The sequence below is a fragment of the Cryptomeria japonica genome, chromosome 7 (genome assembly GCF_030272615.1).
Source record: "Cryptomeria japonica chromosome 7, Sugi_1.0, whole genome shotgun sequence".
NCBI lineage: Eukaryota > Viridiplantae > Streptophyta > Pinopsida > Cupressales > Cupressaceae > Cryptomeria > Cryptomeria japonica.
Genome location: NC_081411.1, coordinates 719,878,465 through 719,950,553, shown reverse-complemented (window position 1 = coordinate 719,950,553; position 72,089 = coordinate 719,878,465).

Below are 72,089 nucleotides of genomic sequence, written 5' to 3'. Positions count from 1 at the left end.
ATAAGAAATACATGATCATGTAGATTGGGTAAAGGAAATCAAGAAAGAGAAAGAGAAAGTGGTACTAGAGGTTGAAACATCAAACTGGGAAGTAGAAAATCCAAGTAAGGATCTCGTTCCATCTTTGTTGAAATCATCCATATGAGATGATCTAGAAAAATTAGGGAATGGAATAAAAAGATTAAGAGATCAGGGGGTTTTCTTAAAATGAAGAGGATTAATAAAATAGGTTGGGCTTGTGGAGAATCAGTGTCATAATAATTGGGGTATCAAACCTAGGTCTATGCCCATGAAAATGACTTAGTTTTAGTCATATTTCCCTCAAACCAAGAGAAATGGAGAGCTCTAAACATCAGCCCACATTATCTGAAGAGTATAGGAGTACATATTTTGGATTGGTATCTAAACTTTAACCATTGGAAACAAAAATTAAAAGAGGGACCAATCTGTGTTCAAATGTATGAGATCCCATTAGAATATTGGGGAGAAATCATATTAAAATATATTAGAGACAAATTGGGCACATTCATATCACTAGATGAGTGGATAGAAGTCGAGGGGCCTACAGTAGATTTTTGTTAGGGTTAAGGCCACAACAAAATCCTCCATAAGAGATTTATTTACTCATATAAAATGGGTATAAAACATTTAAAATAGAGAGAAAAGATCAATTGGTGCTACTCCCTAATTGCAAATAAAAGGAGCATGGGAATTTGGTCTATATTGTGACAATTTGAGTTAGCAGAGCCAATAAATATGATCATACTATACAAAGGAAAAAGGCATACCTTAACCCTTCTAAATAGGAGTATCCATGGTCCAAGATAAAGAATAATATGGAGGACACATCGATAAATGTGATACTAAAGAGCAAAGTGTTGACCCTAGGAGAGGATGTGAACATGGGACCCATCCTTCTAGAAAAAGAAATATGTTGAAACCAAGACAATACATATAAGGGACATCATAGTGAATGTGTTTGTATTGGACCTACTCCTCTAGAAAAGGAAATATTTGGCAATCAAGGGAGCATACATTAGGAAAGTCATGGGCACAATATGATGTTTTGTAGAAGGGATTGGAGAGCCACTGGACTGTGATAGAAGAAAAGAAATGTAGAGAAATAAAATTGAAGAAGATTGAAGGAATGAGTAGATTGGAAATTGATATGGACTAGACAATTGAAAAAGGCATTGACAGTAAAGAGGCAAGGGAAGAACATGAAGAGAAAATGAAGGAAAATTGGATAAAGAAGGAGAAGCAAAGACCCAAGACATCCCAAGGAAAGAATATGTTAGCCAACACAACCAAGGGAACAAAGAGGTAGAAGAGGACAATCAATGATGGATTTGAGGAGGAGAAGATGAACATTATAGAGGAATGAGGTATAGTAAAAATCCAATCTAAGATGATAAATCCTTATGTGGAACTAAAGAAGGAAAAGGGAGCCAAAACAAATAAGGCTAAACTAGCAGTGGCAGCAAGTGCCAAGGGATATATGAGTTTGAGAAATGGGAAGAAGATTGTCCTTCCCTGGGAGGCATGAAGATCATAACTTAGAATGCTAGGGCCACCAAATCCCCTAACAAGTGGCACCTACTCAATATTCAAGTTGACCGAAGAAAAATTGATTTGGTGTTACTATAGGAGACCAAATGTAATACAGAAGAGGCTCAAAATAAAATGTGTATGTGGAAGTAGTGGGAAGGATTTTTCGTGGATTCAATAGGGGCCTTAGGAGGGTTAGGATGTTGACAAGAGACACTGCAGGTATGTTGAGATGTTGTAATTGATGGAAACTCATATTAGAATTTGCATCAACAGTTCATGTTTTCATCATTTTGGAAGATTGAGTGAAGACTGCTTGAGTTTGGTAAGGTCTGATAAGGAAATAGGACATTCGGTAGTATGATCAGTGTTTTTTGTTGGCAGATTATTTTGGTTATGTATTTTTCTATACAGATTTTGAAGAAGGTTTGTGGACATGTAATATGCCTTAATCCGGGATTTTGGCCTCTAATAATGAGTTTCATGGTAGTTGGGAAATCCTGTAATTATGTTTTTCATATGGATTGTGTATATCAAATGTAACAAGTGGTAATTTAGTTCATGGATTTTGCGGATTGATTTTGGTGATTTTTTATGTGTTTGAGGTTGATGAGCTGACCTGTGGGAAGCATGTGGACATTTTGTTTTAGTCTGCTTAGTTGGTTTTGGATCATTTCATGTTTTTGGATGTGTTCTTGAAGCTAACATGGTGGTCAATTTAATTGGTGATGCAGATATATAAGAAGGGTTTAGTTGATCATTTTGGTGTATATTATTGATGTGAGTGGGTATGAATGATTGTGCCTAGTTTCACATGTGCAATTGTTCTATTTGTGCTTTGGATTATATCAAAATATCACATCAAACTAGAGTTGTAGAGCAGTGTAAGGATATATGTTCTTAACCGGAACTATATCGAGACATTTGTTGATTTTATTTCATAGTTCAAACTTCATTGCAATCTCTTAAAATCATTTGTAAGGCAATGCGCCTTTTGGGATTGTAGCCCTTACTTGTAATCTGAGTAGTGAGCTCTAGGCAGTGTGCTTGAATGCATGTGCATTCCCCTTATGTAATATTTTTATACTTTTAGCAGACTATATTAATTTTGTGGGTTAGAATCCCACCATGGTTTTTCCCTTAACCGGGTTTCCACATAAAAATCTCGGTGTTATGGTGTTGGTGATTGTTTGCTTTATGTTTTGCATCTATTTTTCATTTAGTTGCTTCAAGTGGATTAAGAATCAGTTAATGACAATTTAAATTTGTAGAATACTGATTCACCCCCCCTCTCAGTGTTCATTGATTCCAACAATTGGTATCAGAGCGAAGTTCCTTGGAAGAATCCTAATAGCTTGAGGTGGATCCTGTAAGTTAATCAATGGATTCTAGTAGTCTTAGAGAATAACTACTTGTTGCACTTGATGATCTAGATCAGTCCAAAGCTAAGGTCAAGAAATTCAAGGAAAATCTGAAAGATGCTAAGAACTTTATTGAATCACTAAAAGATCAGTTGAACAAATCAAGAGACAAGAGAAAGGAGTTGTCAATCAGCTTCAGGAGAAAGGAAATAAAAGCATTGATGAAGAAGTTCTAAGGAAGAAGATTGAAGAATGTGAGAAACTTGCTAGAGCTAATGCAGTTCACAAAAATGAAATGGAATCTATAGTAATGAAATTGACCATGGAGATTGAAGAAAGGAAGAAGAATGAAGAGAAGCTTGCTCAGTCCCTGAAAAACAAATCTAAAGAATGTTATGGAGTAGTGAATGATAATGATCAACTAAAGTAGGAATTGCATGAAACCAAGGTGGATCTTGGAAAACAAATCCATTTTCTTAAATACGATCTTGAAGTTGCAAATGAGTATAAATAAAAGTTTCGGATCAGCTTAGCCAAACTAGATGAGATGCTTAAAAGTTAGAAGAATCCTAATGATACATAAGGTCGTGGATATGAGAAAAGCAAAAACTCAAAATCAACATAGTAGAAGAATAACTCCAGAAATTCTCTGGTAAGACAACCTAATGCTCAAAATTCAATGGTAACTATTTTTTTTGCAATAAATTTGGTCATATGGCTAGTCAGCGCATAAATAGGATGAACAATAATGGTCCATCTTTTACTGGTCAATGTTTCAAATGAGATAAGTATGGTCATAAGACAAATGTATGCAGAAGTATAATGAATAACTTTTAGAATAGGAAAAATGTTAGATGCTATGCATGTGGTAGGTTTGGACATGTTGATAATCAGTGCAGATCAAAGGGAAACCAGATGAATTTCAGAGCTATGCAAGGAAATGTTGTTTTATATGCTTGCAACAAATCTAGTCACATTACTAAGTATTGCAAATGTAGAAATGTGAATGGAAGAGGTCTGGAAGCCAAGAATAAGATTGAGAAGCTAGTTGAGAAATGAAAAGAAAAAGTTGAGGAGATTAGAGATCAAATGAAGAAGACTTGGGTTAAGAAGAGTAGTGATGATGCAGGAAGTAGGTCTGCACCCGATTCAAATGCTGGAACCTCATCCAGTAACTAGGCTAAGGCATCCAGCCTTAGCAGGATATTTTCTTGAAAAACTTACAAACCCCCTATTGAAGCTCTATACCTGGTTCCAATAGGTTGCAGATGCTTGTTTGGTTATTTTCTAGTAGAGTTTGATGGTTTGTAGAAAATTTCCTAAAAAATTATTGGTATGCAAGGTAACCAGAAGAGTTAGGGTTAAGAGCAATTATTATACCTGAATGTTGGATATGCGGTGGATAAAAGGCAAATAAACATTTCATTTCTCAATTTGCATTCGAAGCAAAAGAGCAGTAGAGCAAAAAAGAGCAGAATTTCTAGACACTCAAAGTGAATAGAAGATTCATCGTTTAATTTTGCATTTGGTTGAGAGGTATTTATCGACTATCACTTTTTCATTTTGAAGCTTTAAATTTTGATATGGCATCCTCTACTATTGCAACCCCATTGGTAGTTGATATCACTGAAAGAGCTAGACCCATTTTTAAGAAGCATTCTTATAAGTCTATGAAAAATGATCCGAATGGTGCTTTTTCATCTATTTTCTATGGAGTATTGCATGTGGAATATATTAGGGATTACATCTACTATAACATTGAAGAGCTCAAAAGTGCCTAGATGCTGAATTTATACACGAATCACATGATTAATGGAATAGGTAACCTAAAACCTGAATTCAATTCAATTGAGGAAAAGGGTTTTGCGCAATTTGTTAATTTTTTGATATTCGATGAGCCAACGTGGGCTCGATACATTTTGAGCAGGATACATGATGAATTCATGTGGCTTGACAAACCTTTCAAGATTACTCAGAATGCAATCAAGGCTATAACTTGTTTAAGCTCAATTGTTGAGGTACCTACTCTAAGAAATGTCAAGAATCAGATGGTTACTGAGGCAACCAGTTCTCAATTCGACAGCAGATCAATGACAATTCATGATATTGTTGAATATGTGAATGTTGTGCTATAACCCATATTAGCTACTCCTCCCTATACATGTGAGTTTTGATCCAAAAGTTGCATATAACTTCTAAAGATCCTTCACTAGAACTCCTAGTTCCTCTCACACTTCCAAATGGACAAGACTTATACTTTATAGTGAGATATATTAACTTAAAACATGACGTAAAATTGAGATTTTATTATTTATGAAAAAATACCCTAGTTAGTTCACTAGTAGGAGATTTATAACCTCTACAATAGCATTTTTTGGAAATAGATTAGTGTGTATATACTTCATCAATATATAATGGTGTCGTGCACAACAATGGTCACAAAACCAAAGCCTAGTGGTTGACACTATCACAAGTGTTTTATGTGAAATGTTAGGGGCAAATAAATGTACAAATTACTGTAAGACAGTGTTTAAGATGTGAAAAGGCCTCATATTTTGCTACAGTGAGGATTGAGAGTATTTGCATATTCCAGAATTGTTACTAATAGAAAAAGGAGAATTCTCATGGTTTGAAAATGACATATACACCAATCGATGTGAAGAAAAAAAAGAGGGAAAGAAAGCTATTATGATGTAATCATTAATCTTTGCATTTCAACTTTTATCCTTGCTCTATAACTGCCTTCCTATAGAACTTGTGAAGGTTGAAGAGCTCACAATCCCATCCCATCATGTCAGAATAGATTGAAAAATAAACATATAAATGAGAGCCATACCATTTAGTGGATAAACATTCCTTTAATTTAAAGACAACTATATTCTATGTTTTCTTACAGATCCAAGTACAACCCAACCAGAGAAGGTGACCATCAAGATGGCCCATCTAGACTGGATTATTATGACAAAGTGTTGTGCACTGTTGCTCTCGATCTGCCTACCTCGTGCTTGGCCAGATACGCGTGTCTACTATACATGACATCTTGTCGATGGAGGAGCGTCATTTAACATTAATTCTTCATCAACACTTTCAACCCAAATCACAAGTAGTAGTTATCTCTGTCTCAGCTTTCAAGAATATGTCAAGTTAAAATAATGGATCTTCCTTTTAAAAAAATACAACTTCCCTTAGAACGATGGATGAGCCTCAGCCCTAGGGATCAACTCAGCTAGCAGGAGTGGAATATTTACAGACGAGCATCGAATTTCAATGTTTATAGAGCCCATTGATTTATACTCTTTACCCAACAAGCTCAAGCTTCTATGGTATACTCGTTTTTCTAAATGTAGTTTATTCTTAATATGCCATGAACAATGTAGGACCAAGTTGAATATAGTACTCCAATACATATTTTAATACAGCTGCTTCTTGATACTTTTGAGGACCATATAATATAGTACTCTCTTTTCTCAATAATGTCTCATATTTCAAGAATTGGGTATTAGTCACATCTCAATAAAAGAGTATTTGCCAAACCTCACGAAGATGACATGTTCACAGTCGTTGGCAAAAGCCGAGAGTTTTAAGGTCAAAACGTCAGCTTTTCCATTCTATTTTGCTCAGAAGTTAAAAGCTTTTTGCAGTACTAATGTGCCAAAAAGTTGCTGACAAATATTCTTTTTACTGAAAAGGCTCAATTCTGAGCAAAGTTATTATGCCCTAAACATGTCCTATTATGTCAAGGCTAACAAGTCCTCATCTACAATGGCGTAATTGGGATGTCATTACATAAACCCTAATTCGAAAACACTCTTAAAAAGCACAGCAAAATGCAATCCAGGATGACCCAATAAACAAATTTAAATGCAACATCACCTAAAAGTTGCCATCATATCTAACATAATTGCCTGACAGCTCCAATAACGCATTATGTATACAACATTAAAATATGAAATTTTCTCGGCAACAACTATTAAATAAATCTGCATTTCATGCCCATGACTGTTAACCTAATTGGTAACACTGAAAAAATGCAGGAATCACTTGCTTATATAGATATATAGTAAGCATTTTCTTTTGCATACGATCTGGGTTTTTTAGTATGGAGATCTTTCTTTTCTTCAATATTTTAGTTACAAATCAGAAAGCAGAAAACAGCACGTCGACTAAGATTAAAGAATCTCTGTGCACATATTTCAGCACTTGGAATCTGGGCTCATTTTGTCGTCTAGTATTTGGACGAACATTTGAAGACGTATCTTACGACACGCTGGTTTAACATGGGATGCTGCTGCTCAGATCACAGACCATGAGCACTCGCTGACGTCGTAGTTGCATTCCCTTATTAATGTTTTTTCTCCTTCCTTTGTTGCAGCTTTTGTTCTTGAAATCTCCAGTGAAAGCAGGAATGAAAAAAGAATGGACATTGAATGCTTCAATGAAATGGGTATTATATGGTATGGTTGTGTTTTTCCTTTATTAATTGAGACTGAGGTCTTTACTGTTCTTTCATCTTTTATAAGCTTGCACTCATATAGACATCATATAGACATCATGTATGTGAAGCCTACAAACATGGGATGTAGGTTTGGGAAGTACTATCTAGTTTTTAGGATGTATCAACATAAAAATGATGGTGTGTCAGGGTAGTTTATGCATTGGTGCATTCTAAGGGTCAGATAGACATTTCCATGGTTTTGGAGGGCAAACTTTAAGATTGAGAAGCTGATAGTTTCTATTGTTTTCAATAAGTTAAAACAAATCAAGTTGTGATGATGAGGAAAGAAAAGGAATGTCAAGAATATACTGAGCTCAAATTTAATCTAAGAGACTAATCAAAGATCATTCATTAGATTATATGAACTATTTGTCAACCACATTAATTGTACAAGAATATTCAGCAAAGATCTGATTTAAGAATTCATTATATAGATTAAAGGTTATTCTATGATGAAAAGTAATGCACAATTATTATTTTATAAATCATTATAGCAATTTGGAACATAAAGGATTAGTAAAATCTATTAAAGTCTATGTTCATTCTCTTATTTTTGACTCTTTGACCTAATTGATAAAAGTATCATCTTATTTTGTTTCCCCTACAATGTCAAAACATACCTCAACCAGATGTTTATTTATGTATTGAAGCTGATCAATATCAAGATTATCTAACCTATAAATTGTCATGTTTGCAATAAAGATCCCCTAAAATAATTTAATAAAGTCAAATTTTATTTTAGTTTGAAAATACTATATTATTGTTTTTAATAAAATGTTGTTAGATAGATATGTATGGATCTAAATATTTATTCAAAGATTTGAAATTGCAAAATCAGCCTAAGACTACATACAAAAAGGGATATTAAAGTTTCTAAATCACAAAATTTTGAAAAAAATATTCAAATTGAATTCTAAAGCTTTAAAGAAACAAATTTTGTCTCACAATTTTTTGAAAATTGGATAGTAATTTCAAGAGTATAGAGCATTGAGTCCTTCATTTTTTTTGTAAAAAGGGAGGTCAATTGAACACTAAATCAAAATTATGACTTTGAAAAGTTGTGTATATTTTTCAAAATATTAATAAAGATAAAATTAAATGTCACAATTCTAAATTCAAAATAGTGACTATTTTTTAAGATTCTAAAAGAAATTTGAAATGACATTATTAAATAGACATATCATGGATGAAAAAATAATATACTTTTTTAATTTTTCTTTTTGTAATAATTCTCAAATTTGAACACAAATTTTGGGGAAATATATAAAATAACAATTCATTTTAATTTGCAAGGGGTTAGGCTTTTGGAGAAAAGAATTTGCAAAGAGAAACCGTATTGAAAGTTATAATTTTTTTTGGGAGATAACAATTTTTGAATTAATGTTACAATATGTATGTTTACATTTTTGTTGAGGATTAGTTAATAGTGAGAGATTTAATTTAATGTAAGCTAATTATAAATTATTATTAAAATAGAAAGATGGAATGTTTGTAAAATATCATATTGCTATAACCTTTAGATTTGTTTTTCTGAGTAGGCACCAACATTTTCTAGTATTCTTATCTAATTATATAATTAAAATAAAAAAATATTTGTTTTTGTTGTGTATTAATAGTTCAAGTGTTATGTTCATGCTCATTCATTAATGGTAAAGGGAAACTAACATTGTCATGTTATTTTTAAAATAATACTCTATTTTGCATTAAGCAATTATTTACTTTTTCACTATAATATGATGAAATAGCTCTGATTTAGGGTAGACGACTGAGAGAGGGGGGTTAATCAGTTGTCTCACAAAATTACACAATTTGAACTCAATCTCAGATTTGATTATTAAGCATGAAAGCATAAATCAACAACATATCAAGAACACACACAACACAAAAAATTTTGATGTGGAACTCGATCAAGGGAAAAACCATGGTGGGAACCTACCCACAATATGATGAATTTGTAAGAACTATATGAAATATTACAATGGGGAATGCACATGCATTCAGGCACACTGCCTAGATCTCACCACTCAAAAACAAGAAAGGGCTATTGAACCAAGGGGAAACAAGACAAAGGTGAAAAGGTTAGTTTAAAACCAAGTAAACACAAACATTCAAATAAAGAATGAATTAACCATATACCTTTAGTATGAAGCCTCTTGCTCCTCGGATTAGACCTTCGGTGAAGTTGAAGATGCACCCCTCTTCAACTTGTTTGGATTGGTCCTATGATGGGATGTGGATTGCTCTCCACACACACAACAACAATGATGATTGGTAAATGGGTGGATGAATTGAGTGATGGGAAATGACTAAGGGTAAAAATCCTACATTTGACTATAATGGGGATGCAATGAAGATGATCCTAAGATCAAATGGGTAGAATATGATTGCATAATGATTGAATGCCGATGAAAGGGGAGAAGGCCTCAATTTATAGATTTGAAGAAGGAGGAATGGATGGCCAAAATTGATTCAAAATTGAGGGCTAGGATTGAAGGAAAATGATGGAAGGGATTGAGAGGACAAGGTGTGGGATCTAAGAGATATGCCATAAAGGAATTTCTTGTCTCCACACCCCTCAAAGTACATGGGGAAGGGATCTTCAAGTACATTGGGAGAATAAAAGGAATTTTAAAGTCCTTGGGAGAAGGACAAGAGAAATAAAAATTCTCAAATAATGGATTGCATGGGGGAATGAGAAGAGAAAAGGAATTAAAAAATCCTTGGGAAGTGAGGGAGAATTGGAAAGTGGGAGAATTTGAAATCCTTCAAATGACCAAAGTTGGTACATTTAAGGTTTGGAAGGTGAGAGTGGAAAGTCATTTATGGCAAGGAGTTGACTTTAATCTAATAATGAAAGCTAAGAATGTGCAAATGATTAGCAAGGGATATTAGTTGAGATAATAGAGGATTAGAAAGCAAGTGGGAAAGTTAAGAGGATTTGACAAGAGAAAAGAGAATGAGTGGAGGAATTAAAAATTGAAGAATAATGATAATCAAGCTTCTAGAAGAATTAATTAGTTTAAGTGGGAATTAGAAGAAGTGATTTGTAGGAATCACATGACTTAAATTAATTAATTAAAATTAATTAACTAAAAGGGGACTTAGAAGAATTAATTATTTATATGACTTTAGAAGAATGGGGAATAATTAATTTATTTGATAAATTAATTATATTTAACCTAATTAATTTTAGACATCTATATTTTGCCCCTCTTTTACGTAGTGGCAACATTGGAGGTGGATAAGAGATAAAAAAAAGATGCCCCAACGTGAAGACGTGGGTGGTATATGCCCCCTCGAGAATTTGGTTGGATAATTTAACGTGAAGACATGAGTGGTATAGGAAGAGAAGAGGGATTTGGAGGGGAACATGAAGAAAAAGGGCAAAGAGGGAGAAAAAAGGTGAAAAGGGGGCCCTTATATAGGCCATCCAGGGCCCAAGGAGGGTTCATTGTCACACATACGCCTTCGTGATTCAAAGAGCTTAAAGAACTTAGGAGAGTGAAGGCATGCATCCCACATCATGATCACTACGTAGAGGGTTTGACACTTCCAGCGATCGGCTAAGTATGACCCATCGGTATGTACCTCGACCCAACTATGTGATTTAGTAGGTAGGGCATTAATTAGGGGTATTAATGACGGGGGAAATTTGGTCAAGGTAGAGATGTTAATTTCCATATTGGAATCTCCATGGGGGATTGATGCCTATGCTAGCATTCAACATCTATGTGAGTGCCAAACTGGCTAAAGGAGGTCGATCCCTACCCACGCAAATGTGGATCTGCAGGTATAGGGGAAAAATGAAGAGGGACTATGGATCGACCTCTCCTATCTATAGATTTACATATGAGTTGTGGTTTCAATGTCTCCACAATGGAGAAATGTTGTCTTTGCTGAAAAGGCAGAAAGGGAAAAAAGAGGGATAGAAGAAAGTGGGAAAAGGTGGCGGGGAATCATGGGGATTCCCCAAGGATAGAATAGGCTTAAAGATAGACTACAATAAGAAGGATAATGAGGTGATTTTGCTAGATGTAGGTGGACCTTGATCCGATTAACTCTCGGGAGCACTCGCCACACACAATGGCATTGTATAGGTAGTTGGTCAGATAGAAGCAAGATATGCTAAGTGTGGTGGGATTAGGGTTCATGAGCAGATGGCCATGGATCCGAGCACACACAAAGATGATGAAACCCCTTGTACCTTCCATTTGCCTACAGGAAAGGCCAACATCACATTGCTTGATGTCTGGTAGATCCTAAAGATGCCCATTAGAGGAGTGATCCCAGAGTACAGATTAGACCATGGGGATCACTACCTTCATAGCATTTGTGAGTGCAATGATCTACCTATGGACTAGATGAGGATGCGGTTGGGAGAGGCCATGCGGATTTGACGGATTCCATGCTTGGTTTTGTTCGTATGCAGATTGATTAGCAGGTGGATGATGCCTGACTTGAGCAGCCATAGATGCTCAATCAGATGGGGCTAATGTATCTACTATATGTTGGAGGAATGCGTAGAGTATGCATGGAAGGCTACTATGCTTGGCCAATTGTATCATGACATGCAATGTGTGTATACAGGGGTTACAGGAACCCTGGAATAGGTGTCGCCCTTCTACACATCTGGCCTTGGGAGCCCATTGCAGTTACGCGACCCACTAGAGTCTAGGATCGACAATGATATTTTACATACATAGAGTACTATAAAGGCCTATTGCACTACACCCTGGTTGGAAAATTGTGGTTTCAAAGGAGTTTAGATGAGTTGATGGTCTTCACCTAGAGGCCTTTTATTGATAGCGAGAGGTGTGTTGGTTCCCAAATCAATATATTATAAAACCCTAAGAGTGTCTAATGTAGCCATAACCAGTAAACCCTCAAAAGTGAACTGACTGGCTTATGCAGCAAGAGTAACACAACGAAAGCAACCAAAAAACATAGCAAGATTACAAAAAAAGATCATATTTATGTATTAGAACCTCTGGCAACCAACCGGTTATCATCATACAATCATCTTAGAACACCTGGTAGTCAACCGGTTACATACAGGCTAAAAGCTAGATACAATCCATTCGGAACTCTCAGAGTCAACTAGATCACTAATCAAGAAACTAAATCCTTATTCTGATTCTACTTTCTTTGTCCTATGAATGATTACATAATACCCTATATATACCCTCTAAAATGTGTCCGGGTCGGCCACAAAAGATTACATTTACCAATGCAGGAAAAGGAAATGTGTAACTAGGTCGGCCCTAAGAATGAAATAAATTCTTCCGAAAAATAACAACTAAGAAGTATGGATCAAGAGGAAGGTCGGCCACATGCCAAAGAAAATCGGACAAGACCCCAAATAGATCCACACACTAAGAAACCACTCTGAAAAAGAAGGAAAACCAACTGGTAAGCTCAAGAACTGTCCTGAAACCCAGAAATAGTCAAATTGGGAGTGATGACTAGCTGGATGATGTAGGAGCACCAGAGTTGTTTAAACCGGTTAGACCAGTTAACTATGAAATTTCTTGGAGATCGTGGCATTTATTCATGTTTGGAAGCTTAGCATTGTGGATTTGAATATATCACCTTGAGTTCGTAGTCTTTATCATATCCTAGATTCATGGCAGTTGGATTTAATTCTGGTGAGATATTGAATCCAGTATTGGCCTGGTGTTGATATGTTATTGCCGGTTAGTCTTACAATGTGTTGATTGAAGTTGAATTGGGTTGTTGTTGGTTTCTGTGACTTTCAAATCATTGAGTAACATTGTTTGAGCCTTTTGCAATATTCCTAGAGGACCGCATGATGTTTTATGCATTTTGGAGATGTTCTTGCTGATTTGAGCCAACATGTTATTGTATGCACGTTTCATTATGAACTGGTTGATCTTAGGCCGACTTGAACAATTTTTTATTGTTTGTGGAAGGTATAAAAGGAAATTTTAGTGATTCATTTCAACAAAGGGCAGAAGACAAAAATTAAAGAAAAGAAGAGATCGAGAGAAGATGTAGATACTGACGAGATGCTAGTTCGGTGGGACTGAAGATGGAAGGGCTGAGGTCCGGATCAGTGTTGAACTGACAGACTGTTACCGGAGGCCAACTTGATGAGTAGATGATCTATGAATCTTATATTTGTGTTGTAAGAATTGATTGTAATCCTGGGCCGTGGTCCAACATGTGGCATATGTAATTCATTAAACTATTATAAGAATTGTTCATATTGTGTACTGGTTATGTATTATGTAGTGTTACCAGTTGCTCTTTCTACTTTATCTATGTTGTGTTACCAGTTAACGATATATCTTTCATGGAGTTTGTGTTTAGGCCGCAAGGCGGGGATGTCCTTCATTGGATCTCCCTACCTTGACTACATCAAGTGGTATTAGAGCTAGTTGTGAACCTGTTGATCAAGGAAGACCTAGTTATGCACCGGTTGGTTGGAAAGGAAGTTGAGGCAGCATGTGGACTTGTTTAGATCATCGAACGTCAGGTAGAGCAAGGCTTGCAAGTAGACCGCCAAACTTAGAGCTTGATTTTGAGCCAATTAGTGGGTGGAGACTTGAACAGATAGCCAATTAAGGCAGGCTACAATGTTGGACCAGTAGATAGCCGAGGAAAGGCAACTAGAACTTGAAGTCAGATCATTGAACCCCTGAGGAAGTTACAAGTACCTACTGATAGATCGCCAAACTAGATCAAGTGATGGGACTCACTTTTCAATTAACCTCGAGAGTTTGATGTAGGAGCACCAGAGCAGTTCAAACCGATTGGAGCAGTTAACTGTGAAATTGCTTGGAGATCATGGAATTTCTTCATGTTTGAGAGTTTAGCATTGTGGATTTCGATTTATAACCTTGAGTTCTTAGTATTTATCATATTCAAGATTCATGGCATTTGGATTAATTCTAGTGAGATATCGATTCTGGTATTGGCCCGATGTTGATGTGTTCTTACTAGTTAGTCTTGCAGTGTGTTGAGTGAAGTTGAATTGGGTTATGGCTGGTTTTTGTGACTTGTGGATCATTGAGTAATGTTTCTTGAGCCTTTTACAATGTTCCCGGAGGATAGCGTGATGTTTTATGCATTTTGGAGATGTTCTTGGTGATATGAGCAAACATGTTATTGTTTACATGTTTCATTATGAATCGGTTGGTCTTAGGCTGACTTGAACAATTTGTTATTGTTTGCGGATGGTATAAATGTTGGCATATGATGAAGCGGTCACAAAGTATGTTGTCATTGATGTCAATATGTGTTCAAGCAGGTACATAGGTATGTACCGGTATGAAGATTGGAAGTAGTTTTGGTCAACCGAGATGTAGTGAACCGGTGTCAAGGTTTCACTAAGTGTGACTACTAGTTGGTAGTCTCAGTTCTAGTGTTTCTAGTTTGGCAATCTAGCTTGTGCGATGCAACCGATGATATTGTGTGATGAGTTAGCTAAGAAATAAGGATGAGATTGAGATGCTAGGTCATCTGTGTGCACGTGAAGGATTTCCTTGGGGATCTTGCATGTGAAGATCGACTGCATTAAATGTCTACCTCGGGAATGAACATTCTTCTTAGCGGTATGAGAAGAAAGCATGATGGTTTACTGATATCTATGTGCAGTGAAGAATGGATGATGTAGAATGACTTGTGATCTATTTGAGATTGTTTCATTCTATGTAATGTGTTTAGACAATCAGGATTAGACTGCTTGTAATTGTAAACCTAAAATACTTAGGGTTTAGGGTTTATGTTATGGACTTAATTCTTGTCTATAAGGTCGACGAGGTTTGATATTGTTGTTATTGGAAAAAGTTGTGTGTGTATCTGACTAATGAGATACTTGCTAGACCAGTCAGTGAAAACTGCAGAGCGTGATTGCAGAGTAGAGGAATTGAAAAGGATCTGCCTTAGCATATAGTGTTGTTATCAGATCAGATTTTTACTTGTTGTCTTCTAACCATTTCAACAAAAGGAAAATCCCTTTGTCGGGTAGCTTTAATAGGCTTACTGTAAATCATCTAACTAGGTGACTCAAGTTCATTGAGTTCATTAAATCCTCTAGTGAGGTAACCTTTAACGGGGTTTCAACCTTTGACAGGGTATATAGCTATCCCTTAACCGGGTGATCTTTAATAGGATCGGTTCCTAGCAGAACCTTATTGCAAAGTCTTTAACCGGACTAGGCTCCTAACATAGCGAGCTTCAAAAGAGTTCAAAACAAGCTTGTGGGTATTCATCCCCACCATGGTTTTTCCCATTTGGGTTTCCACGTGAAAAATCTGTGTGTCATGAGTTGTGCATTTTTCATGTGATGATTCAGTATTCTTTGTTTAGGGTATTATGCATGCAGAGCTAATGGTTATGGTATTACTGATACACCACATGCATATGTTTATGGGTGAAGTTGTTACCAAGTATTGAATGATATTTTAAGTATTCACTTTTATCAGTTTAAGTTGTTTGAAGTCTTACTATGGTTAACCAATATTACCATGGTTAAGTTCAGTAATGAAGACAACCGGTTAGCATTGTTTTTACTTGATATGTTGTGGAGAAGTTTTTGTATGTACTGGTTCACCCCCCCCTCTCGGTACCAGTTAGGGTATTTGTTGTTCATCATTAGTCATCAATTGGTATTAGAGCTACTCTAGGTCCTCAGTGACATAAGCTTAACAGCTTGAGGTAAAAGATCCTTCCTTAATGATGAAGAGGGAAGGTCCTAAGTTCAATAGAGATAACTTCAAAATATGGAAGGACGGAATGAATATCTATATCAAGAGTTTGGGTGCTCAACACTGGAGCTATGTTGAGAATATCTATGTAATCCCCACTAGCACTCTAATCGATGATCATAAAAGAGAGATTCAAGAAAATGGGCAAGTCATGGAAGCCCTAATTAGTAGTTTGTCTGACATTGAGTTCATTGATGTACAAGATAAGGACACTCCTAAGGATGTATGGGACACAATGGAAACTATTTATGGCGGTGATGAGCATGTAAAGCAAGCTAAGGAAGAGAGCCTTAGAGGAAAATTTTAAGACATGAGGATGGTTGAAGGTGAAACCATTCAACAATATGGCATAAGGATCAAGACTCTGGCTAGAGATATCAAGAGCACTGGTAGAACAATTAAAGATGCCACCATTGTCAGTAAAGTTTTGAGATCATTGTTATCGGTCTATGCAATCAGAGTTGCTGCTATTCAGGAGCTAAGGTCTATTGACAAAACCAAGGTATCCTTCGACTGTATCATTGTAAAGTTGATTGCATATGAGTTAAATAGCTATGATGGCAGTGTTCAAAAGACTGAGTCAGCCTTTAGAGCATCTGTTGTACCAACCAAAAAAGGAAAATAAGTACCAGTTATCAATCCAGACAATGCAGAGATATGGATGATGAAGAGATTATGATGGAGTTTGAAGCTCTTCTTGCTAAGAGACTTCCAAAAGGCACTGGAAAATACTGAGGTAATCTTCCTTTAAAATGTTTTTCCTGCAATAAGATAGGACATATAGTTGTTAACTATCCTAACAATGACAATAAGGATAAACTGGAGAGGTTTAGAAAGTATAAAGGAGGAAATAGAAGAAATCATCTTGTTGCAGTGGATGAAGGTGTTACTGATGAAGAATCAGAGGATGAAGAGAATGAGGATATAATGTTTGTAGTTGTAAAGGAAGAAGTGTCTGACAAGAAATCACTTGTCTCTCGCATTGACAACTCTAATGAGTGGATTATTGATACTGGTTGTTCTCACCACATGACTGGTGACCGGGGAAAGTTTCTGTCTCTAGAAGAATATGATTGAGGTGTTGTCCGATTTGGCAACGATGCAGCATGCTTGGTAAAAAGAAAAGGATCCATCTCACTGAATGGAAAGAGCAGTGTGGATGATGTCTACTAGGTAGAAGGTCTTAAGCATAACATGTTGAGTGTTGCTCAACTAAATGATAAAGGACTCATTCTGGAGTTCAAAGGTGGAGTTTGCAGTATAATTGGAAAGAGTGGTGAACTTATTGCCATCGGTAAGCAGGCCAGAGGTAACTTGTTTCAATTGAATGCCAAGATTAGTTGGTGTCTGATGGTGAAGTTTGATGACAGTTGGATATGGCATAGGAGACTTTATCATATGAACTTTGATAATATTGTAAAGGCTAGTAAGATCAAGGCAGTAAGAGGATTGCCTTTGCTGAAGAAAACAGAAAATTCTTTGTGTAGAGAACGTCAACTTGGGAAGATGTCTTCCTCAACTTTCAAAGGTAAGTCTTTTTCAGTAGAGAACTTACTTGATCTTGTGCATACCGATCTATGTGGTCCTATGAAAACTAGAAGTATTTAGGGAGATAGGTATTTCATGATTCTTGCTGATGATTTCTCAAGAATGATGTGGGTCACATTCTTGAAACACAAGTCTGAGGCGTTTGGAAAGTTCAAAGCCTTTAGAGAATTAGTAGAGAAGGAAAGTGGTCAAAAGATAAAGTGTCTTAGAACTGATCAAGGAGGTGAATTCACTTCTAATGAATTCAACAAGTACTGTGAAGATAATGGTATCAAGAGGTAGTTGTCTGTCCCAAAGACACCACAACAGAATGGCATAGCAGAAAGGAATAACAGGACTATAGTTGAAGTGGCCAGAACAATACTGATCCAAGGAAAGGTTGCTCACACTTTTTGGAGAGAAGCGGTGAGCACTGCAGTCTATACTATGAACCGATTACTCATCAAGAAAGGTAAAGATAAAACCCCTTATGAGTATTGGACTGGGAAGACTCCCATGGTGAGTTATTTTAAAGTATTTGGCAGTAAGTATTACATCAAGAGAGGTGAGCATCTGAGAAAGTTTGATGCTAAATGTGATGAAGGAATATTTCCAGGATATTCCACTAAGAGAAAATCTCTCAAGTGCTATAATAATAGAACACAAAAAATTGTTGAGAGTATCAATGTCAAGGTTGATGAATCTCTTGAGGAATCTGTGGAAACCTACAACAAGAAAGTGGAAGATGAACCGAGTGTAGCCTTCTAGGAACTGGTTAAGAAAGAAACAAGCAAAGACCTCAGTGCTCCTATACCGATAGAAGCTATAATAGGTGAAGAAGAAGAAGTGAAGAAGAAGAAGAGGAAAAGAAAGTAGAACTAGCTAGAGTCATTCCTAGATATGTGAAACTACATCATGATTTGAAGCAGATCATAGGAGATAAAGATGAAGGGCTACTCACAAGAAGAAAGGTGAAAGAGAACTCTTGCGTGATTTCTAAATTTGAGCCTGAGACCACTAGAGAGGCACTTATAGATGAAGACTGGATTAAGGAAATGGAAGAGGAGCTAGACCAGATAGAAAAGAATGCAACATGGTCTTTGGTACCCAAACCAAAACACAATAATGTCATAGGCACCAAATGGGTCTTTAGGAATAAGCTAAATGAAGAAGGCACAATTGTAAGGAACAAGGAAAGACTTGTATGCAAGGGATATGCTCAGGAAGAGGGAGAAGACTATGGAGAAGCCTTTACTCCTATGGGTAGACTGGAAGGTGTCCAAATGCTACTTGCATTTGTAGCATTCAAGGGATTTAAGGTATACCAGATGGATGTGAAGTCTGTGTTCTTGAATGGAATCATAGAAGAGGAAGTGTATATTGAGCAACTAGATGGGTTTGCCTTATCAAAAGATAGTAACATGGTGTGTAGATTACACAAGGCCCTGTATGGATTGAAACAAGTACCAAGGGCATGGTATGAATGGTTACACTCTCATCTTGTGAAAGTAGGATTTCAGAGAACAAGTGAGGATAGTAACATATACCTGAAATGTGAAGGTGATCAGAATTTGATCTATGAAGTATTTGTAGATGACATAATCTTTGGAGGAGATGATGAAATGAGCCATGCATTTGCAAATGAAATGAAGAAAGAGTTTGAGATGTCTCTGATTGGAGAGATAAAGTTCTTCATTGCTTTATAGATTCAACAAATGAAAGAGGGTATATTTATTACCCAATCCAAGTATGTCAAAGAGGTATTGAAGACCTTTGGCATGGAGGACAGAAAACCGGTTGGTACACCGATGGTGACCGGCTGTAAATTGATTAAGGAAGATAATTCAACATTGGTGAATGAGAAGGAGTACCGATCAATTATTGGTAAGCTATACTATGTGGTGCACAACATACCGAACATTGCTCATGCAGTGGGCATAGTAGCTCATTTTCAGAAGAGTCCAAGAGAATCCCACTTGGTAGTGGTAAAGAGGATTCTTAGATAGCTGATAGGGACTATTGACTATGGATTGTGGTATCCATACAATGGTGATTTTGATCTCAAAGTGTTTACTGATGTAGTTTGGGTAGGTAATGTGGACGACCAGAAGAGTACAACCGGTGGAGAATTCTTCCTTGGTGGAAGACTAGTCTCATAGACAAGCAAGATGCAGAGCTGTATTTCTCAGTCTACAACTGAAGTAGAATATGTGGCAGCATTTATGAACTACACTTAGCCAATCTAGATGAAGCTTGTACTGAATGGCTTCAAAGTACTTATATCTGAACTGGTGAGTATTTTTTGTGATAATACTAGTGCAATCAATATTTCAAAAAATCTGGTATTGCATGCTAGAACTAAGCACATTAAGCTCAAGTATCATTTCTTGAGAGAGAAGGTTCAAAATAAAGAGATTGTATTAGAACATGTTTCCAGTAAGGAATAGCTAGTAGATATATTCACTAAGCCCTTACCAAAGACTACATTTACCTATTTGAGAGGTGAATTAGGGATTTTGCCCCTTCATGAAGTAAACTAAAGATGTGTGCTCCACATCAGACAGGTATTACAGTGACAAATCTTTCAGGATTGATGAGTTGAAGGATGCTACTCCATAGGGGGAGCAACATAGTGGAGTATGGAAGCTTGTGCCTCCACTTTGGAATTGTTGTCAAAGGGGGAGAAGATATATGATAGGGGAGAAGATATCTGATGAAGATATTTTAGATGCAATAGTCTATGATTTTTTTAGTTGTAAGGCTACACCGAGTATTGCCATCAATGCCAAAGGGGGAGATTGTTGGCATATGATAAAGTAGTGACAAAGTATGTTGTAATTGATGTCAATATGTGTTCAAGTAGGTGCACCGGTATGTATGGGTATGAAGATTAGAAGTGGTTTTGGTCAACCGAGATGTAGTGAACCGGTGTCAGGGTTTCACTAAGTGTGACTACTAGTTGGTAGTCTCAGCTCTAGGGTTTTCGGTTTGGCAATCTAGCTTGTGTGATGCAACCGATGATATTCTGTGATGAGTTAACTAAGAAATAAGGATGAGATCAAGATGCCACGTTAGCATTGTGCACGTGAAGGATTTCCTTGGGGATCTTGCATGTGAAGATCGACTGCATTAAATGTCTACCTCGGGAATGAACATTCTTCTTAGCGGTATGAGAAGAAAGCGTGGTGGGTTACTGATTTATATGTGTGGTGAAGAATGGACGATGTAGAATGACTTGTGTTATGTTTGAGATTGTTTCATTCTATTTAAAATGTTTAGATGGTTAGTATTGGACCTCTTGTAATTGTAAACCTAAAATACTTAGGGTTTAGGGTTTATGTTACCGACCTAATTCCTGTGTATAAGGTCCATGAGGTTTGATATTGTTGTTGTTGGCAAAAGTTGTGTGTGTATCCGAGTGATGAGATACTTGCCAGACCAGTGAGTGAAAACTGTAGAGTGTGATTGTAGAGTAGAGGAACTGAAAAGGTTCTGCCTTAGCATATAGTGCTAATATCAGATTAGAGTTTTTCCTGTTGTCTTCTAACCATTTCAATAGAAGGAAAATCCCTTTGCCAGGTAGCTTTAACAGACTTATTGTAAATCCTCTAACCAGGTGACTCAAGTTTATTGAGTTCTTTAAATCCTCTAGCGAGGTAACCTTTAATAGGGTTTCAACCTTTAATAGAGTATATAGCCATCCCTTAACTGAGTGATCTTTAACAGGATCGATTCCTAGCAGAACCTTATTGTAAAGTCTTTAACCAGACTAGGCTCCTAACAGAGTGAGCTTCAAAAGAGTTCAAAACAAGCTTGTGGGTATTCATCCCCACCATGGTTTTTCCCATTTGGGTTTCCACATGAAAAATCTATGTGTCATGAGTTGTGCATTTTTCATATGATGATGAAGTATTCTTTGTTTAGGTGATTATGCATGCAGAGCTAATGGTTATTCTATTACTGATACACCACATGCATATGTTTATGGGTGTAGTTGCTATCAAGTATTGAATGATATTTGAAGTATTCAGTTTTACCGGTTTAAGTTATGTAAAGTCTTATTGTGTTTGACCATATTACCATGATTAAGTTTAGTAATGAAGACAACCGGTTAGCATTGTTTTAACTTGATAAGTTGTGGAGAAGTTTTTGTATGTATTGATTCACCCCCCTCCCTCTTAGTACCAGTTAGGGTATTTGTTGTTCATCATTATTCATCAATAAAGGGAAAGTTTAGTGATTCATTTCAATGGAGGGAAGGAGACAAAAATTAGAAAAATAAGAGATTGAGCGAAGATGTAGATAGAGGCAAGATGCTAGTCCGGTGGGACTGAAGCTAGAAGTGCTGAGGTCCAGATTAGTGTTGAATCGATAGATTGTTACCGGAGGCTGACTTGATGAGTAGATGATCTGCAGATCTTATATTTGTGTTGTAAGCATTGATTGTAATCCTAGGTTGTGGTCCACCATGTGGCATATGTAATTCATTAAACTATTATAAGAATTATTCATATTGTGTACCGGTTATGTATTCTGCTGTGTTACCGGTTTCTCTTTCTTCTTTATTTGTGTTGTGTTACTAGTTATCGGTAATCTTGCATGGTGTCTGTGTTTAGGTTGCAAGGTCGGGATGTGCTTCATTGGATCTTCCTACCATGAATGCATCACCGAAAAATAAACCAAATGGACCAAAAATCTAGAATTAAGCACATGAACCAGCTTGGAAACTGAAAATAGGACCTCCAATGAAAAGAAAGCAATGATTGAAACCTACCAATAGGAAAATCATGAACATCAAAAATAATTTGTAATAAAGAGCCCATGCTCATTTATAATCCAAACTAATAGACTTATAAAGCACTAAGAGGGGGTAGTGAATTAGTGACACCAAAAACAATACTACTTTAAACATTGACCGATAGATATACTTAACAAGTTTTATAAACACTATGCATGCAATCCAAAATGATATTAGTGCATCAACAATAAGTAAATCATCCACCATAACACAAGTGTTTATACATGGAAAACCCAAATGGGAAAAACCATGGTGAGATGAGACTCACAAGTTAACTATCTATAGTAATAGGTAACTGACCGGTTAAGGTCTACAAACATGCTCTGCTAGGAGTGAATCTTGTTAAAGATCCCAAAGCTCTATTAGGAGTTATACCCTGTTAGAGGTAGTACCCTATTAGGAGTAACCTTAGTAGAGGATTTTTTAATCCAAACTAATGGATCACCTAGTTAGAAGATTTGTACAATGAAGCTTTTTAGAGTTTACCCAATTAGGGGATTTGACTATTGTAGTGATAAGAAAGCAACCGGTGGTGTGATCTAGAAGTAACACAACTTTCTTGAATAGATCGTCTGCTACACACTCAAAACTGCATTACCAACATACTCTGTGACTTAACTCTTTTGTCTTCACATCAAATCATCTCATATCATATCTCATCATACATACAAAATAGTTCATCATAATGTCATTATATAGACATTTAGATTTCATGTCGGCCTTATGAATTATATCACAATTTCCTAGGTGCAGTGTATCTGGACAATCAAACATAACTCATCACAAAATATCGCTAAAATTTGTCAGTTAGGATAACTCATCAAGACTAGTGATAACTCATCACACAATAATAGAATGGGTACTCCCACATTAATGGTTCCCACTTTCGCCAACGAAGGAAATTGGCAAAAGCATGGAGTTTATTTTTAGCAGGGTTTGAACGAAATAGGGTGGTTCGAATGAACCACCCCTCCATGTTCGAATGAACCTGCTTGCGGTCATGGGTTCGCTCGAACCACAGGTGGATTTTTGGTTTGAGCAAACCCACCAAAATATTAATATTTTAAGGGGTTCGAGCGAACCCCCCTTCTCTAGAACAATATTTCAATTAGGTTTTTTGAAAACTTTTATAAGTAGCGATCGTGACAGTTAAAGTGTCATTATCAAAGTTATCTTTTTTCTGTCCAGTGGGGGTTAAATCAAACTAGTTGTTAGCATCACGTCACTGTGCTTTGTCTGCAGCAGCTAGCATCTCTAAGATTTCATTTTTTGACCTTCAATATTTCATGTGCACAAAATAACCCTTTTTTGGTTTAATAATGTCTTTTTTTATTAAATTAATAAATAATTTGTATGTTAATTTTTCTTTTAATTAACAACCTAGTGTACATATGACATTCCCCTTACGATCACATAGTACATCCTAAGCGGTCATATGTGGTCCTAAGGGGTCATGCATGTGCTATAACACATGCGTGACCCCTTAGAAATGCATATGACCCCTTATAAAATCCTAGTGTGAACAACATACCCCTTAGTCCATCACATAGTGTCTTAAGGGGTCGTATGTGGTCCTAAGGGATCATGCATGCATTAACACATGCGTGACCCCTTGGTAGGTCACATATGACCCCATATAACATCCTAGTGTGTTGGTATTTTGGTATGGTTTTGTCATTGATGTCAACACCTACTAAACTTTTATCAACTCTAGCACTTTGGAGAATCGGCAACATTCACCGGCAAGCAAGTGACTCATGCACAGTCACCAGTATCTAGTACACTGGCAAGATATAATGATCACTGGCACTTGGAATGATATGGAAAACACATGGTTATGTCGAAGACATCGTTTGGACATCTTGTCCTGGAGTTTTGTTCATTGGTATATTCATAGTTGCATATTTGTTGTTACTAGCTGTAGACACCTAAAATTGTTCAGTCTAATTAAATAAATATTTTATTTATTTAATTACTTTAGCCTAATTCTTCTATTAATTAAATAAATCTTTATTTATTTAATTAATTCATTTATCCTCTTCTAGCCTTATTTCTCATTTAAATAAATACATTTATTTATTTATTTAAATTACCCTTTTTCCTAAATTAAATAAATATCTTATTTATTTAATTGATCTCATTCCTTCTATTAATTAAATAAATCTTTATTTATTTAATTAATTCATTAACCTTTTCTACCCATGACACATGTCATTCATCTCTTAATTCATACACTACCTACCCCTTTCATTATTTTATTATTTCTTTTACCTACCCTCTAATCATAGCCGACCTCCATTTACACCTCTCAATCTTATCCCTCCATTTCATATAGTGTCTTTTATATAAGGAGATGCTTCCTTCATTATCAAACCCCCTCGTTGACTATTTGACTACACTACGCTTTTGAACATAGGCAATCCTACTTGCAACCACATTCCGTTCATTATTGAGCTCTTGTGCACATAAAATCTGAGAGCAAACATATCAAGCAAGATCAATGGAGATAGGAAGAATGGAGATCCAAACCCTATTAGACATGTGATGGTATAATCTTTGTGATTTCATTTGATTTGCATTGTCTTAGGTAATCTTCATATGTTATGGTGGATCTTTGTTGTTGTTAGGCTAGGGTTTTGTGGTTGAATTCATTTAGTCTTTCAATATCGTTATTATTGTTATCCATTTTCACCATATACATTTTAGCACGCCCCGTGGGACATATATTTTTGTTAGATCTATATTTTTTGTAGATTTTTCTAACCCTATAATGTTGTTTTGTAAAACAATTTGCAGAATAATCTTGTGCAGCTAGGGTTTTGGACACAAAATCAAGATCTTGGAGAGATTTGATCATATTTCACAAATGGCTTGGAAATTTTGCACCAAATGTGTTTTGTAGATTAAAGGAAGCATCAAGAGCTCTCAATCCAAAATTCAGAATTTTTGGAGTAGATTTTCATTTTCTATGAATTTTTTATTATTTTTGATAAAAAATTAATTTTGAGAGCAAATGAGAGAATTTTTTGGATTTTCTTACATTTTTGGAAATCTCTCATAATTATACACAGGATCTGTTCTTTGTGATTTTAATTTTGATGCAAAATATTTCCCTAAAAATTGGATCTTTAAAAATTAGGGTTTTTCCTTATTGTGATCAGATCTCACAAACGGATTTGAATTTTGGCATCAAATTTTTTGTGCAAGTCAGGAAAAGTATCAGAAAGATTCAATAAAAGTTTCAGATTCTTTGGATAATTGTTTCAATTTATATGAATTTTTTATGAGTTTTCATAAAAAATTAATTTTGAGAGCAAATTAGCGAATTTTTCAAATTTTCTTACATTTTTAGAAATCTCCCAGAATTATACATAGGATATATTTTTTTTGATTTTAAATTTGATGCAAAATCATTCCTCAAAAATCAGATCTTTGAAAATTAGGGTTTTGCATTATTTTACTCATATCTCACAAACTACTTGGATTTGTTGCAAAAAAAAATTTATGCAGGTTTGGAAGACCATTAGGACTCTCCAGTAAAAAGTTCAGATTTTTTGAATCGATTTTGCATTTTATATGAATTTTTTTATGATTTTTCATAAAAAATTAATTTTTGGAGCAAATTAGCAAATTTTTTTTATTTTCTTACATTTCTAGAAATCTCTTGAAATTTTACAGTTGGACTTTTTTTATGATGAATCAGATCTTTGAATTGGTCAACAAAATGCATTGTTGAAGGCCCTTATTTCACAAAGTCTTTTGGATCTAAAATTTACCTAACTTGTGTGCTTGCAGAAAGGGGTGATTATTTCAAACAATCCAAACTACTAATAAATCTTTGTTGCAGGTCCTTGGCAAGGGTTTTTGGATTTTTATTGTGTGCCTTGTTTTCATAGACTAGCAAACACTTCAGTTGGTGCACTAAAATTGAATCATTGTCTTTTGTGTCTTGAGCAATAGGCTCTTTTTGTTTAATCTTTAGAGGGCCTGTCTTCTTGTGTGGTCATTAGGACTACTAGTGAGAAGAGAACGACCCAAGTGGTAGCGAGGAAAACCCACCTCTTCTGAACCACTATAAACAACTGTATTCATGGTGAAAACTATGGATAACGTGTGCTGATTAGTTCATACCAACACTATGTCTCCCCATAAACCCGTTTGATCAGATTTATTTGATCAGTTGTAGGGTGTAACCCCTACCAGCTGGGAGCCTTCTGTACTTACAGAGCTGAAAGTGCTGCATGTATGGCCACATGAGTGGATGCCCTTAGTAGCACCTTTTTGTTTTAGAAGCCAAAATCCTTCTAGTTGTTGAGGCAGGAGGTCAGACCTCTAGTAGCGGCCCACACACATACGGTTCTTAGTAGAGATACAAAGTTCACCATGGGGATTTTTCATGGGGACTGATGCTTGGCTGACCCGAGAAGTGAGTGCCGAGGGTGGAGCCAGTGAGGTCAAGCATCTAAGTATCCGCTTTGAATAGCATAGCCTCGGGGGTAAAACCTCATGTGGGATCAACAACTATTGTCTTGGCTAGCCATAAGAATTGTGCTTGACTTACTTTAAACATTCAAAACATTCAAGACCAAACAACAAAACATTGTGTCTTTTGTATCTTCAAGTGTATGCAAAACATTTTTACATCAAACAACACACTTTTCTTGGAGTCATTTTGAGTCTAAACACTTGCAAACATTGAGTCCTCATCAACATTGTGTCCTCTTGTCACGAAAAATAGTCAAACATTCAGATTTGGTCACAACCAACAACTTCACAAATTGGAAAAATTTTACAGTCTAGCAAACAAGAGCAATCAATTTCAGAATTCTTGAGCTTCCTAGGTTGTTTCTCTAGGTTTTCATCTAGCATTCAACTTGTCTTTGGGTCTCACAAAGTCCATCATTGCTTTACATCTTGCATTAAATTTACATTTGTCTAAACTTGAGTCAAAAGGTCACTTGCTTGTCGTCATCATACTTTGTCAACACACTACATACAACAACATTTTGCTAAGTGGTCCCTCATCAAGGTCTATCACCTTTGGGTCTCATTTGGTCTTACTTAGAGTCAAGGTCAACTTACCTCATCAAGAGAAACTATCATCTCTTTGGAAGTCACACCTACTCTACTACATACATACTTGGTCTTACACTTTGGACATTGCAAGTACACCTCAAATTCATTTACATTCCATCCAACTCTTGGTCTTCCATACTTTTTCCATTTTCATCTAGTCTCACACATCTCGGTCAATACCTAGTTCATGGTTGAAACCCGTCTTAAAAAATCTAGGAGAGAAACTAAAGAGGCTCAAGAGTCCACAAACATGAGTTCTTATGAGTATGACAATGATATCTTTTTCAATCCTGATCATACTACATTACCTGACATGGATGCCTATAGAAACATTCCAAATGTTGAGAACATGGACACTACAAACAACAATGATACACACAATGATGATATAGACAACTTTTCAGTACATTCAGTAGATGTGGAAGAATCCATTATGGATCCCCATTTCAATCGATTGGTTGAGGAAATAATGAGGAGGGATAGACAATACTTCTTACAAATGATGGCACAAAGTGGAGCCAAGATACCTCATGATTTTGACATGTCTCAAATAATGGAAAATCGACCTTTGCAACAAACTCACTCCAACATGGATCAAAGGAGGCCTAATAGTGAAGGCAATAGAAGACCACATCTTGTGCTTGAATCACCATCATCTTTTTTTCAAAAACCAAAGGTCCCACATACACATGGTCAAGCATATCATACTCACCTTCGCAGACCATTATGGAAGTCTTATGCAGAGAAATATGCTTAATCACATATCAATGCTAAGGATCAACCACCAAAGCAATTGGATATTCAAAGGCATGCTCAAAATTTGGACACAAGGAAACCCCGTGTCAAATTTGGGGGCAACACATTAGAACATGACATGCCTGTAGAGTATGGTATACATGGACAAAATAGATATTTCGTTCCTCAACATGAATCTATACCAAGTGGTCCATATATGCAGCATCACTATAGACCTCCTCCATATGAACATGTGTATGATCCATATCATCCATATATGCAACATGCTTCTCCTCCAATTGGTGCCTCAAGCATGGGGTATGGTTCAAGAAGTCGATCTCCACCTAAGAGCAATTTGGAGCAACAAATTAGGGACTTACAATAGAAAATGGAGGACATAAATACACCGAAGCCAACATACACAATGAGAGACATATGTCCTTATCCATTTGACAAGAGCATTCCAATGCCTTGTTTTCCTACACACTTTGTGACACCTAAATTTGATAAGTATAGAGGAAAAGGGGATCCTAAGGCACACATAAGACATTTTTTCACAGCTTGCATTGAGATAGCAGCAGAAGAGACATATTTGATGAGATTATTCCCACAGAGCCTAGGCGATCAAGCTATGGGATGGTTCTCCCAACTTCCACCTAGAATTAAGTCATGGGGTGACCTAGCAAAGGCATTTATTCAACATTTCTCCTACAATATAGAGACAAACATATCAGTCACTACTTTGTGCAACACCAAGAAAAAAGAGGGAGAGTCTTTTGCATCATTTTTACAAAGATGGAGGAATCTAGCCAGCAGATGCTCTTGTGAAATTCCACAAAAACAAATGGTAGAAATGTTCACCCAAAATGTTAACAAAGAGATTGGTTATGACTTAAGGAAAGCTTGTTTGTCCACCTTCAAGGATGTCATTGAAAAAGGCTTAGCAACAGAGAAGGTCCTAATTGAACAAGGAGTCATTAAGATATTCAAGGAAAACAAAGATGACTTTAAAGGAAAAGATAAGCCAAGATTTTGGAATAAAAACAAGAACATAGTCAGTGATGGTGTTGTTGATGCCAATACAGTGCGACCCAAATTCATTTTTTTCGGATCAAATCAGGTGAATACTCAAACAACTTCTAAATCATGAAGGAAGTACACTCCATTGGGAGAACCACTTGAGTCAGTTTTCAAAAATCTAGTGGCAAACAAGGTAATCACTATTCCAGATTTTCCTCCACATGAACCAAAGGTTAAACCAAATTGGTGGAATGATGATGAATATTGTGAATTTCATAAGAGCAAGGGTCATAAGACAGGAAATTGTCATGGACTGAAGAACATCATACAAGATCTCATTGATAGAGGTGACATTGAGATTGAAGGACACTCATCCAATCAAGAACATGAAATGTTTAAGGAACCATTCCCAAAGCATGACAAGGGAAAATCCAAAGTCATAGATGACCAAACCAACTATACCAAAGCATCCTATAACTATGATTCAAATATCAATCATATTTCAATGGACAATTATGTCTCTACCATTATCATCAAGGACAAAACGCCTAAGAATTCTACCCAAAGACCCAAGATTGTCCTAAAAGGCATTGGATCTTCTTCCGAACCTACCTCTGAATGTAATGTTACAACTCATCGAGGTAAATTCACTTTTCAAGGTGCTCCAGCTAAAAACACCGCTTCCTCGTCAACCAAACCTGAGTATGACCTTGTAGAACAGTTAGGGAAGACACTCGTGCTTATCTCAATCCTTGAGCTCTTATGCATATCCCCAACACATAAAGCTATTCTTGAAAAAATCTTGAGAGACACTATCGTCCCCACTGATCTGAACATGGACTAGTTTCAAGCCATGGTGGGATACTTTTATGTTCCACACTCCCCTACATTCACTGAAGCTGATGATGCCTCTGTGAGCCAACCACATAATGCACCTTTACACATCGAAGCCTTCCTACACAAACATTGAATAAAATGAGTCTTGATAGATGGAGGAGCTGGTATAAACATTTGTACATTGAGCACTATTAAACAATTGGGATATTCAAACAAAGCTGTGAATTCTACAAACAAAATTACCATCAAAGCATATGATGATGAAGAGCGTTCATCCAAGGGCACAGTCATTTTACCTCTTAGAGTTGGGCCAGTTACAAAGGATGTGATTTGTCAAGTTCTAGACCTTGATCTCACATACAACATATTGCTAGGACGTCCTTGGATTCATGTGATGAGAGTAGTCCCATCTACATGCCACCAATGCATTAAGTTTCCACACAATGGAGTTGAAGTGACCGTCAAAGCTTACCCAAATCCATTCATACATTGCAACAATATGCAACCTAGATCCAAAATAACAATCCCAGTCAACAGAGAGGCTATTCCATCTTCATCATATGTGGATCTAGAATCCTTGAAAGCTTCTACATCAAAACAAGTAGAGATCAAAGAAAAGTTCAAGTTTAAAGACATGGGTTGTGGTGAGTATATATTTCATGTTGATCAACTCCCACTATCTCCAAAGGTATTCAGTCAACAAGAACAACCTACAAGCAATTTGCAATGCCAAGGAATTGGGTGTGAACCACCTAGTGTTGTGGCTACTAAGTCCGAATGCAAATCTCCTCTAGTGGTTCAAGCATCTCTTGATATCAACAATCCTAAGAGTGGTTCCAATAACAAATCTATTGAGTGTATCACCAACCCTCTTGAGAACTCACATAGCTTTACCATTTTATCCACTCATTCCATTTCCACTCCACTTCTAGACTTGGATCAACAAGAATCACAAAAACCCTTACTCATTAGGGATGAAAAATCAAGATTTGAAAAGAAAAATCTAAAAGTCAAAAATAAAGAAAAGTCCTTTAGTCGAAATCAAAATCAAAAGCTATTGGACTCTGAAAAAATCAAGGTCAAGGATAAAATTTCTATGAAAGAAAAACAACAAGAGTTGATCTCCCCTAATATCAAAATAATTGGTGGCAAAAGTTCTACAATTTCAAGTCAAAACACATACTTGTTGATCCTAAGTCTCCATCATGCTATCCTACTTTCACTTCTTTCACAATCATAAGCCTTCATCACTCATCCACTTGTTCTATACATCTATTCCCTTCTAGCGATACATCATGGACCTTTAATGGAGCTTCCTCAAGGGACTTTGTTATCAGGGATGGCCAAACTTCTTCAAGTGACATGCATACAGTCCTGTGTAGTCCACACACTAGTAATTCTATTCCAGTTCCTTTATCAAGGAAGACAGTCACTCAACCTACACATCATTCAGTCAAGGAACAATGTAGTTACAATCATAAAGTCAAGCCTCACACATTTGAGATGGGTGATTTGGCTCTCAGAGAAAACCCAAAAAATTAGCAAGACAGAGAGAAGAAGGGCAAGTTCGAACCAAATTGGCTTGGTCCTTACATCATTACAGTAGCATATGGATCTGGGGCATATCAACTCTCAACTACAGAAGGTGAACCTTTGGAGGATCCTATCAATAGCATGCACCTTCGCAGGTTTTACACATAGCTCTTCAGAGTATCCTAATTCAAAAAATACAAAAAAATTCAAAAATTTCAAAAATACAAAAAAAATTATAAAACAAAAAAATCGTTACTTGGTGAAAACCTAACAAATAGGCACCTTGTGACACACAAAAAAAAAAAACATTGAAAAATCGAAAAAAGTAAAGAGAAATAATTTCGTCCAACGATGAAAACCACTTCAGTGGCGCCCTGGGCAAGTACCATGGTGAAAACTAGGTCACCAGCGCCATGCATAGAGACATTGCTCCTCCCTCCTTCAAGATTCACTTTCATCCTTTCACTTTGCACACACTCACAACCTATTCATTCATAATAAACTTACCCATTCCCATCATGGCTTTTTATTGATCTACCTAAGATTGGTTAGCCATTCATAATAAACCTCCCTTTTCACCTCCCTTTCCATCCATAATAAATCAGATCCTATCTGTGGCTAAGGCAAATCCTACGTCTAGTGATGGGTGTGGAAGTGAGAACATCACATGTTTCGAGGAGTACAGTTTCTTCCAGCTTCCTTCAGTCTATCCGCGCACAATCTGCAATAAAGCAACATTTGCATCATAGATCCGCAATAAAGTTTCATCTTCGCCGCAATAAAGTATCAATTTCATGGATTCAGTCAGTTTTAGATGAGACACAATAGCAACAATGGGCTTCAACAAATTAAATCTTTCAACAGACTTAGACAACATTATGGTTCAGTGCTATCTATCCTTTTTGTGAAAGTAAACATTGTGACCACAATCAAATAAGACTTATACAAGTGACAAGAGACACTAAATTTGAGGACTACAGTGGATGTTGGTGTCGAGTCTTGGTTTTCTTTTGATTTTATCTTTTGGTGACATATCTTTTAGCTTTTCCAGGATGTCTCTGACTAGAGATTTTATCTCTAGGATGTCTTTGACTAGAAAGGCGAGGATGGGGTATCGTCACCTATTTGTATTTGTTGTCTATGGATTGTCTTTTAGTAATGCTATGACTTGTCCAAGGATATGAGGACACTGTGAGTCTAGTATGAACCGTGGCATTTTTTTTTTGTGACTGTCTTATCTCCATGCAAACAGGTACAATGACTTTCTAGGTCAAACATATGCCTCGATTGTCATAACCTATTTTGCCATAATAAAGCTCAATGACGATAATGCACAAGAAGCTCTTTCAGTTTCATATCTTCTATCTTTCATCCCCCTTTCTTGATTGACTTCCATCGTCCTTCTCGAGTCCGTGTAGCCTGCTATCACATGACTGAGTATAATGACACACCAAAAACATTTGCATTTAATGTAGTTGCACCTGCATTACCACATATAAGCATTTCATACATACATATAGATATCACAACTGCATCACATCCTGCACACAACACCTGTTAGCACAATTTACATTTGCATTATCATATTCATCTGCATTACATACATTCACATTTGCATCATACATACACATATAAAACATAAAAGAACAAAAATATATTTTGCATTGCATCATATACATATTTGCATCCATATCATAAGCATCACATAGAAACATGCATCACATAGGTACGCATGCATATAGCTACCGCAAAGATGAATCATCTCATATATATAATCATAAGTGTCATGGTACAATGATGTCAAAATCATATGGCTACAATTACCCGAAGGTGTCTACATCATCATACAAAATGGTACAAAATTGATACATAGGGAGCCCTCTACGGCTATGATGAACTCCCTCCCTCAGAGCCGACTAGCCTCGACGGAGTTTGAGCCCTAGAAGGACCTGCCCCATGATCATCTCTCCTATCCCCTCTGTCTCCTAAGCCTAGTTGTCTCATCCTCCTCCTCTCCTCCTCCTCCCCGATCTCGTAGCCAATCCTCGTGTCACCCTATCCAAACAGAGGAACCCACTAATCACTCCTGCCATACTACTGGTAGTGCTAATCCTATCTGTGTCGTCGTGTCCCATGCCACATGTCCAACCCTCATCTCTAGTCCTGGATCCTGAAACACTTGTCTCAGGGCCTCCCTATCTCCATCTCGATCGTACGAAATTAGTTCCCCATTGATTGGTATCCGCAGAATCCTGTATACATCCTCCAGGGTGACTATCATCTCCCCCATCGACAAATGAAAAGTGCAAGTCAGAGAGTGCCACCTCTCTGCCAGTGCAGTTAGCAATCCCATGTTCGCCCGAAACTCAGGCACATACAGAATATGTCTGAATCCCATAGCCTCAATCGTAGCTCGGTCCTCGGTTGTCAACTCAGGTCGCAACCTCTGAGTCGATGGGAATCTCTCCTGTGACACCAGCATAGGCAAATACTCCTGTAGTCACACAAATCAATCATCTCAGTCCCAGTGACACTCATTGTTCATCACAAAGTGTTGCTTCTATCCTAGTGGTACTCCCTGTTCATCACAAAGTACTACGTGTTTGGCAGTCCCTGTTCATCACAAAGTGCTGCTCACATTTGCACTCATTGTTCATCACAAAGTGTTGCTCATATTTTAGTACTCCCTATTCATCACAAAGTACTATATCTTGGTACTCACTATTCATCACAAAGTGCCTTGATCTATCTTATCCTAGGGCCTATGCTTGAGTGAATCCTCTTGAGTAGTTTCCTAATTGGCAACGTATGTTCTGTCACAGAATTATCAATCCTAGCCCTATTTGCTATCCTAGTTTTCTCTAGAGGACCTGCTTGAGTGTATCCTCTTAGCAGCTTATCCAATCGATAGTGTATGTTCATCACAGAACTGTCGATTTGACCTAGAAGACACAAATTCACATTTTTGGACACAAACGCGTTTTCCTAACATAAACGCGCATTTATTACATTACCTAGCATGCATTAATGACAACAATAAATGCATCAAAGTACAAGGAGGTTTTGTGGTACTTACCGGCTCTCCTGCATCTGCTGGCCTTTGAAATCGGCGAATGCGATCGAATCTATGAACCAATGCCATTGCTGCTGACTGCAGCTGCTCTATTCTCTCTCTGTACTTTGATCTCTTGGATGTGTGGATGACAATGAGGATTGTTTTCCCTCATGGTCTATCTTATAGACTACCCTAGCCCTAGCCCTAGCCCTCGTTTCCCGCATTAGTCTTCTTTATCCCATGACTTTGTCACTCTATTCTAACCGATCAATCCATTCTAGCCTTTCTTTCTTATAGAGAGATTGTCTATGATCTTTACAGACATTTTCATCCAATCTCTCGAGGGGGCATATCATTCCCATCTTGGGGCAACTTTGTATCAGTTCATCTTATCTTCTTTGAAACAACGCAACAAGCTGCATTGTCTCAAAGAGGGGCAAAATGTAGACACCTAAAATTGTCCAGTCTAATTAAATAAATATTTTATTTATTTAATTACTTTAGCCTAATTCTTTTATTAATTAAATAAATCTTTATTTATTTAATTAATTCATTTATCCTCTTCTAGCCTTATTTCTCATTTCAATAAATACATTTATTTATTTAAATTACCCTTTTTCCTAAATTAAATAAATATCTTATTTATTTAATTGATCTCACTCCTTCTATTAATTAAATAAATATTTATTTATTTAATTAATTCATTAACCTTTTCTACCCATGACACATGTCATTCATCTCTTAATTCATACACTACCTACCCCTTTCATTATTTTATTATTTATTTTACCTACCCTCTAATCATAGCCGACCTCCTTTTACACCTCTCAATCTTATCCCTCCATTTCATATAGTGTCTTCTATATAAGGAGATGCTTCCTTCATTAGCAAACCCCCCCGTTGACTACTTGACTACACTATGCTTTTGAACATAGGTGATCCTACTTGCAACCACATTCCGTTCATTATTGAGCTCTTGTGCACATAAAATCTGAGAGCAAACATATCAAGCAAGATCAATGGAGATAGGAAGAATGGAGATCCAAACCCTATTGGACATGTGATGGTATAATCTTTGTGATTTCATTTGATTTGCATTGTCTTAGGTAATCTTCATATGTTATGGTGGATCTTTGTTGTTGTTAGGCTAGGGTTTTGTGGTTGAATTCATTTAGTCTTTCAATATCGTTATTATTGTTATCCATTTTCACCATATACACCAGCAAATAGGTCTAGGGTTACACCGGCAGGTTTATCTTTTTCAGATCAACATGGAATGCTATGGAGATGATTAATTATTGTTGTAAATATGTTCAACTGGTTATTGCATTGGATATTATATTGTTTGTAAAATGTTTTTATTGTAATATCTTGAAGAGCCGACCTACTAAAATTGGTCTTAGGTTATGGTATAAATGTAAGATCTTATTTGTAAGACCAAATGTTGAATGCGAAAAAGGATTGTGTGAAGGTATTTGCAAAAATAAGTAGAGCTATACACGCAGACATCATTTGAAGATTGAAGGAAGGTTTTTTTAAGACAATCATAACTACACCAGTACTAAATCTAGCATATGAAGATGCTATTTTGTGCAGTACATTCTTATTGGATTTAACCATCCAACTGTAGTCAGTGTGACTCCCATTTTGTGATTAAGCAGTGAGGTCTAGGTGGTTGGCCTTTCTGCATGTCCAGACCCCATTTATGTACACTTACTATCTGTAGTAGTATCATCTGATTGTGGGTAAGGTTTCCCACCATGGTTTTTCCCCTTACAAGGTTTCCACGTACAAATATTAGTTTGATGTGTTGTGGATAACTTTGTGTTTATGTTTCATGCACTAATCCTTACCGATATAGCAATTAACTATTAAAACTGTCTATCGACATATTGAACTGGTTTACTGGTATTAAGCATTAATTTGGTTAAGTTGATTTTTGTTTAAATATATTTGACAACTGATTCACCTCCCCCCCTCTTAGTTGTCTCTGGGATCTAACAATTGGTATCAGAGCTTAGTCCTCTTTTGCAGAAGTTTAATAGCTTGAGGAGATCCAATGTCTAGTAATTATTACAGAAAGGACAGTCCTAAACTTGATGGAACCAACTATGGCATATGGAAGATCAGAATGGAGACACATCTAAATTGCATTGGAAATGACATCTGGGATGTTACAAAGAATGGTTATACTACTGTTGTACAAGGTCAGCCTAGTCCAACTAACTTGACAAAAGATGAGGAAAATGATTGCAAAGCAAGAGAAGCACTTTTGAGCGCATTATCAGATCAACAAATTATGGGACTATCAGATAGGTCTTCCGCTAAAGCTATTTGGGATCATTTAGAAACACTGAATGAAGGAGATTCCATAGTCAAAATTGCAAAACTTGAAAGCTTCCAAGTTAGGTATGAACATCTAAAAATGGAAGAAGATGAAAGGATTTCTGCTTTTATGGAAAGAGTAAATGAAATTGTTTTGGGTATTAAATGTTGTAGAGGAACCTTAAGTGAGGATGAAATTGTTTCAAAAGTTTTAAGAGGATTGCCACTGGCATATAAAATGAAAGTCACTACTATAAATGAGTTAAGAACAATGCCTAATACATCAGTTACTAGGGATACATTAATTGGGAAACTTTTAGCTTTTGAAATTGAGGAATTTGGTCTTGTTGCTACTATAAAGATAGATTTGGCATTTAAAGCATCAACATCATCTGCTCCATCATTTGACAAATCTGATTGGAAAGCCTTTCATGCAAGAGAACTTGAAGAAAGTAGGAAAGAAAACGAAGAACTTGAAGCACTATTTGTAAGGAAAATGCCTAAAGGTCTAGTTGGAAGTAAGTATCAAGGTAAAACACTCTTTAAATATTTTAACTACAATAAGATTGGTCATATGGCTTCAAGATGCCCTGATAGACATGCTAGACTAAGAGAAGAAGCTAGAAGAACATACAAGCCTAACCCTAAATATCAGAGATACAAATTTAAGAAGAATAAAGACAAATCTTGTTACATTGCTGATGAAGGTGTGACTAATGATTCTGATGAGGATCCAGCAGACAATGGATGGGCCTTTGTTGCTATAACAGAAGATCAACCCGCACCTATTGCTCAACCAGTAGTATAAGCTCTGGCAACAACAGTTGAAGTAAAGGATGAATGGATCATTGATTCAGGATGCTCACATCATATGATAGGAGACAAAGTTAAATTCTTGAACTTTCAAGAATACAATGGAGGCTTAGTGAGATTTGGAGATGACAAAGCTTGCTCAATCAAAGGTAAGGGTACACTATCTCTTGATGGTAAGCATAACATTGACAATGTTTACTATGTTGAAGGATTAAAACATAATCTTTTGAGTGTTGGTCAATTAGTTGAGAAAGGATTTCAGTTACAATTCAAAAGTGGAAAATGCAAAATCATGAATAGAACTAGTTTGGAAATTGCAATTGGTAATCAGACTAGAGGTAATATCTTTCATTTAAATAACAATGAAAATACATGATTAATTGCACATATAGATGAAATTTGGTTATGGCATAAGAGACTCTGTCATGTAAACATTGATTGCATGGTAAAGATCAGTACTACTAAGGCAGTTAGAGATTTACCTAAAATTGTCAAACCTCAGAATACAGTATGTAAGGAATGTCAATTTGGAAAACAAGTTAGAGCTAGCTTCAAAAGTATTCTAGAAAAATCAAATAATGCTCTTGATTTGATTCACACTGATTTATGTGGTCCAGCTAGAACTAAAAGCTTACAAAGTGTTAGATATTTCATGCTAATTATTGATGACTATTCTGGAATGTGTTGGGTTACTTTTCTCAAAGAAAAATCAGAAGCACTTGGAAAGTTCAAACTTTTCAAAGCAATGGTAGAAAATGAAACCGGTAAGAAAATCAAATGTTTAAGATCAGATCAAGAAGGTGAATTCACATCTAAGGAATTCAATACATTCTGTGAAGTGAATGGAATCAAAAGATAGCTACCAGCACCTCAGACACCACAGCAGAATGGAGTTGTTGAAAGGAAAAACATAACTATCTTGGATGCAGCAAGAAGTACGTTATCGGAAGCAGACCTACCACATGTATATTGGAGAGAAGCAGTTAGTACATCAGTCTATACATTCAACAAATTTCACATCAAAAGTGAAACTGGTAAGACCCCTCATGAACTATGGTTTGGTAATACTCCTACTCTTGAGTATTTCAAAAATTTTGGAAGTAAATGTTATATCAGAAGAGATGAGTATATTGGCAAATTTGATCCTAGAAGTGATGAAGGAATATTTCTTGGTTATTCATCTAAGAACAAGGCATATAGATGTTTTAACAAAAGATTGCAGAAAATTGTTGTAAGTACAAATGTAAAAATTGATGAACAATTCAGAGGAACTGCAAAGTATATAGACTCTGAACCAACAATAGAAATTTTGACAAATGAACCTACTCTAAATCCACTGGTACAGAATGAAGATCTAGTTACCCCAACATCATTCGAGGATTCCACAGTAATTGAGGAACAACAACAAACCAAGACACCCCGCTACGTAAGACTGAATCATTCTAAAGATCAGATAATTGGAAACAAGTTTAAAGGAGTTATGACAAGAGGAAGATTGGCAAATGAAGAGGTATGTCTTATTTCTCAAATTGAACCATCATCTGTTAATGAGGCATGTGAAGATAAATTTTGGATTAAAGCTATGGAAGAAGAATTAGAACAAATTGAGAAAAACAACACTTGGACATTAGTTCCCCGACCTAAAGATAAAAATGTAATTGGAACCAAATGGGTATTTAGAAACAAACTTAATGAAGATGGTAAGGTTGTCAGAAATAAAGAAAGACTAGTGTGTAAGGGATATTCTCAGAAGGAAGGAGTTGATTACAATGAAACCTTTGCACCGGTAGCTAGAATTGAGGTAGTCAGATTATTTTTGGCTTTTGCAGCACACAAGAACTACAAAGTTTATCAAATGGATATTAAATGTGCATTTTTGAATGGAGACCTTGACGAGGAAGTATACATTGAACAACCTGATGGATTTTCTTTGACAGATGAAAATGATATGGTTTGCAGATTAAGAAAAGCTTTGTATGGATTAAAACAAGCTCCAAGAGCTTGGTATGCAAGATTGGATAAGTATCTTTTAAAGATTGGTTTTACTAAAGCAAATGTAGATAACAATTTATATTATAAAGTAATTAATGATGACATCTTGATTATAGAAGTATTTGTTGATGATATAATCTTTGGAGGAGAAGATGGATTATGTAAAGAATTTTCTATTAAAATGCAACAAGAATTTGAAATATCTATGATCAGAGAAATAAAATTATTTTTAGGATTGCAGATTTCACAGACTGATAAAGGTATATTCTTGAGTCAATCCAAATACTTAAAAGAGTTACCAAAGAAATTTGGGATGGAGAACTCTAAACCGGTAAGCACACCTATGACAACAAATGACAAATTATCACAAAGGGATGAATCTACACCTATTAATCCAACTAGATACAAATCTATGATAGGAGGTTTATTGTATTTGACACAAACCAGACCTGATATTATAAATGTAGTATATATTGTTTCAAGATTTCAAAGTAATCCTAGAGAAAATCATGAATCAGCAGTAAAAAGGATTTTTCGGTACTTACAAGGCACTATAAATCTTAGATTATGGTATCCTAGAGATGAAAACTTTGAATTATGTGCATACACATATTCAAATTGGGCAAGAGATGTGAATGATAGAAAAAGAACCACCAATGGAGCATTCTTTCTTGGAAATAGACTAGTTTCTTGGTTGAGTAAGAAACAAAGTTGTACATCTTTATCAATAGCAGAATTAGAATATGTTGCAGCAGCAACTAACTATACACAGGTACTATGGCTTAAGAAAAATGTTGAAAGACATAAAGGTAAAATGCAAGGAACCTATTACTATCTATTGTGATAATACTATAGCAATTGATATATCTAAGAATCCGGTATTACATTCTAAAACCAAACATGTTTCTATCAAACTAAATTTTCTAAAGGAAAATGTTGAAGCAAAGGAGATAAAACTGGTTTATGTGAATACTAAAGAACAGATTGCAGATATTTTTACTAAACCTTTGCCTAAGGAGACTTTTGAATATCTCAGAGATCAACTTGGAGTCATACCACCACCGGTAGAGACTTAGACAGTTGATGATTGTCATCAACCAGCAAAATTAATAGAGAAATCTTTTATTCCGGTCCTTGATTAGAAACTACTTCTTAGGGGGAGTAGTTGGTATACTAAATTGATTGGTATTTTGTAAATGAACTTGGCTTTATTGTAACTTTGGCATTTGATGTCAAAGGGGGAGAGATTGGTATGGAAAAACTTTGAGAAACACAAGGAAAACGTATGTTGCTCCCAGGGGGAGAGATTGTTGTTTAGGATAGATTATTACTCTCTGTATCTGTATTTTGATTTCTGTTTATGATCTTTTTGGAGATTGTTGGTTTTTGGTATTTGGCATTTCTGTTTTGGCACTTTGATGGTTTTTCCATCTTGTGTTGCCATCAATGCCAAAGGGGGAGATTGTTGGTATTTTGGTATGGTTTGGTCATTGATGTCAACACCTACTAAATTCTTATCAACTCTGGCACTTTGGAGAATCAGCAACATTCACCGGCAAGCAAGTGACTCATGCACAGTCACCGGTATCTGGTACACCGGCAAGATATAATGATCACTGACACTTGCAATGATATGGAAAACACATGGTTATGTTGAAGACATCATTTGGACATCTTGTCCTAGAGTTTTGTTCATTGGTATATTCATAGTTGCATATTTGCTATTACTGACAAATAGGTCTAGGGTTACACCGACAGGTTTATCTTTTTCAGATCAACATGGCACGCTATGGAGATGATTAATTATTGTTGTAAATATGTTCAATTAGTTATTGCATCAGATATTATATTATTTTTAAAATATTTTTATTGTAATATCTTGAAGAGCCGACCTACTGAAATTGGTCTTAGGTTATGGTATAAATGTAAGATCTTATTTGTAAGATCAAATGTGGAATGCGAAAAAGGATTGTGTGAAGGTATATGCAAAAATAAGCAGAGCTATACACGCAGACATCATTTGACCATTGAAGGAAGGTTTTTTGAAGACAATCAGAACTACACCCATACTGAATCAAGCATATGAAGATGCTATTTTGTGCAGTACATTCTTATTGGATTTAACCATCCAACTGTAGTCAGTGTGACTCCCATTTTGTGATTGAGTAGTGAGCTCTAGGCAGTTGGGCTTTCCGCATGTGTAGACCACATTTATGTACACTTACTATCTATAGTAGTATCATTTGATTGTGGGTAAGGTTTCCCTCTGTGGTTTTTCCCCTTACAAGGTTTCCATGTACAAATATTGGTGTTATGTATTGTGGATAACTTTGTGTTTATGTTTCATGCACTAATCCTTACCGGTATAGCAATTAACTATTAAAACTATCTACCAGCATATTGAACTGGTTTACCGATATTAAGCATTAGGTTGGTTAAGTTGTTTTTGGTTTTGTAGTCACACAAATCTGTCCAGCTTAATTAAATAAATAAATGCTATTTATGTGATTAAAAATCCACTAGCCATCAATTAATTAAATTAATATTTAATTAATTCATCCCCAAACATTCTTCTATTAATTAAATAAATTATTGAATTTATTTCAATTAATTCATTAAATCAAATTCCAATCAATTAAATAAATAAAATCTATTTATTTAATTAAATCCCCCTATTCCTCTTTTAAATAAATTAAATAAAAACATTTATTTAAATCATTATCCCCCCCCCCACTTGCATTTTCCTACAAATGCAAGTTGCACTCATTTATTGAAATAAACTAATTTTATTTTAAATAAAAATCCTATTTTCCCTCACCCACCAAATCCAATTGCAAAATCTAATCCCCTTCTAGATTCTTCTAACCCCTTCCTAATTAGCCTAATCCATCCCCTAATTATTGTCACACTCCTAAGCAAAATGGAGTCACTTCTCAAAGACTTCAAAAGTCTTTGAAAAGCTTTTAATGCTTTGTGTGTTCAACAAATTAACCCCCAAAGTCTTCAAAAACCACTAATGGCTCTTACATGACCATTTATGGCTCTTACATAACCATTTATGGTTATTTCAAACTTGTCCCCCCAAGCATTTATTGCTTTGACCATATTTATCCTTCTTGCCTTTGCACAAGAATTTATCCATTGGATAAAAGCTTTATTCTTTGAATAAAGAGTTTATTCATTCAATTAACCTTGACTTTAACTCCCAAAGTCATGTTAAGCATTTAATGCTTATTTCCTCTCCTCTCAACCTATCTCACTTTGACACTTGTCATCCTGGGATTGGGTTGAAAGCCCTCACATGGATTTGAAATCATTCAATCCTGACCCTTGTTGAGATTACTCAATCTCAACCATCCATTGCTCCATTTTTCCTATAAATAGAGCCCATTTCTTCATAATCCAGATCCTAAAAAACTTGTATGCATTTAACCTATAGGCATTTTAGAGAGCATTTAGTATAGTAAACTCTTATATTGTCATTTTGGTTAAAATAAATCATTTTAGTATCAATAGCTTAATATTTGCTTTTCATTTTACATTTGGAGCACAATACTACAATCTCAATCCTCCATAAGCATCCATAGTGCAAAAAGCTGCTGAGAGCTACACTATTTTAGAACTTGGAGAGGAGAGGAACAAGGGAGAGGAAGTTAAGAGCATGTTAGGAGGTATTTGGAGATGCCTCATCATATTTGCTTCTTTAGTTAAATATGCTTTCATGATTTTAGTGTCTCTTTTGATATGCCTGTTTAGATTAGTTTTTGATTGACTAGCACTAATGGTTTCTTCTTGTGTGTGTTGTTTATCATTGACTAACCTTGTCCATTTTGCAGAGCATCAGGTTTAAATTTATTTGACAACTAATTCACCCCCCTCCTCTTAGTTGTCTCCGGGACCTAACATAGTGTACATATGACATTCCCCTTATGATCACATAGTGTACTAAGGGGTCATATATGACCCCCTAAAACCACATATGAGCCCTTATAAAATCCTAGTGTGAACGACATACCCCTTAGTCCATCACATAGTGTCTTAAGGGGTCGTATGTGGTCCTAAGGGGTCACACATGCATTAACACATGTGTGACCCCTTAGTAGGTCACATATGACCCCTTATAACATCCTAGTGTACGTATGACATTCCCCTTAGGATCACATAGTGTCCTAAGGGGTCATATGCGGTCCTAAGGGGTCACACATGTGTTATAACACATGCATGACCCCTTAGAACTGCATATGACCCCTTATAAAATCCTAGTATGAACGACATACCCCTTAGTCCATCACATAGTGTCTTAAGGGGTCATATGTGGTCCTAAGGGGTGACACATGCATGACCCCTTAGTAGGTCACATATGACCCCTTATAACATCCTAGTGTACAAATGACATTCCCCTTACAATCACATAGTGTCCTAAGGGGTCATATGTGGTCCTAAGGGGTCACACATGTGTTATAACACATGCGTGACACCTTAGAACTGCATATGACCCCTTATAAAATCCTAGTGTGAATGACATACCTCTTAGTCCATCACATATTGTCTTAAGGGGTTGTATGTGGTCCTAAGTGGTCACACATGCATTAACACATGTGTGACCTCTTAGTAGGTCACATATGACCCCTTCTAACGAGATACCCCTTAGTCCATCACATATTATAGATTTAATAATTTTATAATCATATGGGCCCATTACAAAAATACAATGACTTATATTTTTTTTAGATATGGAGTTCAATAACAAAAAAATTGTTGGAAAATTTAGAGACTTGTTGCATTCCATGTTACATATCATGTTCTTTAATTTTTTATGTATTTTGAAAAGATTTAAATATACACATGTTAGATCTCTCTATCTCTTTGAAATAATATATGTTATCTCTAGGTCTGAAATATATGTTATCTCTCTCTCTCTCTGAAATATTTGAATTTTTTATGTATTCTTGAAGATTTAAATTTTTTTAAATGAAAATGTGCTCTCTCTCTCTGTCATGAAGATTTATATGTATAATCTCTCTCTACAATTTAACTGATTTTAATTTTTAATGTTTCAAATTGAATGCACTTCATGTGTGTGTGCTTACATATTTATTCTAACTTTATGACATGTACTTAGATAGATGGCATCCCAGGATATACCTTCGCAGACTCCCGATCAGGATCCACCTGCGTAGGCTCCTGATCAGGAGCCACACATTGATGATGTTGATCCTCCATAGCAGGATCCCCCCTTGTCTGACATTGCTACTATTTTCCAGTATAGTGATTGTGAGTTGCATAGGTTGAGGGTCATATTAGATGACCCCCGTACTGATGGCATGTACAACAGTACATGCACATCCATTTTTTATAGTTTGCAAACATTGAGGGACCACTTAGTTTCTCACACTTCATTCTCACCTGAGGTTATAGAGGATATATATAGACAGTTGAGGAGTGAGGTGAGGGGTCCTCATTCTTTTGCTGATGTGGTGAGGGTGGTCTCGAAGGAGACTATCAAGGAGAGATGATTTCCCTAGTATTAGAAGAAGAGTAAGGTAAGGGGATATCAGGTCACGAGATGTATTGACCCATAGTTTAAATCATTGATTTACCCACGCTTCTTAGCTGCCCATGGTCATTATCCTAATAATGACCAAATACGATTATATTTTGCACAACAGGTATTTGCTGAGGTTCATTGTCAGATGAAACCAAACTACCTTGATATTCTAGGATATTATGGGCAGGGGAGGGGTAGGATTGCCAATAGAGATGCATATCATAGGCGTGATAGAGCTCCGCCTAGACATAGGGACCTTGTTGGCTAGAGAATTCTTGCAGTAGTCCTAGCCATGGCTCCCATAGCAGATCATGTTGTGATTGCTTCTTAGAGAGAAGCAATTGATAATATTGGACAGATTCCAATAGCAACAGCCACCATATCATCTGACAGGCTGGGAAGATATATGATGTGTCGACGATGTTCATGATCATCCATAGATCATGCATCTTCTAGTCATGTGGGGGCTTCAAATTTAGATGATTGGTATAATACTGCTGGCATCCCCTCCCCAGATGAGGTAGCAGCTATAGTCAGTGGTAGTAGACATGTACAGATGTCACAGTATTTAGTCGAGGACTTACTACATGCTTATAGTTTAATTTCATCTCGACTTGGGATACCATTGGCTGATGTTAGAGAGGAGATTACCAGAGATGGTCAAGCTACAATGGCATCAATGCATACCCCGATCCAGTCACAACATTCTCATCACTCTACGCATGCTCCAGGAGCTGACCCACCTATAGATCACTCTATTGCTATAGAGTGGGAGCTATGAGTTGATCGGGTTCATATCATAGATGAGGGCCGCTTGGATTCATTTGAGGAGGAGATACAAGTTGATCAGGTCCATATCATAGATGAGGGTTTGGACTCATTTGAGGAGAAGCTGTGAGATTTGAGCCATACTGGGTTTATGGACATGCTACTATAGTCAGACACTTCATCCACGATGCCCAGTCATCTAGTTAGCCCCTTTCACTCCTTAGTGATGCATATAGCCAGAGAGAGATATGCAAGAATGAGTGATGTTGTTTATATGATCACAGGACATGATCAGACTATACAACCTACTCCTAATACACAAGTATGTACATGTACATGTGAGTTTAAATTTTTAGAAGATATGTATACATGTTGCAATGTAGAATAAATCTATATATATAGATCATGTTTAATAAATAATCTAGTTCTAAGTTTTAATTTGTAGATCATTTAAATTGATCATGGACTAATGCTTAAATACATACACACACACACACACATATATATACACACGTGTATGTATAATAGTTAGCTCATGTCACCCCTTCCTTGAGCTCTGAGCATGTGCGTAGGAGAGATTCTTGAGATGCTATTAGTGGATAGGTTAGTTATGGTTTTTGGTACATATATGTACATGTATGTATACATGCACGTTAGAATTTATATGTATAACAGTTAGCTCATGTCACCCCTTCCTTGAGCTCTGAGCGTATGTGTAGGAGAGATTCTTTAGATGCTATTAGTGGACAGGTTAGTTATGGTTTTTGGTACATATATGTACATGTATGTATACATGCACGTTACCTTTATAGCTCATTTACATTTATCTTTTTATAGACTTTCATATTATATATATATTCATGCACGTATATGAAGTTTAGACTAGATTATACTTTATACCTGGTTTGTGTTTGATCAGATTATATATATTTCATGCATGTACATGGAGTTTAGACTAGGTTATACTTTATACCTTGTTTGTGTTTGATCAAATTATATATATTTCATGCATGTATGTAGTTTAGACTAGATTATTCTTTATACTTGGTTTGTATTTTATATGGATTATATATATTTCATGCATCATGTATGAAGTTTAGACTAGATTATATTCTTTATACCTCGTTTACATGTTTGAACAGATTGTATATTTCATGCATGTATGAAGTTTAGACTATATTATACTTTATACTTGGTTGTGTTTGATCAGATTATATATATTTCATGCATGTATGCAGATTAGTCTAGAGTATACCTTATACCTGGTTTGTGTTTGATAAGATTATATATATTTCATGCATCATGTATGAAGTTTAGACTAGATTATATTCTGTATACCTCGTTTACATGTTTTATCAGATTATATATATTTCCTTCATCATGTGATATGAATTTTAGACTAGATATTATATATTCCATGCACATGTACATGTTAGATTATATATTCCATGTGCACATGTACATACATGTAAGATTATATATGCACTTTATGTTCGATGGACTGGACTAGATTATATGTATATCACATACACATGTTAGAAATACTTATGTGTACACTTTAAATATATATATATATGATCAAGAATGCACATGTTCGAGCTAAAACTTTAAATTTTAAACTACATGTAACACATATGTACATACAGTAGATATGCATTAAAATTTAAAAGAACATGTTCAAACAAAAGAGTATATCCACTCCAATGAACAATATAAAAATCACACTCGAACTATTTAATATCCAATGAACAAACTAAACTTAATAGTTCACAAGTTAAATAGTTCACAACATGTACATGTCCTAATTCCATATATCAATTTTACACATGTACATATTACATTCTAATTTAAATATGCATTTTTAATTAAATTATTTTAACTAGTGGTCCTTACAAATTACATGCATTTAGAATTAGATACAGTACACTATATATAAATACAAATTAAAAATGCATTTAAACATGTACATACTTGAATTAACTTCATACATCCTAATTTGATATAATTATTTAAATTTCATGCATTTAAACTTAAAAAATATTTATCCAAGTTTCAAAACAAGTTAAGAGATCTAGAATTTATCAAGTATTAGTTTAATTCATGTGGGTTGAACCACATGTGTACTTTGGATTACTAAATATTTATAGTTCATACCACATGAAGTGGTTCAGAATGCTCTTCAATAACACTTAATATTTTGTCATGATCTTCACTATCTAGCCTCCACTTTTGAGACCGCCCTCGACGTGGAACTGTTTGAAGAATTAGGCCAACAACAATGACCAAGTGACTATACTGATATACCTTGTTGTCAATTTGGTATTCACTGAAATGAATCCCATGTTGAACAATTTTAACTTGTTTGAAATACGTCCCTTGCACTACAACTGAGCCTACATGTACATGTATACATAATAAACGTGAGAAATAAAAAATTTGCACGTAAGCAATTTGTACATACATATTCAAATGAGTTCAAACCTGTGGGAAATGACATTCCATCACTCATTTCAGATTTCGATAACTTCTTTCTCTCTTCTGTGCAACACAATAAATAATAACTAACACCTTCTATATTTCCATCTTTTTCTATGACTACAAAAATATCTCTTGCAATTTGACACAAGTTAAATAAATTCTAAGTTACATGTCATTTTTAAGGAAATATTTGTACATGTATGCATCATTTTTTAAATATTTATAAATATGCAACATGTATATACTTTTAATATATACATGTGTATGCCATATGTACCTTTTTTAATCAATCCTAAAATATGATCATAATCACCAAAAATCAAAGGAATGTCTTCAAAGTTTTCATCCTCATTTGAATCCTCATATGTGTCAGAAACATCTAGTGACACCAATTTCCATTCACTAACATATCCAAGCTCTTGGTTCTTGCAATCAACATAGTTTTCGAAAATGCATTTAGAACATAAACATGAATAATCCCTAGTCTATAATGTCCATGGGTGATTATCTATACTCATGACACAATGCAAAGATCTTGTCCTCTCCACGCTCTTGCATCCATGCATTGATCTTCTATCCACATTTGCAAAATTTGTACATGTTTAAAAGAACGTGTACATGTAGATAAAGTTGTTAAATTTAAACACTTGAACTAGGAACATTTCTTTTAAAATTAAAAAAATTTAAATAAAACACTAAAAGAGAACACGTACCGGTTATCTCCCAAAACACTCTATAAGGAATGGGTATGTATGTTCTCGATGATGATTCCCCAGGATAATTAGGTTGCTCAAAGTGTTTCTTACACCATTCAACAACATCATGTGCATCTTCTATACAATCTCCCATGTACTTTATTTGATGCTTTCTTAGAGCATGTTTGATACAAGCTCCTGCACCATCATGTTCACTCTTTCCATGACCACTCTCAAAAAGACTTCAAACATGTGGTATTTTGTCATTTTGATGATATCTATATAGTGCATAAAATAGCCTCAAAGATTTGAATTATGTTGCACATCCATCAGACCAAACAAAATGTTTAACTATTGTTATGCCTCTATCTTTCAAATATTCAAAAAACTTCTTAAAGCGATGTTGTACAAAAAGTGTGCCATGCTCCTTATCATCACTGATATAGAAGTGGTACTCTTTCTTAATGAAACAATTTTCAAATGTACTATCAACACCATCCAAATTCATCTGTGCATGTTGATAACACACATGCACCAAAATAGTGATTTGCTTTGAAAAGTAATACTCTGATTGAATCTCTTTTTGATGTGCAAAAGAGTAATTCTCTACGAAGTCCACTACAGATAGAATATTTCCAAGCGGGAAAGTGTCTCTTAATCTTTTAAATTGTTCTTCTTTCCACTTGGCAAAAAAACCATGGCATATGTATGGTTTTATCAACTTACGAAAATTTTCCGTAAATGTTCCAATAGGTATTTCCTCTTCTACATAATCTAGCCTTGTAGATTCCTTTCCAAATTTTATTTCAAATTTTTTGTACTTGTAACTCTTGAAATTTACCATCTTCCTCATGTCAGTATCTTCATCTCTCAAAGGCAATTTAGCCAAGTCCCCGCATGTTCCACAAATTCCTCTTATGCAATTTATTTGACCGGTTGTATTATCATTTGATTTATCACATAAGATGGATGCTATGAATTGACTTGTTCGTTTTGGAGGAGCATTTTAATAACCATCACTATCTTCTCTAATCTTTTGCACCTGATGGAACAAGTCAAATTCGATGTGATAACGACAACAACAAGTTTCAAAAACTTTGTTTAACTTCACATAATATGGCCTTAACCATTCAAACATGGTTTGTCCAATCGTTATATGAGGATTTGTTTTAGTAAACAACACATACAATTCATGTTTTGTTGTGTCTATCCAATGTTTTACATGGAGATCATAACGATCAAGACCAATCCTTTGCTTGATAACATCTCTACTGTTTGATGAAGGATGAGTATTATCATTCCAAAAACTTGTCACAAAGTTCCTAGCAACATCTTCAATTCTATCAGAATGAGGAGCTCTACACATAATTGCCCAATTCCCTTCTGAAGTAGTATCATCCAAACTCTTTCTCCTTTTAACATATTTAGATATTGTCCTTCTACTAAAACCAAACTCAGATGACAATGAAGAGATTTATCTTTTTTGAGGAAATCTTTCATTTACTAAAGATGTCAACATCACTCTTCTTGAAATGGTCTTATCTATTGTTCAAGATTTTTACCAATGTTCACCAAACCTTTCTTAACATTATCAACAATAGATTTTTGTAGCTGAGAAGTTTTTCTCTTTTGACTTGTTGTATTTATACCCAACAATTTTCAGTGGATCTATTAAGTCTTTACGAGTAAGTACAATTGATAGCAATTGAGCTTTTTCTAGTGTAGTATCAAGATTGTTGAAATGAGACATTATTTATTTTGCACTTTTATTCAATGACCTCCTTTTAGTATGTCTAGGTTCTTCACTAAGACGTTTCAACTCATCCACATGCATTTCAAGTAAATGATCTAAATTTTTATAAGAAATATTTATCTTCACCTGTTTAGCTAGATCCACAATATGCTCATCCATATTAGTGGTAGAAGGTAAGGAGCCTGACCCCTCTCCTTCAACCTCCATTGGTTCAACTTGGACAATCTCCTCCCTATTTTCATCAACTATATCATGTTCTTCAACAGGTTCGCTTGCCTCAACTCCCGCTTTAGAACTCCCTTCTTCTCGAGCCCATTCTACACATAATTTAAGAGTTGGTGTAAGGTTCAAATTAATAGATTATTCAATTAGTTTTAAGAATAGGGGTAAATTTGGCTTAAAGCTTTATGTTAAAATTAGGGTTCAATTTGGTTTATTATATTTAATTACTTTCAGAACCTTAGTGTTACAACTCTAATTAAATTAGGTTTAGGTTTAAAGTTCAATTTGATATCAGGTTAGGATTAGGGCTTAAATTTATTTAGTGTGCAAGTAGGTTTAGAGTTAGAGTTAAATTTTTTTTAGTAATTAATATTTCAAGAAGATGATAATTATTTTAATATTTTTTTTCTGATGTTTAATTCTAGATTTACACATGAAGAATTATAATTAGTTTATTATTATCGTTTAATTTATGTTATTCCTTACATATAGTGTTAAGGTTAAATTTTGTTTTACGCTAATATAACAAATAAACATAAACATATATAAAGTGGAAATAAATATTGATGAGCTATTTTGAAAACCTCAATCTCTCACTAATAATGTGCATAAAATAAAATTTTGATAAATTAGAAATTCCAATTTTGAAAATTAAAAGTACAAATATTTTGATGCATGCATACGATAAAGGTGACCTTGTATTAATTTGTTATGTCATAATAGGTGGACTATAATTTTTCACGTGTATTTAAGACCTATTATTGCATAATAGACCTCCTAATCTGAAATGTTTTTGCATACATGAAGTCATATAAATAGAACCTAAATTACGACATGTAATAGGTTCTAAATTTATGTCAGATTTAAGACCTATAATCAATTTAATAGTCCTAATTTATCACATAATAGGCCTTATTATTAAAATTAATATGACCACGTATGCAAAACCATTTCACATTAATATACTTGACTCCCTTTAAGACAAATATATTATGTGATATTAACTTCCTATCACGTGAAATTAAGTACATGTCTTAAATATTCAATATATATAAGTTAGAACCTAAATTATGACATAATAGGTCTTATTAATTTTATGACTTAATAGGTCTTATCTATTATAAATGGACTTAATTATATAGGAGAAAAATGCAATTACACAACAAGCAAGTTAATGGAATTTGAAATTTGCAAATACACATATTATCTCAAATTAATTATGCTTTCCAATTAAAACGAGATTATTTTTAATCCTACTATTTCCAATTAATTTAATTAAGATTTTTTAAATTAATTTTTATTAAAATATTAGATAAAAAATATTGAACTAATTAATACTAAGAAATAAACACTATTTTTGGTACATAATACACATAAAATTAAATAGAAATAAATAAAAAAATACATACTTGCATCATGATATCTTTTTCTTCTTTGTTCTCGATATCTTTCTTCTGTTTCGGGAGAATAATTCCTTGAAGTCTTATTTTGCCTTCTCTTCTTGTTCCCCATGCTTTTAAAAAAACCTTCAAATATATTCAAATTATTGCCCTCAAAATAAATTTCAAATGTCTTCTCTCATCCAAAAGTGCGAATTATTTTAATCATTTGTGTGATAAAAAATGAAAAAAATTATGGACATTTATACGACTACACTTAAATGAAAAAAAATAAAAATTTGCATCGGCCTGGGTTCGAACGAAACCTGACAATTAAAAATGGTCTGTTATGAAAAAGTATGGACCAAAATTAAGTGTGTGGGTTCGAACGAATGGGGGTTCATTCGAACCCCTTACAGTTCGAGTGAACCCAATTTGCTCGAACAAGTGTTCATTCGAACCATGCTGTTAGAGGTTTCTCCCAAATTTTTTCAGAGTTCTGAAGAATTTATGACTTCAGAGCTATGGTTCAAAGCACAAATGAAATAATCTTGATAACCCAAAAATATTAGATGGTAGTTCTTGGAGCAATCTTTCCAACGAGTATAATTGTGTTATATTTTGAATTTATTATGTTCTTGTTTTTTTAATTTTATGGAATATTGGTTTTTCACCAAACATGAACTTCTCTGTTCAACGCATTGGGAAAAATAGGAAACTAATTCAAAAAAATTCTGAAAAATATCTAGGCCCTAGGTATTGATGTCTTCTTTCTAACAAAAAAAAAAAATTGAATTTTGATATATATAGAACAAGTTATGTGTTGAAACTTAAACCTATGTCTGAATTATGACTAGTCGGACTTCAAAACTTTATAAAATCAAAAATACTGAACATATCACTATCAAACCAATTGCAATCCCTAGATATTGATGTTACAAACCAAAATTTGAAAGAATTGAGTTTTTATCATTTATAGAAAAAAAGTTATGTGTTTTGGGAGGCACATCAATCTTAAAAAATGTAGTTTGTTGTAAAAAACTATTTTTCGAGGGAGATGGAATTTTTTTTTTAAAATCCTTCAAAAAATTTGAAAAAAAATGTATATAGAATCTACAAAGAAAATGCTACAAATCACTAATTTACATCATCATCAAACTTTTAATATTTTAAAATTTATAGTTCTCGGAAGTTGAAGATTATTTTTAAAATGTTCATCTCAGTGTCAAAAGTGGCAAAAAAGTGCGAACCATTATTGTGAGTTCACCCAAATACCGATTGGAACACCAATACCAATTGGAGTTAACCTCTATCAACATATAAACTGATTTTCCTCCATTTCTTTGATAATCTCCGCTGGATCTTCAAGTTGGTGTTGGGACATTCCTGTATATACTGGTTGACATCATGTACCGGTTTGTCACCATCACAAGCAAAAATTCTAATACCGGTAGTAATATAATACAAATAACTTTGAAGTAAACCGGTAGACAAACATAGGTGTGTGTGTACATGTTCCATCAATGACAACATATGAGGTCATTCATCACAATAATCATCAAGCCAACAATCTCCCCCTTTGGCATTGATGGCAACACTTAGAAAAATTTTCAAACTATATAGCTAAGTGTGCTTACAAAAATTGTATACATGTTTTTACTCCTACTCCCCCTTAACAATACATACAAAATTTTTACAACACATACATATTTCTACTCCCCCTTTGACAACAATGCCAGATTGAAAAAGTAAAATATATACATATATAACAAAAATTTGCAGCAAAAATTTACATATACAAAACTTTAAAATATGAATCAAGGATTGTTCATTGCAATTCTCAAAAAAATGTCACTAAAAGTTTGCTTCAATTGAGAAAAATCATTTTCCCATGTCTCCAACAAGGTTTTAGTGAGCTCTATTATAGTCATGACCTGTGTACATAATTATTCATTGAATCAAGTGTACACATCTCTAGAGTAGCCAAAATTGCTTTTGCATTCTTGTATGCTCTTTGTAACATGTCCACTTTTGGTCTGAGTAAATTCTTCAACTCCTTCAAAGATCAGAGTCTTTTTGCTTGTTCACAATCATAGACATCTAACCAGTTTTGCAAATCATCCACAGATTTGCCAAAAGCTAAAACTGAATCCTGTAAAGGTATGTAAGCGTGACATATCCTTTCCATTTCTTGCTGAGTTTCTATTCACCTTTGATTGATATCAATATAAAAGAATGAAACATTAGATGTGAATGTAAGAATTCTCCCTCCTATTTCAATAGATTTTCTTAATAGATCTTTATTCAGTGATAGGGCAATTCTCCCTGTATCAATATCCTTCATGATCTGTTCTCCTCACTTCTTCCTATAGCTCTTCTCTGCATAAGTCTGTGTTTCTTCCTCAAGGGACTTAGGCTGATTAGAGACATCAGCAACCAACTGGCCAAGCTTGGCAATGGGAGTTGACAAGTTCCCTATAGAAGTTTTCGGTAGAAGGCTTGATAGAATATCTATAGCATTTTGAATGGTTTTGGCTTCCATTCTCTATTCCTTAAGCCTTTTCTTTTGAGCTCTAGATTCCATCACATTTGCAAACTCCAACAATTCTAATGCACTCATGTTATCAACATTTATTGGTCCTTTGATGCAAAATGAGTCATCATCATCATTATTCTGTTGTTTAACTAGTGCCTTTTCCGATTTAGCAAATTTCTCCTTCTCAATTTTCTCTTCCTTTTGTTCTTTCTCCTTCTCCTGTTCAGAGGTCTATTCATCAACTTTTTCAGCAAGTTCCTCCCGAGTAGCCTGTGAAACCAGTGGAAGTTGGGGTTTCACTTGTTTATCATTTACCAGTGGGGGTGGAATATCCACACTCGGTTGAGTTGTCGGTATCTCTACTATATTCAACTATGAATCAGTAATTTCAGGGGGCTGCATATCTAGTGTAATGATGTTTCCAGATAGATCTATTGTATCCTGAATATCATCAACAAATATTACTGGTTGGGAAGTAGTGTCATCCTTCTTCTTGATAGGATAGACAATATCATGTTGCACTATTTCTTCCTCATCCATTTCTGGTAGATCAACAATATCTTGCTCATTATCCTATTGGGAATCTATCAGTTTACACATATTCAGAATTTCCTTCGCTATCTAATGAGTATCAACTTCAATAGGTTGCACCTTCCCACTAAGTATCTTAAGTCTTCTTGACTAAAAATAAAATTGAGCTTTGTGTTTATCAAGCAATACAATTAACTCATCCTTTGACAAATCAGAAAAATATTGCACAAACACATCATCAATAATTTATTTTCCTTTCTTCACAACTTCTTCCCATTTATTCAAAAGAATAGTATATAAAGAATCAGAAATATCCTTCTCAAGATCATGAGGTAATTGATTTTAATGGCACAAATAGCTAATTACCTTTTGAACAATTTGTTCCTTCTGTTCTTCATCAAATGAATCAAAATATTCTTTGACATTATCAAATCTATTTCTTCCCAATGTCTTTACAATTCTCTCAAAATTAGTCATAGGCTTGTAAGACAAAGCATTAATGGGAATAGTCTATTGAGAGGTGGCTTCAGCTAGTTTGTACTTCTTGCCAGTTGCCTTTACCTTCTTTGGTTCTTCCTCGGTATCAGTTTCATCAGATTCTTCTTGAAGAATCAGTTGCAGACCTCTTTTCTTTATTGCAGCCTTCTTCTTTATGTATACCTTAGGTGTCGGTTCCATTTTAGTTTGGACACTTTGTGTCACTCTAGTACTTTTTGACATCGGAGGTGCTTGCTCAACCTTCTTATTTCCTTTACCACTACTGGTTGGAGCACTACTAGTTTCAAATTTTGCAGTTTGCACCACAATAGTATCCAGTCTTTTCTTCTTGTTGTCCACTGGAGATGCCAACAAGTTATTGGCATAACCAATCAATAAGTCATAATTGACTTCATAGCTCATGTCTCCCATTTCATCTTCTGTTGGTTCAATAGCTTCCATCAGACAAAAATCAATGGTGACTATGGAAATGATGTCTTTAGCAAAAATTTTCACCACATCCTTAGGTAGCCTTACCCTCATACTCATTTTCTTTTGAAATTCATTAAAATATTTGTCCATTGCAATAGAGAAAGTGTTCTTAATATCCTTAATGCTATTCATGATCTGAGCGATTACCGGTAGGTCTTTAGACCATTCAAGATCACCAATTCCCGGTAGGAAATTCTAAAAGTAAAATAATAGACCAATCAGTAACTAACCAAACTTTAATTTTTGACTGTTGTCCTTCTTGATTAACTATAGATTCAACATTAATTGACTTCTTATGGTCTCACAAAGGTCATAATTTGCATTCTCAACAATCATTTTATAGGCAGTATGCACTACTGTGGATGGTACACTATTCATTCTGCTGGAATAGAATATCTGGTAGCCTATAACCATAGTAGCCAGTTTAACTGTTGGGTCCTTAATGTTATTAATAGAAAAAGCATGCCCATTAGGGGTAGACGGGGTTAAAGTGGTTATTGTCTCTTTAGAAATTTACCTCAGCTTAGGCACATTACTGGTTGACCAAAAACCAGTCATAACTTGAATAGCCTCCTTGGTTATAGTGTGTGTCCTTTCCAAATACATATTCTCACCATGAACATGACTCAGAATAATTTATATATGTTCCTCCTCAAAATCCTCAAGAAAAGAAGTTGCATTATGAAAACCTTTCTCATAAACCCTAATATACTCGGGTTGAATCTTTCCGCTCTTATCGCAAAGGGTTTTCAACTGAGAATAAATTGACAATGATCCTAAATATTCAATTTTATAATCAATGTAGCTAGACAAATCTCCTTTTACAATGACTCAATCAGGAACTTGAAATAAAGAATTATAAGACACAATTCGTTTCAATTTCATAACCTCCATAGGTTCTGATGTGATCATTAACCTCTCTACTTGCTTAGATGATGAAGCCATTTTAGATAAACTAGATTTGTAGCAGGATTTACAAAGAAATACCTCAATTTATATGTGATGCCTCGGTTACTGGTTGATTACTCAAATACACACTAGTTTAGCCTTTACTAACCTTCGAATTAGCTTCAATCACGCAAATCATGGCACAAATTCGACAAAAAATAGCTAGCAATTCTTTCTTCGCTCTACAAGTGCTCAAGAATTCTCTCTTGAATGCATTTAGGGTAAAAATAGCAAAGTAAAACTCACTTTTATCCTTTTTACCTACTGCATTAAATGCTCAACCACTGGGGTTACAAACCCTAATACACTGCTTAATGATGCATACATTATTAATAGGTGTAAAACCAGTTGATAAACTTTTGGAAAAACCGACTAACAAAAGATATCAAAATTTCACATATAACCATTCAAAATTTAAACTCTCTTACCACTCATCTTCCAAGGGGTCCGGAAGTAGATTTACTGCTATGCTCCCCTTAGCCCTGTTGAAAGGCTCAGTTCACCAGTGTAGGATTCTCCACACTGGGTGAAGGATTAGGTTCTTCTGCAAGTATATCATTGCTCTTTTTTTCCAGATTCAATTCATCTCTTCTCTAGTTTCCTCAATATTTACCTTCTTTCCTTTCTGGTCATTAAAATGATTAACTAGTTTGTTCTTTCTCGATCTACAAAAATTTTCCATGTGTCCTGGTTTATAACAATGATAGCAGGCCATTCCAGATGATCTCTAAGGTCTTGCATTGCCTCTTCTAGTTCTCCTTCCGCAATTCATAGCCACATGACCATAATTGTTACAAATGGTGTAAATGACATTAGTTACCTTTTGCATCTCAAATGGACTGAACCAGTTGACATAGGGTCTCTGCTAGTTTATGTAACCATGGTTATCATAGGTTCTCATCTAGTTTCCATTAGGTCTTGGATTAATGTGAGGTACTGGATTATTTGCTCCATATCTGCATTCAAATGATCTATGTCCATACATCTTGCATGTGAAACAATGACCTTCAAATCTCTTAGATACATGCTTAGTATTTGCATTGTAGCTTGTATTTCCATTGGGTTTGTTTCTACACATATTTGCAGTATGTCCATGCTTATGATGGACAAAGCAAATAGGTTTAAAAACTTTCTTACCGATAGGCTTGTTAGCCTTGGGAGCAGTTTTATCCTTATGAATGTTGCTTTTGGTTCCAGAAGACTCTCCTTTCTCAGATGTGTTAAAACCAAGTCCAGAAGTACCACCTTTCATCCTTTGTGATTGAATCTTCTCATCAAGCATGGTAGAAATTCTATTAAACTTTTCCAACTTTCCATTAACCTTAGTGAGTTCTCTGGTAAGATCTTCATTATGTTTTTAAAGAGTCTCTTTTAGAGATGATGCCATTTCAAGATCTAGCTGCAAGGCCTCTTTTTCTTCTTTCTTTGCATGCCAATGCTCATGCAAAGTAGTATTCTCTCATTTGATCTTGGCAATCTCATGATATCTCTCTTTGACAAGATCTTCAACTACCCTCCTAGCTTCCAACTCTTGACTCATGCAGACAGTTAGGGCTTCTAACTCTCTTCTCAGATTTATCTTTTCAGCATTCAATTTTTCAGCTTCCTCAGCTAATGCATCAATGATGGCTTCATTTGAAGAACTATTATTAGATATTTCCAATAGTTGTTCAGTTGTCTCTCTCCTTTTTACTTGTGAGGCTTTCAATCCGACCCTTACGGTTTCAAGCTCATCCATGGTAGCTTCAAGCACTCTAGCTATCTCAAATTAGCTCATATCCCCCATGGTGGCTTTAGGATTTCCTTCCAAGTGATTAAGCCTTAAATAAGTTAGGCTCTGATACCAATTGATAGACTTTTAAAGCATTGATAGGGGGGGTGAATAGCAACACCAAAAACAATACTACTTTAAACACTAACCGATAGATATACTTAACAGGTTTGTTAAACACTATGCATTTAATCCAAAATGATATTAGTGCATCCACAATAAGTAAAATATCCACCATAACACAAGTGTTTATACATGGAAAACCCAAATGGGAAAAACCACGATGAGATGAGACTCACAAGTTAACTATTTGTAGTAATAGGTAACTGATCGGTTAAGGTCTACAAACATGCTCTACCAGGAGCGAGTCCTGTTAAAGATCCCAAAGCTCTTTTAGGAGCTATACCCTATTAAAGGTAGGACCCTATTAGGAGTAACCTTGATAGAGTATTTCTGAATCCAAACTAATGGATCACTTGGCTAGAGGATTTGTACAATGAAGCTTATTAGAGCTTACCCGGTTAGGGAGTTTGAATATTGTAGTGATAAGAAAATAGCAGGTGGTGTGATCTAGAAGTAGCACAACTTGATTGAATAGATTCTCTTTTGTGCACTCAAAAATGCATTATCAACATACTCTGCGACTTAACTCTTTTGTCTTCACATCAAATAATCTCATATCATATCTCATCATACATAAAAAATAGTTCATCGTAATGTCATTATATAGACATTTAGATTTCATGTCGGCCTTAGGAATTATATCACAATTCCTAGGTGTAGTGTATCTTGACAATGAAACATAACTCATCTCAAAATACTGCCAAATTTTTTTAGTTAGGATAACTAATCACACATTCAATGAATACCAATTGGAACACCGCTACTGGTTGGAGTTAACCTCTATCAACATATAAACTGATTGTCCTCCATTGCTTCTTTGATAATCTCCATTGGATCTTCAAGTTGGTGTCAGGACATTCCTATATATACCGGTTGATGACATGTACCAGTTTGACACCATCACAAGAAAAGCTTCTAATACCAGTAGCAATATAATACAAATAGCTTTGAAGTAGCATCGATAGAAAAACATGTGTGTGTGTGTACATGTTCCATCAATGACAACATATGAATTCATGCATTACAATCATCATCAATTCAACAATATCGAAACATCTTCCTTATCTACAAACCTCTACTTTAGCTCCTCCAGGATCTCAACCAGATTCTCTAACCCCTAACTCCCTTTGTTTCTTTTCCTTTGCTTCAAATCTACACATTGTATCTACTTACTTCTCTCTTTCTTTTGCAACTCTAATTTGTTTATGTCATAAGCTTTCTGTCATCCAATTCTATTTTTCCATCAGGCTTATCTATTAGATCATTTTGTAGACTCATGCCATCTTCCGGTATAACCTCTGCAACTGGTTTCTTAGTACTACAAATTTTCTCAAGACTTAGATTCTTCACCTCCTTCTCTTACTACTTCAAAGAAGTCAATGTGATCTTTTGCCCATCTTTCTCAATAGTGGTTAGGTTTCTTCTACAGTCATAAATAGCTCCTCTATCAAACTTCCAATGTCTTCCCAACAAGAAATGGCAAGCACTCATAGATTCAACATCACACAAGACCTCATCCCTAAAAGGCCCAATATTAAAATTCACCAAACATTGCTCCTTTACTTCTAACTTTTGATCATCTTGTAACTAACTTACCTTGTAAGGACAAAGATGATCAAGCCTCTTCAATCAAAGCTTCACTACCATATCCTCAGATACCTAATTATCAATACTTCCACTATCCAAAATAACCTTGCAAAACTTACCACCTGATTTGCACACAGTCCCAAAAAGACTCTTTCTCTAAGTAGATCTGGTATCTTCACTTCTCTACTCCATCATGACTCTTATGAATATAAGGGATTCTCCTTGCTTTGGTGTATAGTCAATTTGGGTAATGTAACCTTCCGGTTCCTCATTTGTCACACAACTTCTTGCCATTTCCTGCTTAAATTCATAAAATCTATGTTTGGTTTCTCCACACTTGAAACATTTACTGGGAAATGCTCTGCTAGTACTGCCACTTCCTTTTCTCTATGTTTTTTGTTCTGGTTCTTTACTCCACTTAGGATTTGATTCTTCTTCCACATTCTGCTTCTCTATACTCATATGCCCCTTGAATCTCTCCTTCCCTCTAGGGTTATTCGACTGTCTTCTTCTCATCTTCTCCTCAGCCTTCAAAGCATACTGGTAAGCTTCTTCAACTATGGAAACCCTCAACATACTCATCTCATCTTGAATGTTAAATGCAATTCCATTTATGTACCTCACCACCTTCTCTCTATTCATCTCTATATGTCCATATCTAATCATCACCTTGTAGAATTCCTCAGTATACTCTTTCATAGTCATGTTTCTCTATTTCAAGTTCTGCAAATTGTTGAACAATTCCAACTCATAGTCTCCTGGTATGAACTTGGCCTTCAATCTTGCAACCATATGTCTCCACCGGGTGATTTTCATTTCTCCATTCTCCACTCTATCTTTTTTCAATTCTTTCCACCATAAGGCAACATGCCCTTTCAACTTAGTCTGTGCCAACTAGACTGTCCAGGGTCCTTGACATCCTCAAACTCAAAGTCATCCTCCAACTCTCTGATCAAGTCAATCAGATCCTTCGGGTTCAGCATTCTGGAAAAGTTTGAAACTTCCACTTTATGAAATTTACTCTCTTGCACCACTACTCCCAATAATCCTTCCTCTCTTCCATCTTCCATTCCTTTAGCCTCTTCCACTTTAAGCTCTTCACTAGCTTATTCATATTCACCCTCAGACTTCGGGTTCCTCTGCAACCTATCCAATGCATTTGAGATTTCATTCCTCATCTCATTCTTAAAATCCTCCATCATCTGCTCTACCCTCTGGGGGTTCATCCTTCTAGGCAGCATCTCCTCTTCTACTCTAGTGAATTGCCTCAACTCGACAATCTAACTACTGATTTTGATTACCTCTCACTCAATGATCTATTGAACACACACGTAGCCTACATCCAATTGACAATTTGTCCACCCAAAGGATTACCTCAAGGTTTGCAAATAACTCTTCCACCAACCAGTTCATAACCAGCTTTGATACCAATTGATGTAGCCATAACGGGTAAACCCTCAAAAGAGAACTGACTGGCTTATACAGCAAGAGTAACACAACAAAAGAAACAAGAAAACATGGCAAGATTACAGAAACGAATCATATTGTTGTCTTAGAACATCTGGCAACCAACCAATTATCATTATACAATCATGATCTTAGAACATCCGATAGTCAACCAATTACATGTAGGCTATAAGTCAAATACAATCCATGTGGAACTCTCAGAGTCAACTAGATCACTAATCACAAATCTAAATCCTTATTCTAATTTCTACTTCCTTTATCCTACAAATGATTACATAATACCCTATATATAGCCTCTGGAATATATCCAGGTCAGCCACAAAAGATTACATTTACCAATGCAAAACAATGAAACATGTAACTAGGTTGGCCCTAAGAATGAAATAAATTCTTCCAAAAAATAATAACCAAGAAGTGCGGATCAGCAGGAAGGTTGGCCACATGCCAAAGATCATCAAACAAGACCACAAATAGATCCACATACCAAGAAACCGCTCTGGAAAAGAAGGAAAACCAACCGGTAAGCTCAAGAACTATCCTAGAACCTAGAAATAGTTAAACCAAGAGCGATAACTAGCCAGAAAAGAATCCAAATGGACTGAAAATATGGAATTAAGCACATGAACCATCTTGGAAACCAAAAATAGGATGTGCAATGAAAATCAAGCAATGACTGGAACCTACCGATAGGAACACAAAAAACTGCACACTAAACTAAAGGAAATGTTTTTGGTTGATGCAAGATTGCTCATAGACTAGGGATGCTCCTACATCAGTGTGCTAGGCTCTATGACTAAGCTTAATAACTAACTTGGAAAATGAACAAGATTCCTTAAATTAGAGAAATCTTCTTCTCTTTAGGTTCTACAAGACCTAGGGGGGTGTACCTTATAATCTAGTAGACTTTTGAAGTTCTTGTTTTGTTTTGTTTTGATTCACACAGTACAACACAATTACTCAAAGTGAATATCCTGAATCATCCTACTCCTACTTCTATCTTACTTATTTAAAAGGAAATAAGTGAACTAAAATTAAAACTTCAAAATTATGTGTTTAAGATTAATGCCTCATTCAGAGTTACGGAGTCATTCAAAATTCTTTCCAACTTTATTCAAATTATTTGGAATCAATAATAATTACACTTTGTATAAACATGCTAGAATGTAGTATTATGTGTTTCTTCTTATTAATCCTTTTACTCCCTTCCAACTATTGTAACTTAATCAAATGGATTTTATTTCATCCTTGCAGAACCCTAATCAACTAAATTAGACAAAACAATGAGAGATGCTTTGATAAATCAAAAGTATCCTTGATACTTGATTTAAACATGTAAGAAAGGAAAATAATTGGAGACAACCAAACAATATCTTATCTTGAGTAATCAACAAATAATTGAACTAGAAACTTCAGACCCTTATATTATATTGCCACTGTAATGTGATACAAAAAAAAATTGTAGTTTTTTTCTTGTGTCTTTTTATTCTCCTATTGTATTATTATCGATCTTGGTTTCTCCCTTATATACAAAAAGGGGAGAAGCAACAAGATTCAGACCATTACAATGTGTCCTTTCATAACTATTTTTCTTAAGACTAATTAAAAGATGATTTTTTTTTACAATATAAAGAAATGAAACATGATGAGGAAAGAAGAAAGGTCGGAGAATATTAGCAAGCCTACTGTTAGGATGATATAAGTAGGAACTCATGACACTTGGGTCTAGGAAGGTTCTACTTTTGATTAGGAAGCCTTCGTGGTCGTTGACCTATATCCATGTCTTCTTAGTCTTCAACACCCTTGAAAATTTTTTTCTCCCATTGATAAACTTCATAGTGCCCTGCTTGGGTGAAGATCACAACCCCCATGGGTTTCTTGACTGGAATAGTGGCCTACTTGGGTGGAGATCTACCACTTACCAATTTTCCATATATCTTCTCAACATTATTCAAGCATAGGTAAATTCTCTTCAATTCATCATTTTCTTTGTTGTAGATCCCAGGAAAATTCGGATCTTTCTTCTTCTTCTCTCATTCAACTCTCCTTATAATATCCTAGTTTTTTCTTCTCTACATAATCTCCCCATAAGAGGTGAGATTTATAATTAGGACTTCCTCTATCAAAACTTCATATGTAATTGACTTTATGGTAGAACCAATGTGGTTCTTTTTTGTCATTTTATGACACTCTTGGTCCATCAGTGAGAACCAATCAAAGATATGTTCTATGGACCAGCATTGCCTTAGTTGATCAAGGAGAAAAGCAATGGAATTATGAAGTGTGAGGTGTTGTCTTTTCAGAGGTTCCTTCCTTTCCTTGCCTTCTTTCTTCTGACCCTGGACCTTCGGAACACCCAGGTTCTGAAGTTCTTTGGCCTTCTTTCTCTTCTTTCTTTTTGGAACTCTGGAACCCTGAGGTTCTGAAGTTCATTTTCTTAGTCCTCCCTTCCTCAACCTCAGAACTCTGGAACCTTGAAGTTCCCAAGTTGCTAAATCTTCCAAACTTTGTTGACCCAGGTCTCTGAAGTTCCCCAAACTTTGGTGACCTAGGTCTCTGAAGTTTTCCCCAGCTTCAGTGACCCAGGTCTCTGAAGGTTCTCTAACTTTGGTGACTTGAGTCTCCAAAGTTCCTAAGTCTTCTCTTCCTCAACCCCGAAATTCTAGATCCCCAAAGTTCCCGTCCTCCCAACTTCGGTGACCTAGGTCTCCGATGTTTCCCCAACTTTGGTGACCCAGGTCTCCGAAGTGCCTAAGTCTTCCCTTCCTCAACCCTGGAACCTTGAAGTTCCCAAGTTGCTAAGTCTTCCCAACTTCAGTGACCTGGGTCTCCGAAGTTCCCCTAACTTTGGTGACCCAGGTCTCCAAATTTTTCCAAGCTCCTTCTAGCTAGAAACACTTCTAGATGATATGATCAACACTCAAAGCTTTAAATGATCAAATGACTTTTGTGACTTGTGCACCTTCTTTTGTGGAGCTACAGGGGTGCATTTAATGTTTTTGGCAAGATTTCCATCAAGAGAGGTACAGGGCCATACTTGTTGTAGTAACTTATGTCATGCCTGCATACTCTGACTTTGTAAGGTCAGCCAATCTACCCTTCTCAGGGTTTCCTTTCGTGGGTATGGCTAGGTTGCTTGCATGTACATAAGTCAAGTGCGTGAACTTTTGTGCACTCCCATACTAACATACATGGGTCATGATCACTCTTGTAACCATTTTTCTATATAAAGGTTGTTAAGTCTCATTGTAAACGGTTCTCTCCCTACTACCTTGAGCTTTGCTATGCTCTTTCTCTTCTCTTGAAGACTAGTAATTATTTTTTGCATTTCTGCAACTATAAGTTTTTCCTTTGGCCTTTGAATGAATTGAAATTACATTCTTGCCTTCCTTTAACTTATGCATGTTGTGTATGTTTCCTTACCTTCATCATAAGTGTATGTTTTGTGGCTCTTCTCTCCATATATGTTGTGTTAACTTTTTTTTCTGAGTGTGACTTGTGTGAATCCTTCTCCCCTCTTAACACTTCAGAAAATTCTAACCTCCATACATGTGTTTGGGTCACTCATACAACTGAAGTTTGTGCATCACTTGGGTATCTCAGTTTATTCCTTGTGCTATTTTGAGTGGGGAAAGGAAAAATTTGTTATCTTGATGCATCACCTCCTTTCATTTTAAGCATTTTTTTCTTCCCATTTCCTCAGCAATTTGTCAAGATAGGCCTAGGAGTTATTTTTAAGTGTTGAGTTGGTTCAACACCTACACCTTGATGGAGAAGGAAGTCATCCTTCTTCAGAGATTCATCGTCCTTGTGAAAAGTCTCACACATCGGGGTTGTTTCCATGTTTCACAAGGTTCCTGAGTTGATAGCTCGGCAAGGGTGCGAGTTTTTAGGATAATACTTTTTGGCACGCCCGGTCGGACTTACTTTTGATTTTTATGCTAAGGATTTAGTGTTGTTCTTAGTGTCTTAGTCTAGAGGCAATCATCTCTCAAGCACTTGGTGACTCTGCTCAACAAGTTCGGTTCTTGTTCATGTGAAGTTCCTTTTCTAGAACCTCAGAACCCCAAGTTTTCCAGTCATCAACTCTGGAACCCCTAAGTTTCAAAGTTTGCAAGTCCGGAACCCCCAGGTTCCGTGGTGCCTAAGTTTAGGACTCTGTAACCCCAAGGTTCTAAAGTCATGCAGCCCTAAGCCCAAGCCAACTAAAGATTCAGTGTGTTCTTTAGTTCATCAAGCCTTTGGAGGCAACATCTTTCAAGCACCTGGTGACTGTGCAATCATTTGGTGGATCTGTGGTATGTTCTCAATCTTTGGTTTAGAGGGTTTGTCTGTTCTTTTAAGAATTTTGTTAAACAAGATCCATCTCTTTCAAATGCTTTAAAATTAGTTCATATCATGGGTGTAACTTCTATTCACCCCCATTCTATGAGAATGCCAACCATTTTTCCCCTCCTTACCAATAGGACTGAACTAAGATTGCTCCTAGTTTTGACCCAAACAACTTCACTTCAACAATATGTGGGTACTCTCCTAATGCTTGCCACTCACCCACACCTTCTCAACCTTCTTGGTAGCCCAACCAGCCCCAAGATGACAAAAAAAGGTAAATTGCAGAAATCAAAAGTGTGTTGCTCGATTTCACCAAGCAGTTGGAGGAGTTGAAGAGACAACAGGAGTGGGATTTACAATAGGATCACCTTTCTTATCAGGCTCAACTTCAACAACAACAGATGGGAGCCCAAAGACAACATGAGGAGTTCCTTGCAAGGTAGCTTGCCTCTGCTAGGAAGAAATAAATTGAGCAACTAGCAACCATAGAGGTGTGGCTCATATAGGAGGAGCTTTTTGCCCCATAGGGTTCCTAAGTTTGAAATCCCAAGCTTTTAACTAACCCCCCGAATTTTAAAATTCCAAGTTTCAAGGGAGCTCCATTTGTTGCTATACAAGAGCCTTCTCCTCAGTGCCTTTTGCAAAACACCCCACTACATAGGCCCTTTCTTGATGCTATCTCCCTTTTTAAGGTCAGACCTATTGTATGGAGGATAGATGGTTCCCATCCTCATCATGATGAAGGGGTTCAATCAAACATTGGTGAGTCTTCATATGCTCTAAAGGAGGAGGAATCAACAATGATGTAGGAGGATATTGAGAATAATCAGTTGTAGCAGCAGGTCATTGAGCATGAAGAGTGTGAAGATAAAGAGGAGGACATTGTCCTCTCATTTGACAATCTTCCTTTCTTTATTGATCACAAGGAGAAGGATATGTCTACACCTCCCTTGGTGGTAGCTCCGGATCATCAAGCTAGTGTTGAGGAGGGCATAGGGGGTAATGGTTTTTTTGCAGATTGCATGGTGGATGGATCGTTCCATGAACTTGAGGTTGTTGCATTATGCTGCTTGGAGGAGGAAACAAAAACAAAGAGACAATCTAAAGATTTTAGTTCTTCTTTTGAGGTGTCTCATAAACCTAAGATTTGTGCTAATGAGTTGGATATCAACACATGTTATTATGATGTATGTTGGTTCTCCCCTGTCCTTAAAAGTGATGATGTTGAATATGATGTCTTCATTCAAGGCGAAGATGTTTCTTTTGGTATTAGGGATGATATTCCTAAGCTTGAATGTTTCACATGGGACAAGCATACCGAATTTGATGACATTGAGCAACAATATGTTGGTCATGCTGATAGTCTTTTGGATGTCTAACTTGATAGTATACCCGAGCTTAAAAATTTCCAATTTGATGTGCCTGAAGAGCCCCCTTGTGTAGGCCAAGACAAAGATATGGTATACTTTTTATCACCATGTGAGTTTGAGGCCTTTTCCTTTGGTTTTAACTCATGCTAAGAGGAGGTTGGCTATTGTAAAAAAAAAGATGTCCCCTTATATAATAGAGATGCCTTCTCTTTTGCAAGGAGTAGTTCTTTTTATGCTAGCCAACTCCTTTAAAATTTCCCCCTTGCTACTATGTGTATGCTTCATGCATCCCCAAATGTCTCAAGTGGCTATTTTCTATGGCTTCCCTATGGTGGCAAGGTGAATGTTGAAGTGTTCTTTCACCATATGAGTAGTATGTGTGATCTATTGCATGCATACAAGAGATTTCAACCATTACAACTAGATGGTTAATGTAACAATGGTATGAGGGGGATCAGCTCCTTCAAAAGGTTCCTCTTTGATAGAGACAAAAGCATCAGTTGCCTCTTATTGTAACAATGTAAATATTAGATAGGTTTCTTGTTTTCCAAGAAGTGCATGAGCAAAGACTGTTCCCCTTCAGAATGGTTGATCTTGATCCTTTGCAAGTTACAAAGGAGAGAGTTTTCTTTTTTCTTGTAGTTGTGACTCTGCGCCCAATGGATTACATAGGCTACTGATCTATATGCTTAGGAGGCAAGCATCCAGCAAAGGTTGCCAAAAATATTGTCATTTTATGACACCCTTGGTCCATCAATGAGAACCGATCAAATATATGTTCTATGAACCAACGTTGCCTTAGTTGATCAAGGAGAAAAGTAATGGAATTATGAAGTGTGAGGTGTTGTCTTGTCGAAGGTTCCTTCCTTCCCTTGTCTTCTTTCTTCTGACACCGGAACTCTGGAACCCCCAAGTTCTGATATTCCTTGGCTTTCTTTCTCTTCTTCCTTTCTGGAACTCTGGAACCTTGAGGTTCCAAAGTTCCTTTTCTTAGTCTTCCCTTCCTCAACCCTTGAACTCTGAAACCCCGAAGTTCCCAACTTGCTAAGTCTTCCTAACTTTGGTGACCCAGGTCCCCAAAGTTCCCCCAACTTCGGTGACCCGAGTCTCTGAAGTTTCCCCCAAATTTGGTGACCCAGGTCTTTGAAGTTCCTAAGTCTTCTCTTCCTCAACTCTAGAACCCCAATGTTCCTAGGTTACCAAGTCTTCCAAATTTTAGTGACCTAGGTTTCTGAATTTTCCCCAACTTCAATGACCCAGGTCTTTGAAGTTTCCCCAACTTCAGTGACCCAAGTCTCCAAAGTTCCTAAGTCTTCCCTTCCTCAATCTTGGAACTTCAGAACCCCGAAGTTCCCAAGTTGTTAAGTCTTCCTAACTTCAGTGATCTAGTGATAACTCAATGATGAACAGTGAGTACCAAACCGGTATTGAGAGGGGGGCTGAATCAGTATAGGCACAAAAAATTTTCCTGAACCGGTTTGATTGCAGACTATAAACTACTGGCAATCCCTAACACCAGTCCGAACTAGATTACTACCGCTTAAGCACAGTGCAACTGTGAAAGACATGAACTGGTCAATCTTCTTAGCTTTCCATACAACCTACTCCCTCATTTCCACTTTGTCCTTGTGCATAAATAGATAATTTATCATCAGAGATACAATGATTTACCACTAAACAAGAAATAACAAAACATCACATGAAAGAGGCATCACACATGACACACATATTTTTCACATGGAAACCCAACTGGGAAAAACCATGATGGGGATGAATACCCACAAGCTATTTTTGAACTCTTTAGAAGTCTACTCTTTTAGGAGCCTTGTCTAGTTAAAGACTATTTTTGAACCGATCCTGTTAGGGATCACTAGGTTAAGGGATGGCTAGAATACCTGGTTAAGGGTTAAACCTTGTTAGAGGTTACCTTGTTAGAGGATTTTATGAACTCAATGGCTTTGAGTCACCCTATTAAAGGATTTACAACAAGCTGGTTAAAGGTACCATGTTAAGGGATTTTCCAACTATTGAAGTGATTAGAAATCAATAGGTATTACAATGATCTGGTAATAGCACTCAATGCCAATGCTGGCCCACTTTAGTTCCTTTCTTTTGCATACACACTCTGCAGGTATCAGCCCTCTTATCTGGTCTGGCAAGAATCATGTATCTTTGCACTTAGATACACACACAACATTTGCCAACAACTTCAACATGAAACACAACATCGACCTTATAGGAAACAGATAGGTCGGTAACATAAACCCTAAACCCTAAACACTTAGGTTGAGAAGTTTAGTCAGTTCAATCCTAACCATTGAACACTTTGCATTTGAATAGAATAGTCTTGAACAGATCTCAAGACATTCTCCATCATTTGTTCTTCATCGCTTCTTTGAGGTGATAACCCATCACACATTCTCCACTGTTTGCAAAGACTTTGCACATTCTAGAGGTAGATAGGATCAATCTCCTTCATGGAAGATCCTTCATGCACACAAGGCTGACGTGGCAACATGATCTGACCTACATTACAATGCTTCCTTCAATCAGAAACCCTGAGACTGAGACTACCAACCGGTAGTCATGCCATATGAATGCTTGATACAAAACATTCCAAATATTGGTTCTCGTTCCGACATACCAGTTCTGGTTCACAACATCATATCAGTTCTCTTGTTCTCTTTTGTGACATACTGGTTCACTTGGACAAGCATGCCTCTTCACTTTTTCACATATGCCAATTCACAACATCATACTGGTTCTCTTTGTCAGTTGCTTAACTTCAATATACTGGTTCACTCAGCATATTGATATCAATGACAACATACAGTATTAACATGTCATCATGCTCTATACATATGCCAACAAACTCCCCATTTGGCATTGATGGAAATATACAAAGATATCTCTCTTTCTACATCTTCTCCCTATTGTTGCAGATAACTTCCCCACTTCACATCTTCTCCCCCTTTGATAACAATGCCAAAGTGGAGGCACAAGCTACCCTATTCCACTATGTTGCTCCCCCTGAGGAGTAGCATCCTGTAACACATCAATCTTGAAACGATATATCAATGGAAGACCTGACTGATGTGGAGCATAGACTTTTAATTTACCTCTTGAAGGGGCGGTACCCCTAATTCACCTCTTAGATAGGTAAAGGTAACCTTCAGGAGAGGCTTGGTGAATATGTTTGCTAACTGCTCCTTACTAGAAACATGTTCCAATACCGCCTCTTTGTTCTGAACCTTTTCCCTCAAGAAATGATATTTGAGTTCAAAATGCTTGGTTCTAGCATGTAAAACCGGATTCTTGGAAATGTTAATTGCACTTGTATTGTCACAGAATATACTTACTGATTCAAATACAGGAACTTTGAAGCCATTCAATACATGCTTCATCCAAATAGTCTGGGTGTAGTTCATAAAAGTTACAACATACTCTACTTCTGCTATAGACTGAGAGATACAACTCTTCTTTTTACTCATCCGTGAGACCAGTCTACCACCGAGAAAGAATGCACCACCGGTTATGCTCTTCTAGTCATCCACATTACTAGCCCAATCAGCATCTATGAATACTTTTAGGTTGAAATCATTATTGTATGGATACCATAATCCATAGTCAATAGTTCCCTTCAGATATCTAAGAATCTGTTTGACTGCTACTAGGTGAGATTCTCTTGGGCTTTTCTGAAACCGAGTGGTAATACCCACTACATGTGCAATGTCTGGTCTGCTATGCACTACATAATGAAACTTGCCAATC